The sequence below is a fragment of the Megalops cyprinoides genome, chromosome 19 (assembly GCF_013368585.1).
Source record: "Megalops cyprinoides isolate fMegCyp1 chromosome 19, fMegCyp1.pri, whole genome shotgun sequence".
Classification (NCBI taxonomy): Eukaryota; Metazoa; Chordata; class Actinopteri; order Elopiformes; family Megalopidae; genus Megalops; species Megalops cyprinoides.
This window is the reverse complement of record NC_050601.1, coordinates 26,067,389-26,137,351: the sequence shown is the minus strand read 5'-3', so window position 1 is coordinate 26,137,351 and position 69,963 is coordinate 26,067,389. Positions and strand designations below refer to the sequence as shown.

The 69,963-nt window shown below is 43.3% G+C and overlaps 5 protein-coding genes across 7 annotated transcripts; all 5 read left to right on the top strand.

Annotated features, from left to right (window-relative positions):
- The first annotated feature begins 14,909 nt into the window (after positions 1 to 14,909).
- Positions 14,910 to 22,974, top strand: LOC118794623 (matrix Gla protein-like). 2 transcript variants are annotated; one of them, XM_036552879.1, is made up of 5 exons: positions 14,910 to 14,992; positions 19,232 to 19,304; positions 19,448 to 19,477; positions 20,143 to 20,221; positions 22,658 to 22,974. In XM_036552879.1, the coding sequence occupies exons 2-5, from the start codon at positions 19,244 to 19,246 to the stop codon at positions 22,797 to 22,799; spliced, it is 312 nt and encodes a 103-aa protein (XP_036408772.1). In that variant the 5' UTR covers positions 14,910 to 14,992; positions 19,232 to 19,243; the 3' UTR covers positions 22,800 to 22,974. The 2 variants fall into 2 exon arrangements, with proteins under 2 accessions (XP_036408772.1, XP_036408771.1); XM_036552878.1 differs by having other exon boundaries at positions 19,227 to 19,304.
- Positions 22,975 to 25,927: 2,953 nt separating this feature from the next.
- On the top strand, positions 25,928 to 27,515 carry LOC118794001 (bone gamma-carboxyglutamate (gla) protein). The gene is made up of 4 exons (XM_036552135.1): positions 25,928 to 25,988; positions 26,392 to 26,451; positions 26,767 to 26,887; positions 27,413 to 27,515. The coding sequence occupies exons 1-4, from the start codon at positions 25,928 to 25,930 to the stop codon at positions 27,513 to 27,515; spliced, it is 345 nt and encodes a 114-aa protein (XP_036408028.1).
- A 1,109-nt stretch (positions 27,516 to 28,624) lies between these two features.
- LOC118794426 (WW domain-binding protein 11) lies at positions 28,625 to 38,735 on the top strand. The gene is made up of 12 exons (XM_036552676.1): positions 28,625 to 28,793; positions 29,367 to 29,453; positions 30,175 to 30,206; positions 30,328 to 30,421; positions 30,884 to 31,080; positions 31,630 to 31,763; positions 32,047 to 32,231; positions 32,987 to 33,232; positions 33,640 to 33,759; positions 35,402 to 35,695; positions 36,430 to 36,615; positions 37,590 to 38,735. The coding sequence occupies exons 2-12, from the start codon at positions 29,390 to 29,392 to the stop codon at positions 38,267 to 38,269; spliced, it is 2,232 nt and encodes a 743-aa protein (XP_036408569.1). The 5' UTR covers positions 28,625 to 28,793; positions 29,367 to 29,389; the 3' UTR covers positions 38,270 to 38,735.
- A 552-nt stretch (positions 38,736 to 39,287) lies between these two features.
- Positions 39,288 to 47,837, top strand: ddx47 (DEAD (Asp-Glu-Ala-Asp) box polypeptide 47). Its single transcript, XM_036552770.1, has 12 exons — positions 39,288 to 39,419; positions 39,954 to 40,047; positions 40,855 to 41,043; positions 41,655 to 41,726; positions 42,738 to 42,856; positions 43,217 to 43,288; positions 43,407 to 43,523; positions 44,452 to 44,598; positions 45,102 to 45,239; positions 45,659 to 45,729; positions 46,519 to 46,648; positions 47,016 to 47,837. Exons 1-12 carry the CDS (start codon positions 39,297 to 39,299, stop codon positions 47,172 to 47,174), a joined length of 1,431 nt encoding a protein of 476 aa, XP_036408663.1. The 5' UTR covers positions 39,288 to 39,296; the 3' UTR covers positions 47,175 to 47,837.
- Positions 47,838 to 49,118: 1,281 nt separating this feature from the next.
- tom1 (target of myb1 membrane trafficking protein) lies at positions 49,119 to 62,244 on the top strand. Of its 2 annotated transcripts, XM_036553306.1 has the most exons (16): positions 49,119 to 49,263; positions 51,442 to 51,526; positions 51,723 to 51,801; positions 51,936 to 52,085; positions 52,248 to 52,382; positions 52,804 to 52,935; positions 53,787 to 53,903; positions 54,466 to 54,599; positions 54,729 to 54,768; positions 55,351 to 55,495; positions 56,451 to 56,523; positions 57,206 to 57,281; positions 57,811 to 57,879; positions 58,802 to 58,861; positions 59,431 to 59,470; positions 60,484 to 62,244. In XM_036553306.1, exons 1-16 carry the CDS (start codon positions 49,212 to 49,214, stop codon positions 60,624 to 60,626), a joined length of 1,530 nt encoding a protein of 509 aa, XP_036409199.1. In that variant the 5' UTR covers positions 49,119 to 49,211; the 3' UTR covers positions 60,627 to 62,244. The 2 variants fall into 2 exon arrangements, with proteins under 2 accessions (XP_036409199.1, XP_036409200.1); XM_036553307.1 differs by lacking the exon at positions 57,811 to 57,879.
- Positions 62,245 to 69,963: the final 7,719 nt, after the last annotated feature.

Sequence of the window (69,963 nt, the reverse complement as noted above, 5' to 3'; positions counted from 1 at the left end):
CCACAGGTGGCAGTGGTGTAGTAGGGATTTTTTTGTGGGAGAACGTTATTTTAATGACGTCATCACAAAGAATGCCGCGCGCACACACAGTAAACTTAAAATAATCGCCAGATACAGAACCTACTTATGCTTACTTTAGCTACTGTATTACAAAAACTAACATTATCAACAACATTCATAATATGTGCATTGGTTCATTCATAACCACACACAAATCATACCAATTCATAACAATATCAGACACACAGGATCCGCGAACTATTCACACCAAACGAATACAGTCAAGTAGCCTATGTATAATTACAGGCTGGAGTAGCTCCAAGTTGTTTGCTCAGACGGCTGAAGAACTGATGCTGTTTTTCTTTTTCCTTACGAAAATAAAAATCTGTATTTGGGCTTGGGGAATTGGGCTTTTTTATGACAAAGATGACATTATTGTAGAGGTTTGCTTGATGTGTGCACTTCTTGTTACAATTGGCAATAACGCTGTTTTAATATTAAAATTGTAAAAAAAAAAAAATTAACATAAATAAATAAATAAATAAAATCATGGCCCACACCTTTCTCGCGTACAACCACACTAGCGTGATTAGCCGTTTAGCGCATAAAACCGGTGCGATTAGAAAACTCGATTGGAAAAATTCTTGCTAATTTTATCTTTGAGGAAACAGCGATTTAACAGTAAACTATGAGAAGCTTAATTACGCTAATGAAAACATAACGAACCATGTAACATAACTACTACACAGCATAAAATAAGTTATGTGCGAAAGGGCTAGCCAGGTAAATAGCACATAATGTGCCTAGCGCGATTTGACGTGGAATAGACCTGATGTGGTTATCGAATTGATTGTTGACTGTTCGAATTGATTGATTGACTGTTTGATAACAATAGCTGCATGTAAACACAAGCCTGCTTGTTCTGATAATAGGCATGAGCATTTCAAAAAAACTTTCAACAAGAAGCATGTTTTGATAGTACTGAATGTTCGCATTGTCCTGATAATTGTACTTATAACATTTAATCTAATATGAAAGGCTAACGTACATTCTGTTTCTTTTACTGATGAGAGGAAAAAAAATGAGAGCCTGTTAACTCCGCCTAAATGCACTTATTTTGTCTCATTTATAATGTATTTAAAATGTGTATATTGTTTTACTGATGAGAGGAAATAAAAACAATGAGATAGCCTGTTAACTCCTCCTAAATGCATTTATTTGGTGTCATTTATAAAGTATTTAACATGTGTAGGCCTATATGTTTTCAATAACATGCATAAAACAAAGTTGCGATTTATCAAACGTATATCTCTTCGAAATGGCTGGTTTACCTATTCAAAATAATATAAGGTGATATGGAAATGGCAATAAAAATGCTCAGGAACGTTCATTTATGCACAAATCTGCTCTTCTCAGGATTTATAGATAAGGCCTATTGTGAAGTGAGTCGCGATTGTTTGTCATTTTTAAAAAGTGGGTAACCAGAAAAAAAGTTTGGGAAACACTGCATTACATTACATACATTTAGCAGATGATCTCATCCAGAGCGACTTGCAGCACAATGGAACATACTGTAAGTGTAACCATTAAAGTTAGAGGAGCAACAGTGTCAGACCAGTGAGTGTGAGCATAACACCATTCAAGTTCTACCACAAGTTAACTTGTTCAATTTGACTAGTCAACGGAAGCCAAGTATACTCTATGATACAGTAACTAGAACACACAATCCAAAATATATCACAATGCTACATGTAAAATAAACATCAAATACTAGAGGTAGCAGGTGTTAGGGAGTGGGGATTGAGGTGGAAGTGAGATGCAGTCTGAAGAGGTGAGTCTTCAGTCTGTGATGGAAGATGCCCAGTGGTTCCACTGTCCTAATCTCCATGGGGAGTTCATTCCACCACTGAGTGACCAGTACAGACAAGGATCATGTCTGATAGGAGCGACCCTGTTGGGGCCGGACAGTCAGTTGCCCTGTAGTTGCAGACTATAACACTGATTATAACACTGAAATTTATTTGCTAGTCCAAATAAATGGCAAATAATGATTAGACTCATGGCCCTTGTATCAAAATATTATATATAAAAAGTGAAATGCAGAGAAATATTGACAAATTAAATCATTCAAATGGAATTCATTACAACTGATGAAATTTTTACAGTGACCACTTGTATTCTATATATTGTGTGGCTGTAATTCCATGAAGTGAGAAAGGTGAATTTCAGCTCAAATCTGAAGCAGCACTGAAGCACATCAGCCTCTCCATAGTGAGAGCTATGTAGGGGTGCTAACAGAAATGCCTTTGCGTTTTCCTGGAAGGTGCTCAGCAGGCATCACGTTCTTGTTCTTTGTCTGCATGTTTACTGCGGCTAAACCAAGACTCGTGCCCCAGCCATATGTCACAAAACCAATTAGCGTGGCGTGGTACAGCATTAGTGTTTTGTCTGATACTTCTTGCCTTGTGCCTATATCAGAGTTGCTTTGGTTGTGAAATAAAAATGTTGCTTGAACAACAGGTCCAGTGTGCTTGTTATGTCACATACCACTGCCAACCCTCCACCAGTCTCCAGTAAGCGAGAGTAAATTGAGAAATTTTTGATGACATTTACTGTGTGTCCATCCAACCAATTGTTTCATCTGTATTTAATTTTTGATTAATATTTCTTTTGTTGGAGCATAAAATTTAGACACATGATATGCTACTTTATGAGAACCACAGCTCCCCCCATCCTTCCCACCCACACACACATCTCTGGTTCAATGTCACCAGTGGGTAAGTTGGTTAAGTTAGCCAAGAGAGCTTAACTCTATTTATAGCTGCCACCTGTGGCTTCTCTGGAGCAGCATAGTCACAACGTGAAAGCAAGAGATGTTGTTCTGACAGTTAAAGGGAAGACACATACAGCTGTGTATGTGTTTGAGCTTGTGTGCACTTACATGTCTGTGTGATTCTGTAGCCTTTCAGCACTACGTAGGTCAGAAATTCTGTCAAAAGCAAAAGGTTGCACACAGCTTTTGTTTTATAAAATATCATTGTTTAAAAAGGCTCCTGAATTTTATTAATGACTGTCCTCCATGTACTGTGCGCCACACTGTCAAATTGTTGACTGATTTTCCAGTCAAAGCCATGACTGATTTTATCTCTCTGGTCTGAGTTTCATCACATTAATTGTTTGCTCAGCTTGACTTGATCACTGACCTATACTTTTTCCATCAGCAAGTCCTGTGTTTCTGTAACTAGGGTTCTACTTTTTTTAGTGTTTTAGACTCTGTTGTGATTCTTCCCATCAGTTTATCAGTCAAAGTTAGTTAATATTCTGCCCTTCTGACTAAAATTTCACGCATTGTATTTTAGTAAACATGCACTATTCTGAGGACTGAGCTGGTTTATCAGCAAATCACTACAAATACAGTAGGAATAAATATTGGATATTGCATATTGTCACCATTTAAACATATTTCTGACATAATGTGGCCCTGGAAGGGCTGCAGTCATAAATGAATAACAAATCAGCATTCAGTGAAGAGCTGTGCCCTGTAGAACACATTTCACCACAAAAACAAAGCAGATTTCCACAAAAGCAAGGCTTGTTTTAAACGCCAGTGGCTTAGATGTCATGACCGCAATCTTGACTTGTGGCCGTTGAACTTGACCTAAACCTTTACTGTCCTCTACATATGAGGGTTGCCTTGCGTGAGTTCCATGCCCCCACAGCCCCTCCTTTAATGGTCTCAGGCGGAGCCACTTACACTGTGATAGCCTGGATGTCATGGGCTGCACTGTGAACCTGCACAGTGGTCTGAACTCCTCCATCACAGAAAAACAGGCTGGCAGGACACAGAGAGCATGATTATGAAGGAATGGAGTCATTTGACAAGAGAAGGACCTAGAAGGAGAGGAAAAGACATTGGATTGATGTGGGGGGGGGGGGGGGGGGGGGGGCAGATTGATGGTAAGAGAACAGAAATCGTAATCCAGGCTTTGGCGGGTTTAGCATTAAAGAGACAAGCTAATTCGATTGGATTGAGCACTTCCACCTCTCCAGGGAGGTTAATTGGATCAGACCAAATTAGCGTGTGACAACAGAGGGATATGGGGCGGATGAGGCTGACGCAGGATCGGACCACAGGGAAGAACAGGAGTAGGCACTGCATGCTGTATGCAGGGGGGTCCCCAGCAGCCTGATCCTGCCACTGCCCCAGAGGAGTCTGGGCCCTGTAGGAGGATAAGGTTACCCCAGGGAGAAGGCACGAGAAAAACAGAGGCCGTTAAACCCTCTGCGGTTTCCCCTTGCGTGTACATGTATCCTGTTTTAAATGAAGGGTGCCTGGAACAGTAATTTACTCATTCACATTCAAAAGCTTCAAAGAGCTTTCACAATATTCACTGTATTGCTAAAACAGAAAAGGAGTTATGAAAACAACACAGTGAACAGTAGAAAAAAGGCAACAATATTAACAATAAGACATGAGAAATAACAATTGAGAAATGATGACATAAACAACAACAGCCATACAAATAATTATGAAAACAGCAATAGCAGATCATTTGTTTTTTGGTAATGTGAGGCACAGTTTTAAGTGCAGGTTGCTCACTCTGTATTTGAGCCTATAGCAGGCTGCCACATACCAAGCAACCAATGGTAATTGAATATGACAATGGTTGGGCAATATGGATGAAATGTTACTTTAAAATAAAAAGGACAAATAGTAACAGCAGGGTATCACAATTATAGGGCTGTATAATTAATAGGAGCTTGAAATTAGTTTCTGGAATCAAGATAAATATTTTAATGTGAATGTGTTTTGCTGCATGAACAAAGCATCAGTATCAAAACAATGATCTTTACAGAGAGATATAAAACCTGGAACTCTGGATTTGTGTTGCTGTCAGCTGATTGTAATACAGGAATGATGGTATGACCTGAACCTACTTCTGTCAATGGCACCGCTGATTCAAATGATCAGTTTGTTATTAAGCAGCTTCAGGAGTTCATAATGAGTTGATCATTTGAATCAGCTGTGTTGGAGCAGGGAGAGATCTAAAACATGCAGGGCAGGGGGTACTCCAGGAGAGGGTTGAGAAACACTGGCACAGATGGTGTGGCTGTACCAAGTGGCCAGAGTATCTTGTCTGTAAAAATGTGACATGTGCAGTGGCCCCTGGTGGTCACAGAAGGATATAATAGAGGATAACAGAGGATATTTCACTACTAATAGCACAGTAGCAAAGCATTTCCATAGCAGAGTATTGAGATGAGGCAATGCACAGGGAAGGCATTCAAGGACTTGTTTGCTCATATTCTATTTTCCTTTTGCCTTAAATTCTTATTAAGCACTACACTTATTAGATCAAATCCAGCCAAATCCCTTGCACATGCACGTAAGTCTTTCTCCTGATAAGCTGATTGACCAGTTGAATGAGTGAATGAATCTGTTACCAGTAAATCAGCCAGAATTTGAGTGTAAGTGGCCATGCAGGGGTAAGGAGCGATGGGAGGTGCCTATGACAGGAAGGGGAGGGGGCTGTGCCAGGAAGTGGTGAGACTAATGAGTGAAACTCGAGACCTTTAAATGGAGATGGACAAGCTTACATTCTGTATAGCATGACAAGTTTATGGTGTTACAGAAATATCTGGGCTGGCATGATAGCTAGGGTTACTATGTTTTTCATCATGTGTATTATGAGTATTTATAATAAGCTAGCAAATCACTGCACATGTAGCTGCAATGCTGTCTGAGATAGAAAAGCTACTGTTAATGCACACAGAGATGAATATCAGCAGATGGAATATGAACACACTTTGAAGCACACCCGTGGTACCTGCTAGCAGTCACAAGGAGAAAGTAGAACTGAGAGAACCACTGAAAGAAAATGGGCAGCTGGACATACAGAATAACATTCTCACCCTTTCCCTCTTCTGCCAAATGTTGCCCCCTGAATGCCACTGCTGTCATTGCAGCTAAATCTTTAGCAATAATTCTGGAACAGTCATCAGTATGAGCTTCCAAACACGAATAGACAAGAGGGGGAATGTAAAGGTAAGATGGAATGTCTGGTTTTCCCTCAGAATATCTCTCACCTGCTCCCCTGGTGATAGATGGGTTCTTACAGAAGTTATAAGGGAAATGGACAGGAAGGGAAAGATGCCATAATGTGGCTATTCTGCACAGTGTAGCATTTATAGCTGCTGTGGTAATGGTTGATGTTTCTTGATCTTTTTTTTTTTTTACATAAACCTCAGAATTGGCACCCGCTGGGTCCGTCGCCGTGGCAATGGGGCTGCAGGCGTGTGTCCTAGAATACTGAACCCTTTTGCCCAGACTTCCTGCAGGGGAGGCGAGGGTGCAGGCGGACAGGAAACGAGGGCGCAGCTGAGGAATTGTGGGATTGGAAAGGTTTTCAGTAAACCGCAGTAAACCGGGGAGGGAGGGAAAGAATCAGAAGGAATACAAGAGCAATGTTAGAGCGATGAGAGTTAGCACCAGGGAGAGGGAGAGAGAGAAATGGAGGGAGAGCAAAAAAACAGTGCATCGAGAGCTTGCAGAATTATTGTACTGTTATACATGTCCACTACAGTAGTTGTATATGCTTCAGTGACATGCGGTCAGGGTAGGCAGGGTAGACAGTGCCGCACCTTATCATAGCTAGTATTTTAATTTATTTTATATATGTATATTTTATTTTTTATTTATTTTTTCCTGAACTTTAATGTGTTTAAATGTCATAAAAATGAAAATAAAAACATATATGCTGCATGCCCTGACATCAGAAGAACTTGCTTCCGAGTTCCAAGAACTTGCTTCTAGCGTAATTCTGGCTCAAGCTGAGGCAGAGTCTCCTTGTATCTCTGTCCACCTTGAGAATAACAGCAAACGGTTATGTAGTTTTGCGCATGCGTACTGTGGTCTTATAGTGACTTCAATGATCAACCTTGAGGCACTGTCCTCTGCTGCTTCTCAGGTCTTTTTTTATATTGACAGTTTAGGTGAATCTCGCTTGCCGTACAATGACGTCCCCTGCTGTTTGATCAAAAAGTGCGCCAATTGTAAGCAAACAGTCTGTCGTTTCGCTTGTCACGCTCAATATGGATTCCATCACTTACCTTAAACGATTTACTACACTGACATTTGAAGAGAAAAAAAATGTCATTTCTAATGGAAGGCCAACACCTGAACTGAAAGCTTTAACCCAAAGAGCTTTAACAGTCGTCCAGAGGGACAGACATATGGACTTTATCTACAAATAAAGTAAGAGTGTCTTTTGTTTCCCCGGCTTTGTACATGGTTTGCGAAAATGCGATGGTTAATTATTGGCTATGTAGGCCTACATTTTAGTTCAGTGGTTAAGAATGGTCCACTGGCACGAAGTTCTACTTGCCATTAATTTTTCGAATCCTCTCGGACAGTGTTCTCTCTGTATATATAGCCTACTTCTCTCTTAAAGATGTCGGAGTAATTCTCTCTCTCTCCCTCTGTTTGGGTCAATAATGAACATTTTGGTGTGTTGCTGCTATGGCGTTGTTTTGTCTTTAAAGCAAGCTATGTTACTCTTTTGTAAACTTTTGATAAATCTGCTGCGTTAATTGACTACATGCTTATAATAACACACTGCCTCACCATCCATGGACCTCACCGCACGTTACTGATATTCTTAGTACCTGTCACTTCCAGTATTGAGGGTTCCTGCATCTTTTGTAGTAAGAAAAGATGGGGGCCACTCATAGTAATCATCTGTGATACACTGTCCAGTCATTTTTGTTGCTACTGGATTACTCCAAACTGCTGTTTTTAGCCTCTGTGTAATACAGTATCGTAATATTAACCAGGTATTTGGATTCTGCTGCATGTGTGCAGTTTGCCTATCAACTTACTTTCTATTCCTCACCAGTAGAGGGCGAGTTGACTTTACTGAGCTCAAAAACAGGCTGGAGGGTCTGGCTCAAGAATACTGCTGGATTGGATAAGACTGTGCAGAAATCGGCCAAGATGGCCATATTACACTGTGTTGCATTTTTCAGGTCCTTAAATGACATGTCCGCAGTGACCTGAACCAGATTTTATTGCCTAGGGTAGAAGATACTTACAGTACACTGTACTGGTTATACTGTACTGGAACGGATTCTTGGCTTCTTGTTGAGTTTTTGTTTCTCTGCCTGGTTGATAGTGTTAAATTTGATACGCTGAGAATTTCTAAACAAGCCTTGAGTGGTGTGGTTATTCATTTGTTGTGTGAACCAAGGACCTTACGCATTAGTGCATTGTCATTGCTTATCTCTGTTAGGATCAGATACAGATACAGATATGTCAACATGGAATAAACACTAGAATTTAGCATTTTCACTGAGTGTGTTTGATGGAGTGGAATGTGAGGACTGGAATGTGTATACCCTCCTGTGGTCTGTATATGTGTATATGCGTGTGTGTGTGTGTGTGTGTGCATGTCTGTGTGTGTGTGTGAGTCTCTGGGCTGGGCAGTAGCTGTGTTCCGTGTGTTGGCATGTTGGCGTGTTGTCTTCGGCGGCTTGGTAGGTTTGATTACACGGACCGCAGCCGACAGAGGGAGGAAGGGAGAGAGTACTGTACAGGACAGAACAGACAGAGGGAGGAGCTGAGAAAGGAGTTCACCAGGAAAAATGGAGGGAGGGAGACAGCAGAGGATAAAAGGGGGGAAAAATTAAGAAAATGTGAACAAAACAGATCCTAACATTTCTGTCTGGGTGGAGGATTCATAATAAAGTCCTTCATAAATGCTACACAAGGCTTTTCCAAACACTTACTGAATATCATAGCTTCTTTCCATTGTCACGAAATAGAGCACAAGATAACTTACCAGTACACCAGTAGCACTAAGCAACTATGACTTGACAAAATGTTACGAATACCATAGCCTATCCTTATGTAGTGCTGAAGGCATAATTAGGTGCTCATAGAGCAAAATGACACCAAACAGACAACAAAGGAAGCAGACAATACTGTACTTTAATACTGTAATACTATAGAGTAATACTGGGAGTGTGTTATGACAGAAGTCAGGAGATAAGATGCATTGAAAAACACAGAAAAAAGAGTTAGCCTGGGTGACAGCCTCTGCCAGATGAAGAAATGAATGTAAACGATCCTTTTGTGCATGTCTGTACACGGAGAGCCCCAAAGACTCAGGAATCCAGCTAGAGAAAGAGATGGAGCACATAAAGTCCCTAAAAGAGCAGGATAACTTCTGCAGCCAAGACAAGTCAGGATAATTAGCGGGATCCCTCAGCCAACAGGATACAAGCTTTGGCGGGGAGGGAGAGATGCGGCCGTTCTGAAGCAAGAGGGAGCAGGAGCGAGAGAGAAAGAGAAGGGAAGATATTTAAAGACGCTCAGACTGTCACATGTCACCGAGCTTGTCTTTGTGTCTGTGCTTGTGGGTGTGCACCACAGTCAGCGCTGGGGTAGGATTAGTGAAAAAGTCCCCACAGTAGCTGGTAAACTCTGACAGCGTGGTAATGCTGAAGTCTCCTCACTGGCTGTACAGAAAAGTGACAGCAAAGCCTTTCTCTGGACATGTGAAAAGGAAGGGCTCTTAAGGGATAGCAATAAAATGTTTTTTATTGTGTGTGTGTGTGTGTGTGTGTGTGTGTGTGTGTGTGTGTGTGTGTGTATGTATGTGTGTGTGTGTGTGGATGTTGCAAGTGTCTATGTATTTGAAATGTGCATGCATTTATCTCAGTGTTAGTGTGTGTGAGAGTGAGCATAACACTAATATCAAGTATCACACTGTTTGGCCAAAAACGTTTAACTGTATGTGAGCAAGTGTAGGTAAAATGTGCTGTAATGAGACTGATGTATGTCTGACCTTCCATACATCACTGTGTTAATGAAACAAGTTCAATAGACTGGATTGTGAGATTATTGATATTATTATTATTTTGTGTGCGCATGTGTGTGTGTGTGTGTGTGTATGTGTGTGTGTGTGTGTAAGTGTGTGTGTGTGTGTGTCTGTCTGTCTGTCTGCGTGTGGGTATCTGGTGAATTTGTGTGCATACATGTGTGTACGTGTGTGAGTATGTGTGTATATATGTTCATGTGTTTGTTAGAGTACAGATGTGTGTATGTATGTGTGTACATGTGTGAGTGTGTGTGTATATATATGTACATGCATGTGTGAGAGTGCGTCTATATGTATTTTTGTGCTTGTGTGTGCGAGAGTGTGTGTGTACATGAATGTATGTGGGAGACTACGTGTGTGTGTGTACATATGTACATGCATGTGTGAGAGTGTGTTTGTGTTTGTGTGTGTGTGTGTGTGTGTGTGTGTGTGTGTATGTGTGTATGTGTGTGCCTGTGTGAGGGGGTGTGTATGCGTATGTGTCTGTATGTGCGTGCGTATGTGAGAGTGTGTGTCAGTATGTCAAAGTGCTGACAGTATGGAGTTGTTTCTGGCTGGGTACATGACACTGCTGGCACTGGCCCCAGAGAAGTGACCAGGTTCTGAGGCTGGAGACTGTGATGAATTTAAAGAAACTTGGAGAGGGTCTGTTTACAAGAAATAGAAACATATGAATGTGGGGAATGTAGACAGAAAGATAATGAGACACACACTTCCAAACATGTCCTCAGATAACCCTGTACCACACAATGAACACACACACACACTCAAACTGCAAAACACATCCTCAGATAACCTCATTCTACAGCAGTACACACACATGCACACACACTAGCAATCACAGTTCAGTAAATATTATGGGCCACCTGATTGCTATCACAAAGTGTATCATTTGATCTGAGTAGTTGGGAATCTGCCCTCAAATACTGAAATTCAGAATGGAAACAAACATTGATTTTACACGATGAACCTACTGAAGGATGAATCAATGAAAAGGACCCATGTCCCTGCGTCATCACTTCCTGTGCGGCCTGGCGCTGCCTTCATCCACAGGTCCAACGCCCAAGCAGTTGGACAGATCAGACCAGCGATTGAAACAAGGCGCACTCACTAATGCCCCGCACGCAGATGCCAGCTGTGGAAATTATCCGGAGGGCTAAGCGAGATAGTCACGCTGCATTCAACTTCCTGTTTACAAAGTCCAAACTGGACTCCACTTAGATGTAAAGGGGACTCCAAGACAGAAGACAGGAAAGGAGGCGAGAGCAGGAGAGAGAAGGAGGGTTGTGTTCTGCAAGTGTACAGGAAACATTTTATCCCATTAATGGCGGTGTAGGAGTGTTGTTAGCAGCACAGATTAGCATCCAGGAAAAAGAAAACACCTTATGGGCCCGGGCTAAGGTAGAGGTACCATGGAAGGAGTCTCTTTCAAGATACACCTGAGGACTGACCACATGCTGTAAAGACTGCCTGTATGTACACTACATAAATAAGTTCACTATAAATAATTCATATATGTGTGCCATGTAAATAAACCCATGGCCTGACAAAATGTCTGCCACACAGTAAGACTGTGCAGTCATGCGCTTTATATATGCTGTCATGTGGGCACATCTACACAGCATGGCCTGTGTCCACTTTTACAAATTCAACACTCACAAACTCATCTAACTAACCAGGTTTGGTCGTGAGAGTGTCATTTACTCAGTGTGCATCCCATGAAATTCTTTGCCCTGGAGCTTCAGTTTTACGAACATTTATTGACTTTTTTTCCTGAAAACATACAATTATTTTGGAGGTTGAGCACGTGAGTATTAAATGACATCTGAAAGGCCTATTAGCGACGGTGCTATTAGCGACGAGAGGAGGGACACAAGGACCGTTTAAAGGCAACTTGGGCATGGTCTGCACTCTGCAGTGTTTGGATATTCAGATGTCCATGTTAGCAATGATGTCACTTTTCACAAACAGCAAAATGTATCATGTACCACATATCATTCCCCATTATTAAGTAGGCAAGAGGTCTGTAACCACACACACATGCACATGCACATACACACACACAGATGTCCAGACAAGATACAGTCAAAAAGTGGTTGCAATATATGTATTTCTAAAAGCCATAAGACATTTGAAAACATGTATTAAGGCACACACGTTTATGCTGAAGTCCGAACAGGTGCCTCGGCCTTCATGGACGTGTTGCCCCTGCCTGAGTGATGCTGGGAGGCCATTTTGCACCAGAACACTCACCACGCATCACCAGTGGTGGAGAGGGAGGGAATTAATTAGCCAATTAAACTGGGCGACAATTAGATCACCAGATTGGGAGTTTGGCAAGGACCCTGAGGAACCCCTCCCACTCTCCTCCCACTCTTTGCAACGGGCGCCATGGAATATTTAATGACCACAGTGAGCGAGAATACTGGGTTTAACATCTCACCTGAACGATTCCTTCTCTTGCGTCACAGCATCCCCATTATTGCAAGCAGGGGCACTGGGTTCATATGGGAAAAGAAGGGTGGGGGATTGCGCAAAGGGGGGAATTCAGAGAGGCAAACAAGCATTTCCTTTTCCTCCCCCGTGCGTGCCTCTGCCTATCTCTCTATCCTTGCCGCCGGTGATCCCGCTGTCCATCACATACAGCCTGCCCCTGCCCCCCAGCTCTGCCCTGCCAAGCTCACAGGTACAGCCAGTTAGGCACAGCTGCTCTCCCTCCTGTTTTTAGTTCAGGGGTTATTTGTCAATTGTTATTTCCTACTTAGAAAATGGATCCAGATACATGCTATGGGGCCAAATACAGTACGGGGGGAGGGATATCCAGAGAGGAGTGAGTAGAAACAGGTGGCTTTGTTAAAAAAGAGAGAAAGCACGAAGGAGAGAGGAGAAAGAGAGAAACAGATGAAGGACAAAGAAAAAGTGTTGACACAGATGTCAATATTTCCATGTTCTCACATTCTCCTTCTTCAAATTTCTCTCACCCCCTCCTTCTCCCTCTTGTTTTCCTTCTCTCTTTCTCTTCCTCCCCCTCTTTCATTCTTACACTCTGTATGTTCTTAAAATTAAAAATCAGATCTTGGATCAGCAGTGAAATAACTGTATGCCAAAGCACTTTTGTCAACATAAACAGCATTAGACAGGCAGCAGAAATAACACAAACTCCTGCTGGCCCTCTTTTGCTTCTTCTATTTGGTCTTCCCTCCTTCCTGTTGATGTTTGCACTGGGGAAGAGAGCTTTTAATATCTCCATTAGAGAATCAGCCTCCGTCAAACCACAAACGCTCGTTGCTTGTACCCCAAACTGACCGCCTTTCATAGTCTGGCTGTCCTAGCCAACTGTCTGACTGTTATACAGCTTGTTTTTATCTCTCTTTTTAAAACTCTCTCTCTCTCTCCATGAATCTCCCTTTCTCCCCCTCTGCTCTCTGAGCTACCTGTGTTTCCTTCTGTTTATCTGTCTGTCTGCATCCTCAGTAACTGGTCCGTTTTTATTTGTTTAACTGTTATTGGTTACTGCATAGTTATTCTGAGAATATTCCATTTTTAGGGAGCTCAAAGTTAGATTAGCTATCTGGGGGCACTAGTGCAATCTGAAGTGCAAACTAAAAAGTACAGTGTGAAATTAAAATCTCTTGGAAGTAAATAAGCTAATATTCCTTCATGACCTTTTATGTAAGCACATCTCAAGCAAAATGCAATTTATAATCAATTCATAATCAATGAAAATTAATATTTCAAGTGACTGGAAACTGGTGATATTATTGTGTAAGTTTTTAACAGGTAATCAACAACCTATAAATGTATAATTAGCACATAAATGTACATACTGCGAATACTCTGTCAGACAAAAGTCAAAAAAGATGTAAGATTCAGTTAGCAACCAAGTCAGTAGTGTTAGAATTGAATATGCAATATCACAGAGCAGTGCAATGCCCTCTGATACAGAGGCCTGCAAATTTCATTGTGGAGGACAACAGATAATACAGTAGCTAGCTATATGAAAAAGATGGGTTGCATTTCTATGGTGCAGTTCAAGGACCTCAGTGCAATTTACACTGAAGAGGGGGATTCACCTCAACCACTACCAATATGTAGTGTGGAACACAGCCCTGGGAAATGCCTGACAGCCAATGGGATGTAGCTCTGTAAATGGATTTGGTTGCAGGTTTGAATTGATGGTGGGGCATTGCTGGTGCACCCTCAGACAAACTAACCTACATGTAAATTGCTTCAGTAAAACTTCAGCCATCTCCATGGATAACACATTATGTAAACTGTTGGTAATTGGCAGTTTGACGTGGATAAAGATGTCTGCTGAGGAAAACAGTAATATTATTACATGACATTATTTATTTGCTTAGCGAACGCCCTTGTCTAGGGCAATTTTAATAGTTTCCATTTCACATATTATCCCCTTTATGTGGCTGAATATTTACTGAGGCTGTTTTATTTACCATAATCAAGGGTAAAACATCATGCCCCAAAATGGGAATCGAACCTGCGCACTGCAGGTTCAGAGCCTAGTCACTTAACCATATGCTGTGCTGTGGTTGAGTGCAGGTATTTCTGCATTACAATATACATTAATGCAAAGAAGGACTGCATCCCTCGATCTGTATTGAATGAGTATGTTGGTTCACTACAGGTGCTTGGTCTTCACAGTTAGCATCAGTGTAAGGTCGTAGAGAGGCAGGGGGCGTCCAGAGAGGGGCAGGGCAGCCAGAGGCCAGCACGGGTCCGTCTGTCCGCCTCTCCCCCCTCTGTCTGTTTACCTCTGCCTGTTTTTCGTCTCTTGCTCCACCTTTCCATCTGTTTCCTGAGCGTGTTTATGGGATGGAGAGGGAGAGAGTGAGCTAATCGTTCGGTCTGATTGAGCGGGCGGGACAGAGAGGAATGAGGAAGGGAGGAGAGAGAGGAAAAGAAAGTGGGAGAGATGAGAGTGAGGGGTGGGAGAGGAGGGGGGGGGGGGGGGGGTGGGAAGGGGGGCCAGGGAGTTGGGTATAAAAGTGTAGCTTCACGGAGCCAAAATGATTCACTGAGGAAGGGAAACAGAGAAGGAGGAAATCAGAAGCACGAACCTTGAGAAGTTAATACATATCAGCTGTATCCTCTGGGTGAGTACAGTGCAGTCATCTGTTCAAAGATATATCTCTCATACAAAACACACACAGTATGCACACAGTATATGCCTTCACAAAATACAGAGATCCATTCACTCACAAAACCTCACCAAATTCACAGCAGAGTGTGCATAACACATGGCTTATTTTTAAAAGAATGTTATTCTAAGAAAATGCTGGTCATTAGCTTTTGCATGTTTTAGCAATTTAGCAGTCTTTTTGTGTATTGATTACACCCCTATTTTAATGCAGATTCCAAGTGATTGAGTTAAAGGGGACTGGTGGATGTTCATGTTTATCTAACTACTGTAACTGGAGTTTGAGATTTTCCAGAACAAGTCAATTAGTCTTGAAAAATGAGCCCCAGGAAAATGTTTAGTCCTTTAGTGGCTGGTTTGGAAATGTTTCGCATGTCCAACCAAACACTTTCTCTGGGTTGTATTTCCACGCTGTGGCCTTGGATAACTCCACTGGGCTGAAGTCAGTTTTCACCTGTCATCTGGGCAATGGCTCACCTGGCGGATACACTGTTGATGACAGCTTGAGGGTGTGCATGTGTTTGTGTGTGTGGGTTGAGGAGGAGGGGTCCAGCCATGGTGTCAGCCAGCACAGGCAGCATAGCTGTCCAAAGGCTACAAACGGTGGTTTCCATGGTGGATGACATCAGCTTAGGTGGGGGGACGACATGCAGAGCTTGGAGTTGTGTGCTTTGGTCCCCACATCTGGCTCTAGCTGTTTGTACAGGTGTCAGGCACCTGGCACAACTCTCACTATGTATCTCTCTGTATCTACCTCTTTCTATTTCACAACTCCTTCGCTCCTGAGTCTCTTTTCTGTATTTTCAATTCAACGTGAAGTTTGAAATGACCATATTTAAGCAAATTTCACAACCTGCTTAGCAGAAATTATTTATTTATTTATTTATTATTCAGTAATTCTTTTTTTTGGGGGGGGGGGGGGGTTCTGCTGCAAATGTACTTGTTGTATCCTGTGATGTTAAAGGATTCATTTATTTGCTTGTTTGTAGGGGCTGCAGGTATAGTCTTTCTTTCTGTTTTTAGGAAGGCATTTGTTTGTTTTTTTTTGGGGGGGGGGGGCAGGGGGGGGGTGTCCTTCAGGTAGCTGTATACTTCACACTGTGTACCCATGTGTAATTCTCATCGAGCAGGTGTACCTTATTGATGTCTTTCTCAGCTTTTGGAGCTGTAATTGTCTGTGTTTGGAGCTATCCTCACAGTGCATGGTGTCAGTTGATGTTAGTGCTGTCAGCTTCAGGACCAGCTGGCTGAGGTGACTCCTCTGCGGGCTCAGCTTTTCACACTGCATGTCTTTGTAGTGAGAACATAGGAGTGACGATCACAAAGTGTTTCTTTAAATGCATTGGGTTTTCATTATTTAGGGATTATAATGTTTTTTACTTTTTGTTTTTATTTTTTTATTTTGTATTTAACTATTAATATTTGTTTACATGGTATAAAAGCCCTTATGCATTTTTGCTTTCCATTCATTCTCTTCTTGTCAAGATAATAACATTATTATTATATACCATTGTCATTTAGCAGACATGGTGTGTATTTCCAGTTCACTTCAATGTTCATTTATGTTTGTAATTAATTTGTGTCTGTTGGATATAATATGGATAATATGGATGTATTGGGCATATGGATTTTTTGGTGTTTTTCATTGTTACTGTCAGGGCTCCAGTCTGACAGTATTTCTCCAGCAGGGCCCTGGTTCTGAAGTCCCTGTTTAGTGTTAAATGATTTGTCTTTTTCTGTTGCTCTCTGTCCCTCTCTTTTCCTACCTTTTCCTCTTGCCCCCACCCCCAACTCTGCTGCTTTGCTGGGAGGAGGAGATTTTCATGTTGATGTGATTGGAGTTTAAGAAAGGCTTTATTTTTATTTTCTCTGAAACAAGCTATTGTCTTCATTGCTACTTTTCTTGTTTTGCCTGTGGTGTTGCGGTCATTTTTGCAATTTTTGCATTTGGAAGGTTTGCAAACAATTACACGCTTCTGTTTCTCTTTCTCTGTCTCTCTATTTTCCTCTCTTTCTCCCTCCCTCTTTGAAGCCCTGACTCTTTCTCTGCCACGCCATCTGTCCCCCTCTGTCCCTCTATCGCTCTCAATCTCACTCTTGATATTTCTCCCTCTCCTGGGGCTCTGGCCCTGACTGGCCTCAGTATTACGAAAACACATTCCGGTTTACAGGAATTCAGGCAGCAGGAGACAGAGCTGACCCTTTCCTCAGGCAGACAGCTGGGCTACAGAGACAGAGAGTTCTCAAAGATTGGACCTGAGCTGGAAGATTGAAGCACACATTAACAATGTGACCACAGGAACTACCTGCAGGCTGAACCTTTCAACTTCCTGCAACTCATAAGCTCAGCTCATGTACTTCTCTGTTCTCTTCTCTGCCTTCATGCCTTCATGACCCTGTCTGCCTTTTGCTCTCAATCAATCAGTAAATTAATATACCAATCAAGCATACAACCAACCAGTCATTCATTCATTCAATCAACCAACCTACCAACCAACCAATCAACCAATCAGCCAACTAGTCATTCAATCAATCAACCAATCAATCAATGAATCAATTTATGTACCTATCAACCTGTCTATTAGTAAATAAATCAATAAACCTATTTATTTATTAATAACACTCTTTCTATCTACAGTGCCTTGTTTAACTCTATCATCTTTTATTGCTGTCTTTCTTATGTCTCCTCTGCCTCAGCCTGTTTATATCAAAGTTCTCATCCTTTCCTCATTGTCCATAATTGTATAATCTGCATTAAGTGACCAGATCTGATTGCTAGTGATACATTCTTACATAGTCATTGTACTAATTCAATAATATAATACATACATTACATATCATTCCCCCTGTTTATTGTTCTGGACTTTACATTGGGTAGCACCTTTTAAAGTGTTTCTTTTTGTTATTTACAAAATATTTCATTTGAATTAAGTCTGAAATAATGAAAAAAAAAGTTGGGTGAGTACAAAGAAGCGATAGGTCTTTGAAGTTTAAAGTTGTAGTCATACTGCAAGTGTGGGACTGTTTGATTTGTTATACTGTCTCCTCTCTCACTGTTACTGCTGTTTTAACAATATCACTCTCCCCCATCTCTTTCCCCTCTTCCTAAACATCTATGACTCTCAGTGCTGTATTGATGACATTTTGGCCCAGATTTAGTCAAACCCTTCCCTTTCAAATCTGAGAAGCTCATCTGAGTGTTGGTTTTTGTTTTGAAGGAGCAAGTTGATGTGAGTTTAATAAAAGCAATGTTTTTGAATACTCTGAAAAGCTGTTTAAACAAAGGTCCTTTAAAAATCAGTCCCTCTATGTGTCTTCCTGTCAGTCACTCAGACTGTCTTTCTGTTTTTTTTCTTTTTTTTTGTTTTTTTCATCTGTTATATTTATCTGTAAGGCTGGAACAGTTAATGGAGGGGTACATAAAAAGATGTGAGCAAGAACTACTCTCTCCTCTCTGTTTCTCAGCCCAGTTTTGTCAAATCCCTAAAACACAATTAAGATGATAATTGAACCGTTCTTCATTCCTTTCCTTAATATAAACATCTTCTGCTTTTTCTACCTGGTATGTTTGATGGTGACAGTGGAACAGCTGAGAGTGATGGAAGCAGAAATGGAAAGCAAGACACTAGGCTGTCTTTCCTCTCCTATTTTTCATTCTCTCTCTCGCTCCCTCCTTAACCCTCTCTGTCTATCCCTCTTTCTCTCTCTCTTTCTCTTGCTCCCTTATTCACCTTCTTTGTCTATCCCTCTTTCTCTCTCTGGCTCCCTTATTCACCTTCTTTGTCTATTCCTCTTTCTCTGTCTTGCTCCCTTATTCACCTTCTTTGTCTATCCCTCTCTCTCTCTCTCTCTCGCTCCCTCCTTCACCCACTCTGTTTATTCCTTTCTCTCTCTCTCCTGCACTCTTTTGTTCCCTCCTTCAGTCTCTGTCTTTCTTTTTCTCTCCCTCTCTTTCTCCCTCTTTCTGTCTCTATCCCTCTTTCTCTCTCTTTCTCTCTCTCTCTTTCTCCTTCTCTCTCCCTCTCTCTATCTCTTTATTTCTACTTCCCCCCGAGAGTGTTGCTTTTAAATTCAATTTACATTGGAGCAAGCACCAAACTGGCCATGCTATGATTACACAAAGCAAAACACAAGAGAGTTAATATTGTGACAAAAACACTAACAACATTTTAATCTCTCTCTCTCTGTAGTCCAGTAGGCAGACAGAATGAAGGTCATTCTGCAGTGTGCGGTGCTGAGCATCCTCGTCGCTCTCTGTCTCTGCTATGGTATGCCTCTTCAATTCCCTAACATTGGTTCAGACTGATCACGTTATTAAGAGATGAAGTGTCTAACATGCAGTGATCTCTGTCTGTCTGTCTGTCTGTCTGTCTGTCTCTCCCTCTCTTTCTCTCCCTCTCTCTCTCAACAGATTCCCATGAGAGTAATGAATCATTTGAGGGTAAATAAGCTCCTTTATTATTTTTATTCTGTTTTTATTTTTCAATTTCATTGAAAATGACCACTTATTGATGACAAACATATAGTAGTATCACTGCAGGCATTATTATCCATGATAAATATCATGGAAAGATATTATGGATACTATTTCCATTGTGGTGTGATATATTACACTTTTATTTTCAACATTCTGTTGTCATTGCTAAAACATTTGCTAGAGTTGGTCTTTGAGGAAAAAGTAATCAATGGCAAGTGTTTGGTTGAACTTTATAGATAAAGCTTGTGAAGGCTAATGAACTAGATGTGTGCTTGGAATGTCCAACCAAGCACTTTTCTTTGGGTCCATTTTCATAAAATTGTTTACCCTCAGAAAAGCCTAACATTTGTTTCAAGCTCCTATTAGATACATATCTTACATATTACAGTTTTTAAGAGAACACATCTAGATGTAGATTCATTGCATTTCCATTCTAGAAAAGCTTCACTTTTTCAAGGTGCTATCAGATGTAATGGTAATGATAATAATAATGTAATGATACAAACATCTGTAATGAAGCAGTGTGAATGACCTGCAAATCTCCTCTACATGGTGATTAGTGTGAATAACTAAACTGCAGTGTCATCTACAGTGATCATTTTTCTATATTGATATGTAAATCCCCTCAGACTTTTTCATCAAGCGACACCGAGCCAACTCCTTCATTAACCATCCACGAGGGAATACGAACATCTACATTCCCAGGAGGTAATATCTGTACACACATGTGCACGCCAACACAGACACAGACACACACACACACACTCACACTGACACAGAGGCACACAGAGACACACTCACATACACTCACACAGAGTCACACACACGCACACACTCAATTTCTCTGTTGCTGGAGACACAATCAGGTGCTCCGTTCTCATTGTATGATACATCAAGCTTGTTTCCCAAGGGATCTTGGTCAGGGCAATGAAGAATGACAACAAACCTGTACAAATATCAAAGCCATAAACAACGCAGATCAACTAGCTTCACACATATTGGCTTGCATTTGGTGTCCACAGTAATTCAGTATTCTTTGAGGATTCTGTCCAGATTGTATTACAAAGGATTAAGCATTATGCATCCAGAGACCTTACGTCAGTGTGTCTGCTAGACAGATGCAAACAGATAATGAATAGATAATACATAATGGTATGCATCTACTAACAATGATTGTGTTCTTACTATATCCCGTGACAAAGTGCAAATCTATACACACAAAAACCCAGACTGCAATGTAAATTTTTCACCTTCTGACACGTTTTTACCTCTCCACACAAACAGCAAAAGCCTTGCTCCACAACGGCCTGTTTCAGATGCTAATTGCTGTTTAGGCAAAGTTCAGGCTCAACTATGAAATCAAACTTAATTATTAGATTGCACAGTAATTATTGATTCGTGCTCTCATAAATTCCCCATGTGAGATAATTGATAATTACATTTTTTTCCCGTAGGGCTGCACTGTGGCATAGTAGTATGGAGCAGTCCTGGTAACCAAAGGTGTCTGATTCAATTCCCTGCTGGGGCACTGGTATTGTACCCTAGGGCAAGGTACACAACCTCAGTAATTATCCAGCTGTATGAATGGGTCACATGTAGGATTGTAAGGCTGTACAGATGTGGTGGGAGTCTGTAACAAGTTGGAGCAGGCTACAGTGGTTGGTGGATGTGGTTGTGGTCAGGATTGGGGTCATCATGATCATGGTCTTGGTTGCGGTCAAAAACCAAGATGTACTGTGACCTCAAATGAAATCAAAGTGATGACGACTGGCCGCATCATAACCTGAGGCTGGCCATTAGTCGGTGGGGTGGTTACCTTGTTGAACCCAGTTCACACCTAAAGAGGTCAGCTGCTGTCTCAATCACCCGAATACTCTATACTGAAAAGCAGTAGGTGAAATATACACAGTGCTGCAAGACGTGCTTATGTATGCTATTACAGTCGCTGCTGGAAAACAGCTTACAGTAATGCTACTATGAAATCTGCAGGCCTGTATTTTATGTTCAGGGTGGAAAGAAAAGACCGCAGTGACGGGTGTGGCCTTAAGCCCACTGCTGTGCAGGAGGTGGCTCTGGAAGAAACAGTCTGTGCCAGAAACAACATTCAGCCCCAGCAAGACTGAGAGAAACACCATGAGCATTGCCGCAGCTGTCTGAATGTTTAAAACTCACAGCATTACCAAGAAAGAAACCTACAGACTCTCATATCAGGGAAATGAGGACAGGGTAGAGGCCTCTCAACAGTATTGTGTTTAAGTACTGCAGGTGTAGAGTAGATAGAGTAAGCAGTCTAAAAGTATTGTTACACTGGCTTGACTGGCAACAAGCAGGGCTGGTATTTGCACTTGCAAAGGATTGCTTTAGTATACTTTGTGTAATTACTAACATGTTTATAATGGTTTTGTTTGCATGCACTGCAGAAGCCCAAGCCATTTTCAACTGGGAAAAGTGTTGTTATTTTAAGAATAATGCCTTATGTTTATTGTCTAATGGTCATATTTATCAAAACTGTGTTTGCTTTATTTGGCTTGCATTATTAGCCTGGCTATTATTGGTGATTTGGTGTCCAGTAAAGTATTTGCTTTTGCAAGACATACTTCCAAATTCTGAGTCCAAAACTGGCATTTGACCATTTCAGTGACTTTTTTCTGCTAGAGTGGAGTGTGTAGGTTATTGTGTTTTATCGTTTTGTACTTAGTCACTATCTTCTGAAAGTAATGTCAGCACTACTGAGAAAATAAATACAATTTGATATTGAGGAACACAGGGACTGTATTAAAATGACATTATTTTTACCATGTGTATGTTGTACACATATTCTATCTTGAACTGTCTGTAACAGCTCAGTTTTCCACTGTAATTATAGCATTACATTATTGTCGTTTAACAGATGCTCCTATCCAGAGCAACTTACAGATGTTTCATCCAATTTCATCCATTTATACTGGTGGATATTTAGTACAATAACTGTGGGTTAAATACCTTGCCCTAGGGTACAACAACAGTGTCCCAGTGGAGAATTGAACCAGCAACCTTTTGGTTACAAGCCCTGCTCCTTACCACTACCCCAAGCTGCCCATTATTATACTCCAGGGTGTATACTGCATGATCCTATAATCTGATCACCCTCTATTTCTCTCATAGGAAGGTGAAGTCAGCTGTTGAACAACGCTCCGAGATCTGCGAGGATTTCACTCCCTGTCGCCTCTTTGCCCATCGCTACGGTTACCAGCAGGCGTACAATAGATATTTCCCCACTCGGAATACAGCCAATGGCAAATACTGAGTTAACCAGGAAACAATTCAAACAACTGTCAATCAGTAGATATATGAGCACATCATTCTGTACTGATGTTGTTTCAGATATACTGTTATAGCTCACATTCATTCCCATGTGTATGGCAAATTATACATTAGCATACTAACATAAAACAGTACTTATCAGCCTAACAGCCAAGTTTGTAAACACAGACAAAACACACTGCAGACTTTGTCGATACTATTCATTGTGTAATTGCACACCCATGGCACACGCCTATGAATGTATTATTCATAATTGGATTTTCTCTCTTCCTCTCCATGTTTGAATGTTGCTCTGTTTCTCCTGCCTACCTTCAACTGTGAGAGCGCTTAAGGTATAAGAAGAAACATATTATCAGTCAGCAAAGCTATAATTATATATATTGTTGTATCAAACCACATCATGATTTCAGCCTTCTATTTCTGCCATCTTGAGTGTCCTTTCTTTCTGTCCATGACTTTTGATGAATTAAAGATTTTTTTTGTTGAGACAAAAAAAAGGACCCAGTTTCATTATGGGAATGCTTGAAAGGGCACCTGGGGGTCACTCTGTGAAAAAATAGCCATTCACATTCAATGATAGTTCGACATTTCAGTTTGACAAGCTCATTTCAGATGAAGGTTAATCAATTTTGTAATGAAATGCTAATGAAATGTTCTCTGTAATGACATGTAATGATGAGAATGAAAAGTTCTCTGGAGGAAAGTCTGAAAATGTGTAGCCGAGCGGGCTGGCTGGGCTTATGCTGCCCGGCGGGGGGGTACAATTCCCACGCAGGGCACCGTCACGCTTGTCTGGGGTGGCTTCAGTAAACAGCCAGCTGTGTAATATGAGGGTGATACAGAACCTAAAAACACCACTGCAGTGAACTGGGAAGAGGTCGCCTACTGACAAGGTCTGTAATGTAATGTCTGATTGGTGATACGTCCAGCCAGATACTCCGCCTGGGCTGTTTGTTTATACCATAGAGCCACACCGAGATGCCTGTCCTGTAATTGCGCTGGTGTCAGAAGAGGTCAGAAAAACGTTATGACATGGTACTCTTCACTGCAACATGGAGTGATGCAATCGGGGCACAGGCCCCAACACTGAGAGGGTTCCCTCTGGAGGGGTGTAGTCAAGGATTCTCCACACAACCTTGGGAGCCAGAGAGCTCCAGTGTTCTGTATGATAGCCTTGCAAGAAAAATAATGTATTTAGAATATATGGAGCTAGAAAAATACTTGAAATATTAAACATCATATCTGTTATTGCCACTTTCATATTTGTAATATCATGCAGGTATTATAAAATACTCTGTAAAATTGCACTGTGAAACTCTCTTCCAAGTATACAAAAAATTACATACTGCTAAATGAGTAATTGATAAATGTTTGGTAAATTATATGACAAACGTTTTTCCATATCACAATGCAGTGTACCCAACAGCTTATATGTACATACCTGTATGTGTTACAGCGCTGCAACCTAAACAGTGATCCCAACATGTGCCCTGTACCCATACGTTTCCTAAGGGCAAGCCTGTAGACCAGGCAGTCTGTGTTGGTGCACACACATGTGCGCAAGCACGAAGGGTCATAGGCAACGCCTCCATGCAGTGTTTTTTCCTGGACAGCTCTTGCCGGGACGTATTCTTCAGCTTAGTCCACAAGCAGACGGCATAATTACAGCCCACCCAGCCAAGATGACTCGCAACAAAAATAAACCAGGGAGAAAGGGGTCAGAACAATATCTGCAACGGTCAAATATAACATACTGAAAAAAACAAAAAGTGTGTGTGAGAGAGAGACAGACAGACAGAGAGAGAGAGAGAGAGAAGAAGAAGCAAAAGAGTTATGACAATGTATGACTAATAATATGCTTTATTTTGTCTGAGTGTATGTGTGTATATACATATATTTTATCCACACGCTATATGAATGCATACCATATGTATTATTTTTCGTGGTGGTAAACTAAAAATACCTGTATGCGTATATATAAATACTACGTACAATAATATGTGTAATAAAGTTGAAAAGCACAGTCATAAACGAAGCTGGCGCTTTTCCGAATATCGCTCGGTTTCTGTTTTTTTAAGATAGGAAATGTTTGCGGTTTACTGTAAAAACGGAAAATCTTTCATTAAAACTGCGACACATAATAAGCCCTGGCGGTCTCGCTTGTTTTATCAGTAACATGTGGCCTTCTGGTCTTTGCTTGTGGTTTGGCATGGTCTCTGAGAAATCCTGACATCTAGAGGCCGTCTTGTGCAGCTACACACAAGGGCAACCAGTAATGCGGCATTCGTGATGTTCGAGTATCATGAAACACATGTATCTAAATAAAAATATGTAGTTATAATTTACCCCTCAACATACGCATATCAAAACTGGTATATAATTTGTATATATGGTATATATTAAATATAAATATGTATCCACCATGCATTAGCAATCCCAGATTTTGGTTTATTTAGCATTTAGATGGAACGTTAACAGGATTAAAAGATCAAAGGTATTACCAAAGGACAACAAGTAATAAACACGTGATAGTAGGACAACAGGTTATAATCTGTTGTTTGGTGCAGCATGCACTGGGACCCTTAATTGCTGATGGAGGATCCCTTATTTCTTTTTATTGCAATGTCTGCAGACAGAATAAAATATAAAAATAGAAGAAACGGCATGCACGATTGTGGCAGCGTTTGTGTGCATAAAAATAAATTATAGCTCCAAATAAATTATAGACACAAATGCCAATATTCCGATTTTTTAAACATTCTTGCATATTTTATTGCTCACACTATATATATTTTAGATTGCCTGTGTGAGTTTGTGTGTCTATCTGTGTGCGTGTGTTTGTTTGTAGGTGTGTGTGTGTGTGTGTGTGTGTGTGTGTGCGTGTGTGCGTGCGTGCGTGTGTGTATGTGTGCGTGTGTGGGTGGGTGTGTGTACATGTGTGTGTGTCGATCTGTGGGAGTGTGTCAGACGATTCCCTAACCAATCACACACTGAGGGCCTCATGGGGGGTACAACTATAAACTGTGCCTGTGTGTGTGTCTGAGTGAGTGTGCACAGCAAGATCAGTGGTCAAACATCGGAGAGATAGAGGGAGAAACAGCAGAGAGAAAGATGAAGACTTTTGCTCTCCTCATCCTTTGTGCTGCAGTGTCTGTCTGTCTGTCCACTGGAGGTAAGGGGCAAGATGGTGTGTGAGTGTGTGTGTGTTAATTGTGTTTCATTCCATGCATTTAGCAGATACTCTTATCCAGAGTGACTTCCAGGACAAGGGAACAGAAGTGCATCCATCCAAGCTACATGAGCAACAGATCATAACAACAACATTCCTAGAGCAGCAAGTGCATGCACAACACCATTCAAGCATTTACATGTGCAAGCGTGCATGCATGCATGTGTGAGTGTGATCATGTGCGCATATGTGTGTGTGTATGTGTGTATGTCTGTTGTTAGATAAAGGTTGTTAAGAACTGTTCAGGTAAAGATGATAGTGATAATGGGTAATGTGTGGTAATGGCAGTGTGTAGAGCTGAGTGTTGGAGATCACCAATGCATCTTGTGTTCTCCTCTCTGTGCAGGGACTACAGGCACTTCCTCTGCCTCCTCTGTCAGTGCTGCTGACTCCCCCAGCAATGAGGGTAGGACACCTCTGTGCTCTGTCATTGTCTCTCCACAAAACTGCCTCCATGCAGTATGTGTGTGTGTGTGTGTTTGTGTGTATGTATGCATGTGCAAGTCAGTGCATATATATATATGTGTGTGTGTACATATGTGTGTTTGCATTCATATATGCGTGTGTGCTATGGGTCAGTGTGTGAACTGTACGGTTAAGCCATCTGTAAGGAGAGAAATCTGAGGTGTAATTGAGGGCAGGTGTGTAATATCAAAGTGACCGGTGTGCATGTGTGTGTGTGTGTTTGTGTGTGTGTGTATTCTATATGTGTGTGCTGCAGAGGTGTTTGTGAAGAGGGATCTGGCCTCCACGCTCATGAAACAGAGGCAGAAGAGGGCTGGCAATACCGCGGCTGCCGCCGCCCCTGCCAGTGGTGGCCTGTCACTCACCCAGCTGGAGAGGTAGAAACCACACCCATCCTGTTCGCATGTGACACACATGACTCTTCTCCCTGTGGGGATCAGTTAATGAACTGAACTGCAGGTTTAAGTCTCACAAAAGCATTGTCCTTGAACATTTTTCTCACACTTGCTTCGGCAAGTATAGGAAATTACTTTAGCGTGGTACTTGCCGTCTGGATTATTTTGTGCATGCACACAGAAAAATGTGTCATGCTTTGTACCTTGTTTTGGCTACCTCATTCTTTTGCAGTTGACAGCTTTTAATCTATGTTTACCTATGACAACTAATTTCAACAATAATAATACAATTATAAATGACTATAAGAAACAAACCTGTATGTATATCATTTCATGTACCATTGAACCCTATAAATGAGTGTAGAATATTTTCACCCCAAATCTGCGTTTCCCGCTCCCTCTCTCTGTTCCTTGTACACCTCCCACCTCCTCCCTTTCCCCCTCTCCCTCTTTCCTTCTGTCTCCCCCTTTTCTCTCTCCCTCCCTTTCTCCCTCCCTCTGCCACAGCCTGAGAGAGGTCTGTGAGGTCAATATGGCTTGCGAGCACATGGCTGAGACTGCTGGCATCATTGCCGCCTACACTGCATACTATGGACCAGTCCCCTTCTAGACCTCAGGCTCTTCAACCAATCACCTTCGAGATGCAGGCTCCTCTCCTTGCTCAGGGCTCTTGCGGGAATTCTCTCCATTTGCCGTTTTCTCTTGACTCTGCCCCAAACCCTATGTGCTATAAAGGATGAATTTCTGTGTGCTAAACCACTAACCCACTGAAGCTCTTCAGCTCCTGATGTGGTCTAATGAATTTAATTGGAACCACAACTGAAACCACTTTCTGTTTCATCTTAAACATTGAGTCAGGAACATAGATTTTAAGTATTTTAATAGAGAGAGAGAGAGAGACAGGGAAAGAGATGGGAGTAGAGGCAGGAGGAATACCACTTGATATGCTAAAATGAAAATTGTTTGAAGATTTTGAAATAAAGATGCATTTTCTTTGCTTTTTTCTGTTTTGATGTAGTCTTTTTTCCTCTGTGTACGTTTAGTTTGGGGTAGATTGTAATATTGCATCAGCTGTATCATTAATCTTTAGTATAGCAACAATAAAGTACACATTATTCAAAAAGTTCTGTGTCATATTCCTGCTTGGTGCCATTGTTATACTCACTGATATGACCACTGTGGTTCCATTCCCAAATAAGAGAGAGCTCACACAATATCACTAATCAACTGCATTACCACCACGGAGATGGATGGAGCAGAGAATAGATTTATACCTATGGCAAACACAAAAAAAACACTATTTTTGCACAGAATTGTGCAAGAGGGAGCAAGGGTTTGCTTTTGGCTGATGTGTCCTGGTCACTGTTGCTGAGAGGCTGTTAGAGTTAAAAGAGTTAAAAGAATTCTGGAGATGTATTGTGTGATTGGAGTGCCAGCAATGTAAACGTAGCATATGTAATTAAGTGTATATATACACTTAATTATATTGTTATGCTTGACATCTACGATGGATTGTCTGGTGGCAGGAACTCAATTCTCGAATTGTAAACATAGTGTATGTAGTATGTAGTGTGAGTAAGGTGTTATATGTCTCTCAACTATCGACGATCTTAGGATGTACAGCCGATACGTACTTGTCATGTGACATATCATGTGATCTGAACGCAGCCATTCACCGATCCCCGCTTCAGGAAGTTTAATCCCTTTCCGGCTGAAGTGGTGAAGATGGCGGACTGTGTGCACAGTTGCAGTATCGTCGAGGTCCCGTAAAGAAATTCATTGAACTGGTGAAGAAGAGCGCAATAAACTTATTTCAGTCCCTGTGTGGGGAACATTGGGAGAAAGACAGAGGCAGCTATATTGCCTCAGGATTTTCATCTGGAGAAAGGTAGCTAATCGCTAGCTATCTAGCCTGCTTGCTTTATTCCGTTTTCGGCAGATACAGTTTGCTAGCGTTAGCTGTGTTGTGATTATGGAAACGTTTGGTGTGAAAAGTTCTGCCTAGCAACTTAGTTAGCTCCGTGCTTTCGAAATCAAAATTAAGATTTTACGTAGTTAATAACGCACATTTTATAGCTAGCTACCTACATTCCTGCGAGGGCGATACAGGTGCGTGCGTGCGTGCGACCGCACGCGTACAACCACATGCGATGTTTATACCAAACGATGGTGTCACTTCTGAGTGACAGTTCACGCCTGCTGGCTGAATTTATACAATGTTTGGTATTTTTACATGTTCTATATATTTTTTAAACAACCTGCTGATTACAGGGAGTCTTTTTCGCGTTTATATTCAAGCTAGCTGCATGGAATCGAGACGGAGGCAGACGGGACTATTGCGATGTTTGGCCAAAGATATAAGGAACTCGAAACTTATTTTCATAGCGTATTTCTTATTGTTATTCACTTGTGTATGGGCCCCGATTAGCCTGTCAGTTCTAACCGCCCTTTTCCCCATCAGGGTGAAATAAACTTGCCGTCACCATGGGGAGACGCTCGACATCTTCCACCAAGAGTGGAAAGTTCATGAACCCCACCGACCAGGCCAGTAAGTAAAGTGACTGATGAAACCGGCAATGAGCCATGTCAGTGCTTTAGAATGGCTCAGTTCATGTGTAGTTGTCAAACCAGACGGAAAGTAAGGAGTCTATATAATCTATATACACGCACAAGGAATCCATACACTCACACTGCTGTTATAAGAGACAGTGTGCTGTCTTTATGATTTTACTGCTGAGATGTGGTGCAGTCTGCATTGAGCAGGCCAAAGAACATATTGTTGTGCTGTATTGAACTCTAAATTGTAAAGCATATTGCAGAGGTTGTTCTTGTAGGTTGCTTTGCATAAGAGTGGCTGCTAAACCCCACTAGTGTAATTTACTGCATTATAATGCCCCCTATGAACAAATGTCATTTTTCATAACTATGAATTAGTTTCACAAGCCCTGGATGGATGTAGCATGCCTGTTGTGTAGCAGTTTGTTATTTCTGGTGTTCCTGGAAGCAGGTTTGTGTAATAAGTGGAATCTGCCTGTTTGCTTTTACTCAGTACACTGTCCTGCTTCTGGAAAGACCTGAAGTGGCTCAAAGTCATATTCAGTGAGGGGCTTACAACCGTCCTTCTACAGCCATCCCATGCACACACACACCCACAAAACACTACCGCACAGTATAAACACTGCAACACAGTCATTGGCAAGGCCTGTTGTTTAATATTTTTCACCAAACTGCAGAATGTTGTTAACGGAACTGTTGTTTTTTTTTATCAGGGAAGGAAGCTCGAAAGAGAGAGCTTAAGAAGGTATGTGTGCTGTTAACTCCGTCTTCGGGCACGGCGGCGTGGCGAGGAATGCACCACGTAGCTTGGTCAGCATCAGCCTCATGCAGACGTGCCCCTAACCTCCTGTTCCTTGTGACCCCAGAACAAGAAGCAGCGGATGATGGTCAGGGCGGCTGTGCTGAAGATGAAGGACCCTCGGCAGATCATCCGTGACATGGAGAAGCTGGATGAGATGGGTGAGGCTCCACACTGGGTCTGCTCTCGCTAGGCTGCAGAGCTCGCTTCAGTCCATCAGCTCCTGGCTCAGCCCAGGCTCAGTTAGTGTTTAACGTGACATCACTGATTACATCTTGGGCCATTTTAGTGGCAAGGAAGTCACTGCCTGAAACATGCTAATCATGTGTGCTGCATACATTCATCTTGTGGTCATTTGGACACAGTAAAAAGGTTTTTTTTCCTATGTATAATTTATATTTTTATTGATAATCAATAAGGGTTTAATAATGATGATAATGCAAAATAATTGCCCTGTTTGGGCATTGATGTTGTGTCTTCTAAATACAGCAACATGGTGACTAATAAATTAAATCTGGGGTCATAAAAAATCCTGCAACATCGCAGGACAGTGAGAGTGCCGGTGTTGGGAATGCGATCATGAGCGTGCTGACCCCTGGCTCCTCTCCCTTGCCGGGGGTCAGAGTTCAACCCGGTGCAGGTGCCTCTGCTGAACGAGAAGGTCCTGCGGGACAAGAGGAAGAAGCTGCGCGAGACGTTCGAGCGGATCGTGCGGCTCTACGAGCGCGAGAACCCCGAAACTTACAAAGAGCTTCGCAAGCTGGAGCTGGACTACGAGACCAAGCGCGGCCAGCTGTCGCTCTACTTCGACTCCGTCAAGGTGGGAGCATTCATCTGTCCGTCCACCTGTCCGTCCGCTGGGGCTTGGGCAGGACTGGCGGCAGTGTTAACCTAGCTGTTTTTGTAATTGGTATGATCGTCATAATTAGCCACAGAATAATGTTATTGGTGTGTTTTGTGTTCCTGGTGATTTATTTGTGTATTTGCATTTACATTTTACTTTGTCTCATTTAGGAGGCGCTCTAATCCAGAGCAACTCACAAAAGTGCATGCAGAAAGGTTAGGCTAAGAGTGGAGGCGATACTAAGTCTCAGTTTGATAGTAGGAGTCATCACACATGCCGTGTTCTGTGAAGTGCTTTAGTAGGTACAAGGGGAAGTCTGAGAATTTAACAAATATTTCTGAGGATACACTGAAGGTTTATACTTTGTGGTTAGAAGTATTAATGCATTAATTACCACTGTGTCCTTTGAGGGTTTTTTTGGGCATTGAAGTTAACTGGAGTTAATGAGCATGAACAGGTATTTTTTTTTAATTTCTGTTTCAGTAATATCTTCTTTTCCTCCATCTCTCTCTCTTCCTCCCTTAGAATGCTGAACTGGTAGAGGTGGACAGCATCCCCCTCCCAGAGATGCCGCACGCCCCCTCCAGCATCCTTATCCAGGACATCCCCCTGCCGGGAGCGCAGCCTCCCTCCATCCTGAAAAAAAGCAGCGCGTACGGGTCAGTATCCCCCCAGTGTCTGAAGAACACACAAGGCAAATATGTTTACTGTTTGGTAGTAGTTGACTGTACAAAAACCATTTGACAGGTTGGTCTTATTCTAAGAGATGATCTGAGAGAGCTCAGTATGTCTTATCACACCCTCCGTCCTGCTATGTTTGACCACCTTTTAGAGTCTCTCTGGTTGCCTTTTAAAGCGCTAATCTGCATTTTACCCATAGCAGGTGTGGCACTTCTCCACCTCATCACAGTGACCTTTGCCCTCCCCCACTGTCTTTTACAGGAAGGGCCCGTTTGTGTCGCCTTCGGCGCCCACGGCAGCAGCAGTGGCTGGGGTGCCGCGACTGCCCCCAGGCCGGAAGCCACCGGGCCCTCCCCCGGGCCCGCCGCCCCTCCAGGTCCTGCAGCTGCACGCGTCCCGCAGGGCCCCGCACTACAGGAGGGAGGGGGAGCACAGCACCGACACAGGTACCGTTCCCACTCTCCCTCACCCTTCTCGCCCTGTCCCCCAGGTCAGCGCACTGCTGCTTGTTCTCTGTGAGCTCTGATTAAAGCAGTGACTCTGAGGCCTGAAATGTAACTGCTGCAGGGCTGTGGAGTTGCAGGTTTGACTCACAGATTGGGCACTGTTGTTGCTCCCTTCAGCAAGGCGCTCAACCTGAATCCCTTCAGTAAATAGAGATATGTATAAAGGCTGTTAATGTGAAATGCGAGCTTTGTAACGTGCGCTGGGTAAAGGCCTCTGCTGAGCGATTAAGTTATAATACAGGCTTTGCCCAAACCAGTTTGTTCTGTATTGTTTAGTGCAGATAGTCTGCGTGCTCTCTAGGAGTGTAACAATACATGGATTTGTGCTGATGCATTGATGGAAAAGTAATATTGATATGTCAGTGTTGAATGTGAGAATTGATCCATGCTGTTGATTTATTTATCAGGATGAAACTGAGTGCTTGTGACAGTCCTAGTTATCTTTGAACATGGAGTGTTATTTCAGTGGCTTATAATAAATTAATGCTTTGATACTCTGAGTTTTAAAAGCATGAAATAATTTTAATGTTATGCTGAATCATATTGTATCAAAATGTATTGCATCAAAGTGAATTTGTTGATATATTCTGATGTATTTTATCATTGCTTATGTGTTGGCATTGTATCGTATAGCCCTAGGCTAGCGAACATATTGTTCAGTGCCCTTGGCGTTAACCTAAGCCCCTCTTCCTCAGGAATGACAGATATCTGCGACCCGCCCTCGGATAGCGAGATGCCCATGGAGGGCAGGGAGAGTGGGAGTGAGAGCGAGGGTGACGGCGAGGAGGGCGAGGACGACGACAGCGACTCTGAGGACGACAGTGACATGGAGCGGGATGAAGGCGGGGAGGAGGAAAGGAGGAGGGAGCGAGCGGAGGAGGAGCGGGAGAGGGAGAGAGAGAGAGAGGAGGAGAGGGACATGGCCATGGAGAAGCCCGCAGGTGAGGGAGAGAATGGGCGGGTTTATTACCTGATTGGTCTGCTGAGTGTAGTCATTACAGACTGACTATGCATGCATAATTCCTCATATATGTACTAGGTGAAGCATAAGTCAGTCTGCTTTAGCTCACATATGTGAACATGAAGGAGTTTGGAATGTAAGAAGTTAAATTAAGCATCCATTAGTTCAGAGTTTGTTGGTAGTGTTGGTAGTGTTTCTGTTGAATGCACAGTGTATAGTGCCGTGTATGTGTTCTGTGTACTGTGCTGAGACAGTGTATTTTTATAGGTGTGCGCATGTGAATGCATGTGTGTAGCATCCACATAGCCCATTGCTGGCACATGACACAATATGTGTGTTTGGAGTGCTCTGTGTGTGTGTGTGTTTAACATAATAATTGGGATGCAGGTCGCAGCGTGCGGTTTGCGGACATGGGGCCCCCTCCCACCAGAGAGAGGAGGAAGAAGAGGGTGGTGAAGAAGACCAAAGCCATCACACCCCTGCAGGCCATGATGCTGAGGATGGCAGGTATGCACTGCGGTCACTCTGCTGCACTACATGCACACCAGTGAATACACTCTGCTCCCTCCTGCTCCTGGAGGTCCGCAGCCCTGAGTTTTCTTGCCCTGAGTTTTCTGTTTAAACAGGCCTTAAGGCAGTGGTGGCTCCTGCCAAATCTCTCGGGGGAGGCAAATGTTGCGGCGATGGCTAAGGTCACCCATTCAAGGGGTAAATTAACAGCTAGCTAACTAGACATTGTCACATTGCATTGTGCAAATTAGTCAGCTAGCTATCTTGACATCTTGCTAGCCACGTTTTCTGCTCATACCAGCTCGGCGAAAATCCCTGGTTATACGATTCCCCCCCCTTTGTAGATACTTGCTTGATGTTTAAATTTGGTCTGCGTGGTCCTGATTCTTTAGTTGCCAGTTTATCCAGATTACTATGATGACTGAATGGTATTTCTCTTAATGAAATGATTGAGTTGAGGTAACATTAGCTACGTTGACCTTGAATGTGATAAGATCGCTGGATACCCCGGCGATCTCTACACCAGGTTATGTATGACAAAAGCACGTTAGTGCAAGCCCACCCGGAACCCATACAGATTACATTGCAGTGCCTGCAGTTCGAAAAAAATTGCCTTAACATGAGTCTATCAGAGCGATCTGGGCGATTTTTAGCCAGACTGAAATCACCCGAAAGGGGCGGTGCTCCATGGAACATGACTTGACTCTGATTGCAATGATATTCAGAGGAAGGCCAAACTGTCTAGAACAGCCACAGCTAGCATAACACTGTGGTAGAATGTGATAGAAAAATTCCCTCCCTTTCCCCCTTTGGTGGTGCGTCGCCTGACCGCCCTGAGGAACAAACCGCCCCTGGCTTAATGTAGAAGGGACCCTCACTTCACCGATCACTCACTCAGTCAGTTTGTTCTCCAAAATTACAACAGTACTTTCTCACCACCAGACGAAATAAAGACACTAATAACAGTAAATAGCAACAGTTCTTGAACCCCTTCAGGAGACAGTTTTAAACCAATGAACATCTGATATGACAGATGACAGAAGTGTCCAGGCAGTAAGGGACTGTAATTAAACAACACCTGGGTTGGGCCCAAGAGAGAGACTAGTAGGCCTCATTGTACCTGTGTAACAACTTCAGCATGTAGTGTACATACATAAATGTCCAGATAGTATGTTGGGTGTAACTTATGTAAGCTGCCCTTGATAGAGGTGTCCTGTAGCGAAGGGCTTCACCCCACCCTCAAACCCGGATCTACGAGGTGTCAAACTTGTAATTTGACCGCAAACCACAGAGTGCATACTCAACTGTAGTGACAGCACTCTGTCACACTGACCTCCCCTTTGGGAAGCGCGCCCATGCGCTTCACGCACCAAACCTTGCACATTCTCCTACCGTACTTCTCCCATTTCGGGGGTCCCTCACACCAGGATCAACCTAACCTGGGGGTCCCTCATACGGCTCACACACTGGGCACGCCTCCGATGGCCTCGCGGCAAGCCATCCCGAAGGGTGAGAGCAGTCGCCACACCCGGCCTCCACTAAACAATGCTTTCCTCTTTGTTCATGCATTCAGACATGGAGAGGGGAAATGCTTAACTTAGTCTGTCTTTTTCTCATCCTGTTTTCTCCTTTTCCTCAGGTCAGTCCATCCCTGAAGAGGAAGAAGAGGAGGAGGAAGAGGAGGAAGAATACACTGACCCGTCAGACCAGTCAGACACTGATGACAAGCCACCCGCTGACAGCCAGTCCACGCTCCCACTGGCTGGCCAGCGTCTGCCTCCTCCATCTGCACCAATGGGAGCGCCGCAGCAGCAGCCCGCACCTCACATGCAGGCTCCACCAATCACCGGGCCTCCTCCCTTAGGACCACCTCCAGCCCCTCCAATGAGGCCTCCTGGTCCCCCTTCAGGCCCGCCCCCAGGGCCCCCTCCTGGTAAGTGAAATGTGAACATCAATACAAGAAAAGGGACTGAAAGGCATTTTATAATTGGTAAAAATGATAGCTGGCCCAGTTACAGTGCTTGAAACAGGTGAAGTGTGGGGAATTTCTTTGTAGACTGGTTCTGTTGGGAATTCACAGTGTATCAAGACTTGCAGGTTAGTCACAAAACAGTTTTAGTGCATTGGCATATGCTAGAGAGCACTGTACAGAGGAGAGTAAATGAACAGCTCAGAGCTTTGGTTACAAAGCCCTGGAATCAAAATCAGTTTAATGCAACACTGTATGTAGTGTCATGTAATATAGTTGTCTGCTGTGAATTCAGTTTGTACGAAGAAGAGTTCACTATGCTTTGCATTTGCTATAGTGTATCACCGGCTGCTGTGGTATACAGTAGCTGGTTTTATACTATGTAATGTAGTGCAAGTATGTAATTTAGATTACTGATACAGTACTGAAAATCCTAACCGTGTGTATTAATGCTGGGGTCAGACTACAGGAACTCCATAAAAGGTGAGGCTACCATGTGTTGTCAATCACTGTCCCACATGAACCAATGAAGACTTTGCTCTCTGGCAAAAGACTGATTGAAGATAAATGAAATAAAGATAATATGATAACTCCACCCATTCAGGCATTCCTAAAGCCTTGTTCTTCCAGCACTGATGGTGTTACTGCCTTGAGTGTAATGTTGTAACGCAGTGGTTGTGCATGTCCGTTCTCCCCAGGTGCGCCCCCTTTCCTGAGACCCCCGGGAATGCCAGCAGGCCTTCGGGGGCCCATGCCACGGCTGCTGCCCCCGGGACCGCCCCCTGGGCGCCCCCCTGGCCCTCCTCCCGGTCCACCCCCAGGCTTACCACCAGGCCCTCCGCCCAGGGGACCGCCACCCCGCCTGCCCCCGCCAGCACCCCCAGGTCAGGCCACGCCTCTGAGTGCCTGTCTTTCATCCGTCCTCCTTCTGTGTATCTGTCTTATCCCCCCCCCCCCCCCCCCCCCCGACCAGTAACTTCCCAACTCCTGTCTGCTGTCATCTTTCAGCTCCCCATCTGGATCAGTGTTGTCAAAAATTGCTGTGTGTTTTTTGTTTTGTTCGTTGGCACTCATTGCGGCGTTTGAATTCGGATTTTGTTAGTTGTCCTATACCCTGTATCTGTATAAATTAGCTAGCATTGCGTCCTCAAACAGACTTTGCTCTCAGCTGAGATCTACTGTCTCATTGTGGAACTGTACGCATCCTGTCCCCGTACTGTCGTTATACTTACTGCATGCACTTTTGTACGTCGCTTCAGATAAAAGCATCTGCTAAATAAATAAATGTAAATGTTTCTAGTCGGTTTGTCGGTCTTATCATTGCAGTGCCTTGTCCTGCTTCGGGGGGTTGATGCCCCCTTTCTAGGAAGAATATTGATTTGTGACAGGGTTGATGTAGAGGTAAAGCTCATTCTGTTTGACAGCGTTATCTTTATTTATTCAAACCAAGGTCCTGGTTCACTTCATTGTTCACTGTCACGTTCTGTGAGCACTGCTGTGATTTGGGCATTTCCCTTCCTGTGCTGCTGCTGTTGTGTCTCTCATGCCGGTGCCTCCGTTTCTTTGATTAGACATGTGATTGCGAGTTGGTTGACAAGCACTGTAACTGTAATGGTGGGTAATGTGGAGCAGCGGTGTAACAGTGGCAAGGAGCAGGGCTTGTAACCAAAAGGTTGCTGGTTTGATTCCCTACTGGGGCACAGCTGCTGTACCCTTGGGCAATGTACTTCACTTAGAATTGCCTCTGTAAATATCCAGCTTTATAAATGGATAAATTGTAAAAATTATATAAGTCGCTCTGACTTTCTGTTATATGACTATAATGTAATGTAATGTGTCGTTCTCTCTCCCTCCGCAGGTATTCCTCCACCTCCACCCCGTGCTGGACCCCCACGGCCCCTGGCCCCACCCCTTTCCCTCTTCCCACCGCCGCTTAACCCCAATGTGCTGAGCGCGCCCCCTGCCATTGTACACCGGCAGAAGCCTGTCAGCGCTGCCGAGGGTGCCCAAAGCAACCCCAGCGCCTCGTCCATGCTGGCCCCGCCCTCCCTGCCCCTCTCACTTCGCCCAGGGGTGATGCAGGTACCGCCCCCACCAGGAACCGGCGCCACCCAGCCCAGCGCCAACCCCAGCAACCCTCCTGCCCTCCACCATGCCCCCACCATCGAGAAGCGCGCCAACATCACCTCCGTCGCCAGTGGCAACCCGGCCTCCAACCCAGCAACAGGCGGGGCCACCATCTCGGCCAAGCCCCAGATTATCAACCCCAAAACCGAGGTGACCCGCTTCGTCCCCACAGCCCTGAGGGTGCGGAGGGAGAAGGGCGGGGCCACAGGAGGGGGTGTGGTGGATAAAGGCGGCAGGAGGCCAGGGGAGGAAGGTGCGGCTGGGCCTGGGCAGAAGCAGCAGCCCCTCGGAGTGCCCGCCTCCTCCACCAACCCTGCCCAGATGGGAACGTCCTCAGCGCCTCAGCCCAGCATGAAGACCAAGGACCAGGTGTACGAGGCTTTCATGAGGGAGATGGAGGGACTGCTCTGAGGGCAGGGGGAGGCAGAACTATGCAGGAGCAACAGGAAGTAGGAGGGAGGGGCTTTGAGGAGTCATTTCTTTACTAGGAATGGCACAGGACTTAGATGCTTGCTAGTTTGTTTTACAAGAAAAACCCTTTCAGTTAACAGCTCTTTAACTGACACCTCAAGTAGCAGTTTTCCCATTTTAAACCTAAACAGTGACAATTAAGGAAGTACAGGGGCCCGAGCTGAGAGAGATGCCAGCAAGGACTGTAATTGCTCCCCCGCTTGGGGGGAACTGTAACCACAGATGTGTTCATATGACCGTTTGTTGAAGAATGTTAAAATGCAATTTGCTTTGTTTTTTATTTCAAGTGTGTTGAAATGTCAGAGGTGGGGAAAACAAATCAAATGTTTTTGTATGACCGTGTACAATGGATAAAGAGTGAGTACAATGTTTGTGTTTAAAAACATCAGACCTGGAAATAAATGATCACCTGAAACTTTGTGTTTTTTTTTTCTCTATAGTGAGGGAAATGACATAGGGTACATTTATATATAAGTGATAAAAGGGCATAGTGGTTAAGGAGCAGGACTCGTGACCAAAAAGTTGCTGGTTCAATTCCCTGCTGGGGCACTGCTGTTGTGGGTTAAGAACCTTGCCCAAGTGTACAGTTGCCTCAGTAAATATCCAGCTGTTTAAATGGATAACATTATAAAAAGCTGTAACCAATGTAAGTTGCTCTGGGTAAGAGCATGTAATGTAATGTAAAAAGAGAATGGATTAGTATAAATTAGAAGAAATAAAATGCCATTTTCATTGGGTGGCATAAGTACCTAAAAAGGGGCATCGGTGGTTCTGTCAGAAATTCAGGTGGATATATGTTTAGTTTCAGTTTGACGCATGAACCATGCCGATGATACAGACCATGAAAACAGCTTTGAAGGAATATACTTAAGGGTACGGGAAACTTCAACTCCCAGAGGTCTAGACGGCGATTGCAACCACTTCCGTACATGCGCTGTGCAGACGCAGCCAACACGTTGAGCCAAGCATGGCGGACGAGGAGAGGGACAGTGATGGAAAAACAGAACCCGAAGGAGCAACTGAGAGTGACAGCGAAGGGGCGAACGTAGGAGAGAATGAGAAGGAAACCCCAAAGACCTTCAAGGATCTGGTGAGACTGACAAAAGATCTCAGAACGAAGGAGTGAGGGAACTGTGCTTATTGTAGTGTAGTATCAACAAACCACCCTCAATTGTAACGTGAGAGATAGGTAGCTGATCAGTTTAGCGAAGTATCCAACAGCTTTTTAGCTAGCTAGCAATCCATTCGTTTACGTGATAGGCAACTCGATATTATTAGCTAGCGGTCTTTATTCTTAAAGGAGTACTTATAATAGCATATTTCCATCGCCGGCTATATGGTATGGGTTCATGAGTATTTGAGAATGCCGTCATAAATGGTCAGATTGCTGTATGAAAACCAGCGAGATGGCTAGCGAGCCAAGTTGTTAAAATAAATCGTTGATTTAACTATTGCTGATTTAACTATTGCTGCTTTTCTCCAGAAAAGAAAAATGTTTCATTAAGTGCCACAATGACGAGCAAGTTAACTATCTAGGTAGGCAGCCATCGTAGTCGCCTCATGATCTGACCAGCTAGCAGATGTCCACAGCAGAGCTTTGCATATCTTTTTGTCGTGGTCGCAGGGGGTCACAGACGTGCTATGCGAGGCCTGTGAGCAGCTGGGGTGGAAGAGTCCCACAAAAATCCAGGTGGAGGCCATACCTGTAGCGTTGGAAGGTAAGGATGGAGGGAGGGAAAGAGGATGGAGGGGTGGCGTTTGTGTCCGTTTCTATAAATGTCCAGTCAGTGTTTTTTTGCGTTCACCCGTACTATTCTAATGCTACATTGTGGAGACATGGTTAGGCAACTGGACTGAAGAGGGGACCAGGTGGTTGCCTTGAAATAACAGGGCACGGCACCTTCCTATACAAACCTCTGTGTTTAAGTGTGTTTGTCTTTGGATGCAATGTCTGTATGTTGATGTTCCTGCCTATTGTTAGGCCTGCCTCGTTCAGCCTTTACATGTATTTTGACATAAGTATGCAGGGACCACTTGTAATTGTTAGGTGAATTGATATTATCTACTGCATTTGATGTTGTTGTGTGCATTATTTTAGTGTAGAACATGCTGAGGCTGATCTTTTCAAAGCCAGGGTGTGCAGACCCAGATTTGTCAGAAGAGGATCACATTTAATGTCTGAATCTGTCAACCTGTGGAAGACACACAGGAGCTGAAATTTGTAGGAGTTAACACCACACATTCCTCTTGAAATCACTCCAGATCTGTCCTGAGAATTAGCTAGGGCATCTGAGATCCTCAAAAGTAAAGCTGAAGAAATTTCAGCCGACAACTGGGTTGTGAATAGAAGTACTATGCACAATTACTAGTACTATGACTTGATGGGTTTCCATGGAGAAAGAAAGGTTGAATGCACAGGTCTCTATGAAACAGAACACTTTCGTGTCAGGCAAGTAAGCCCCAGCTTTAACGTGTGCTCTACCGGTGCATGCGGTATTGACCCTGCCCCCGTGTCTCCTCCTCAGGGCGTGATGTCATCGGCCTGGCGGAGACAGGCTCGGGGAAGACGGGGGCCTTCGCCCTCCCCATCCTGCAGTCGCTCCTCTCTTCTGCACAGCGCCTTCACTCCCTCGTTCTCACCCCGACCCGTGAGCTTGCCTTCCAGATCGCTGAGCAGTTTGAGGCCCTGGGATCCAGCATCGGGGTCAAGACTGGTACGGGGGGGGGGGATTACAACTGAACAATTATATTCCATTACATTCCAAATGACGGAGTGTGGGTAGGGATGAGCTGAGAGAGGGGGACAGAATCAGGGATGAGCATGTGCTGGTCAGCTTCTCTGTCCCTCTCACTCTGTCTTTAGTTCAATTCCAAACGCTGTATTGGCATCATATTTTTATACTGTAAGTATTGATGAAGCTCAAAATCACTAACAACAATTAATATCCATATAATGGGAACAGTAATAATGGTAACAGCAGCATTAACGTAGCAGGGCTTGGAAGGTGTGAGATATTTTGGGGGAGGTTTTGCAGATGAAAAACCTGATGTTTTTACTTCTCATGCCCGGTTAGAAAGTGCAGCTCTGTCTCTTTCCTGTTGCAATGTGAGTTCTCTTTCTCTGTCTCTCACTAAGACAAGCTTCATGGCTAGTGTACAGGATTGTCAAAGACAAACATGTTACATTACTTTATAATATAAATATTCATACTCTAATATTAAACTTCTAAAAATATAAATAATGCTTCCTATCCGCTGTCCCTCAGCTGTGGCACTGTCTCTTTCCCGCTGTCACTCACTCTCTCTCTCTCTCTCTCTGCTCCAGCTGTCATAGTCGGAGGGATTGACATGATGTCACAGTCCCTTGCCCTTGCCAAGAAGCCCCACGTCGTCATTGGTGAGTTGCTAACAAGCTCGTCTTCATTAAAGGAAGAGTGTTCCATCACCCTGCAGAGCTCTCCTTTAGCTGCATAGTAGTTATTACCTCATAAAGGCAAGTTCCTTGGCTGGCCGGTTCCGCTTTGTCTCGGCTTCCACGACGCCCATATGTGTTTTTATGATGTGTCATGTGCATTGCCCAGACTACACAGAATGGTGACCAATTTGCCTAATAATGGAGTTTCTACTGAGAAAGTAACTGAGGGTGTAGCATGGCAAAGTTGAGCCAATGATGGAGAGTGGGAGGAGCAGTTAAAATTTGCTGTATTCTTGTTTCTCTCTCTCTCTCTCTCTCTCTCTCTCTCTCTCTCTCTCTCTCTCTCTCTCTCTCTCTCTCTCTGTGTGTGTGTGTGTGTGTGTGTGTGTGTGTGTGTGTGTGTGTGTGTGTGTGTGTGTGTGTGTGTGTGCGCAGGCGCGTACATGTGTGTATGCATGCACCCATGCATTTGTGTACTGGTGCATGTTCATGTGTATAACGCTGTTGACACTCCTCTGCTGCTGATTGACACATTATTGCTGTCCTTAAAAGCACGTGGATTTTTTGGGACTTTATGTCTAATCTTTTATAAATAAAGATTAGCACATTTTTTGTTTGTGTTTTTTCTTCAGTCTGCAGTGTTTTTGTACTTTAAATCCTCCCTTCCTTTGTAAACACAGGGAAGTTTGCATCATTGCATGGTGTTCAGTCCACATTTAATCCATTTAAACAATGCCCATGACGATTTACTTAGTAATATTCTTAGTTCATCTTACACTTCTTGCATTTCTAAACAAATAATTTCTGTTTTCTGGGTAAAAAGTTGTACTTGAAAAAAGTGTCTTCCAGGGAAAGAGTTTAGCCGTACATACTAAAAACTCACCAAGCCAGTGGCCCACCCCAGGCTGAGTTGTAAGATACTTTCCCTGGATTTTTAACATCTTGTATAACCACTCCTGGTGCCTGTCTAATTTGGTCTCTGCTGTTTCCCAGCCACCCCCGGCCGACTGATTGACCACCTGGAGAACACCAAGGGCTTTACCCTGCGGGCGCTCAAGTTTCTGGTGATGGACGAGGCCGACCGGATCCTCAACATGGACTTCGAGACGGAGGTCCATCCCGCCAAACGCCGTCGCGTAGAGAAATGACAGGCACACTTTGGACCATCTACGCATGTCCTGAGACTGATTTACATTTTTGTGCTTGCTTAGCAGGTGCCTAAGTCTAGCGTGGTTTACATAGATTATGTTTGATATAATTATTTTATCTATTTGCATAGCAAACATCCTTATCTAGGGAGACTTGGATAGGTTACATTTCACATAATATCCGTATATACAGCTGGCCATGTGTTGATGCCATTGAGCTGCCGTGGAGCTCCAGGTTTCCTCAGCGATACACACTGAAGATTTGATCCTGCAGCCTCTGGGTTCTAAGCATAGTTCCTTAAGTGCTGTACACTTCTCTCCCAGGTGGACAAAATTCTGAAGGTGATCCCCAGAGAGCGACGGACATTCCTCTTCTCTGCCACCATGACCAAAAAGGTACCATTGACAAGCCCACCCCTCTGTCCCCCCTCCCCGGTCAGTTCTTGGGCACTGGTTGGTTGTTGCGGTTAAACGGTCGCCTCACATTTGTGTGTGTTTGCTGTCATTGCTCCAGGTTCAGAAGCTGCAGAGGGCGGCGCTAAAAGACCCAGTCAAGTGCGCCGTGTCGACCAAATACTCAACCGTGGACAAGCTGCAGCAGTACTACATCTTCATCCCGTCTAAGTACAAGGTGAGGCCTTAGAGACACAGTAGCCCTGTATGACTCTATGGGTCTGGCAGGAAGCATTAAATATGCATTCACAGGAGCAACAGGAGTAAGATGAAGCTGAAAAACAGCACTACAACAAAAGGACGAGATCATTGTGCTAACATGCTAATAGCTTATCAGTGAACTATCAAACCAGGTGCAAATTCTTGGAAACATGATGAAGACTGAAACAGGTGTGTCTAGTCTCTGATTGCTGTCTGTTTCTGAATTTAAGTATAGTGCACTGTAATATTCTGTTCTTTTTACCTTGTGTGAACTATGCTGGGGTCAGTAATGGTTAGGCAACTAAGTTCATAATTGCAAGGTTGATGGGTCAAATCTTAGATGGGTAACTGCTGTTTGCACTCTAAAGCAAGGTGCTTCAGTGAATAATTAGCTGTATAAATGGAAAATGCCAAATGTGACCTGTGCCAGTTAGCTGCCCTGGAAAAGGGCAGTCAATCAGTAAATAAATGACAAATAGTTCATAAAAGTATTAAAATTAACTTTCCATATATTATCTGACATTCTACCATAAATACTAGTTGGGGTTAGTTACTCCTCTTTAGCATATCTAGTTAGTGGCATGATGGCATGCCCGGCATACTGCTCAGATGCATCAGATAAAAGTGGGTGTGGTTTAGTCCAAGAGGGAACATTTAGACCTCTGATGTGAAAATGAAGATGGTGACATCATTTAATTTCAGTCTGACTGCTCGTTAGTTTTATTTTAATCTATATGCCTAATGGGAAGTTAAAATTTTATATCTGTCAGTGAACATTGTAAGAACAAAATAAAATAATTAAATATCCCCATTCACCCAGGCAGCTGAAATTTGTGACCTTGTGTATGTCAGCACTATTATTTGGTATCCATACTAAATGAGTTGTCTGTCTGTCTGTCTGTCAGGACTGCTACCTGGTGTCCATACTAAATGAGCTTGCAGGGAACTCCTTTATGATCTTCTGCAGCACCTGCAATACTGCCCAGAGAGTGGCACTAATGCTAAGGAACCTGGGCATCACAGCCATCCCCCTGCATGGGCAAATGAGTCAGGTAATAAACCCACACACCTGAGTGTGACACAGGTACAGCTCCCATATACCTGGGTATGAGACAGATACAGCTCCCATACACCTGGTTGTGAGACAGATACAGTGCCCAAACACTTTAGTACCACAAGACAGGTACCATATCTATACACCTGCATGTAAGACAGGTACAAAACCAATACACCTGAGTGCAGCACCCATACATCTGAGTGTGAGCCAGGTACTAACTATGCACTTGAGTGTAAGGCAGGTACCAAACCCACACACCTGTGTGTAAGACAGGCACTAAACCCATATATCTGAGTATACGCCAGATATTTAACCCACACACACAGTGTACTGGAGTGGCAGCGTGACAGTGTGGTACCTGGTGGTACCTGGACTTGGCCAAGTTACAGGATGGGAGAGTTACTGTCATGCTCCTCTTTTACCCAAAAAAAAAGAGAAGTGAATGAAATTGCTGATAAACCCTGGTTTCTGAATGTGCACACATCCCCCATCTCTTAGAACAAACGCCTGGGCGCACTTAACAAGTTCAAGTCCAAGTCCTGCTCCGTGCTCCTGGCAACGGATGTTGCGTCTCGAGGGCTAGACATCCCGCATGTTGACTGCGTTATCAACTACGACATCCCCACTCACTCCAAGGTACGTGCCCTCCGCCTGTCTCCCCGCCTCCTTTCGCCGACACCCCACTGTCGGGTGCATGGCAAAGGAAAGAGTCCTGGACCCCAAGTGTTTAGGTCACAGCAAAATTTGTCAGTTGCCGAAATGTTTAACCGGTGTGCGCTTTTTCATCACGTGTGCAGTAGACACTTTGCCTGAAGGTGAACAGTCTGAATAGATTTGTGAGTGTAGTTGTGGGAGGCTGTGAATTTTTGCTTGTGTCAGTATGTTGGTCTAGCTCCTTACTGTAATCGTGGCAGCACCTACGTCACTGCTCTCTGTGTTGACTGTTAGGAAGGCAGAAAATTTCTCTCTCTTTGTGTGATACCACGCTTTGTAATGAATGCCACTTTCCTGTCTGCATGTCTTTCCGTTAACCCTGAGCGCCTCCTCTCTCTCAGGACTACATCCACCGGGTGGGGCGAACGGCGCGAGCGGGGAGGTCTGGGAAATCCATCACCTTCGTCACACAGTGAGTTTCCTGTCTGTGTGTCGTCTCTGCTTCCTCGAATTAGCGTCCACTCCACCTGTGTCCTGCTCTCTCTCTTGTGACGTACCCATTCCTCATCTCTGTTCGGTTCATCTTTGTCAGCCTCACCTCTCCCTGTCTTTAACAGGTAAATGAAATCAGTATCTTAATCTGCTACAAAAACTATGGGGTCAAAAACTACAGACTCCTTCCATATGGTGGAACTGTCATTTGTGTTGTGTATCTCGTTATTTTCGAGGACCAAAGAGTTTCAGAGTGAAGAAGGGGGGTTTAACTTCTGAACATCAACTGCCACCAATGTTTAGTCCCCAAGTGGGTCCTGCATTGGCAGACATTTTGTACCACAGCACCCACCACACATCAGCTCTGTCAGTGGTGAGGAGGATTATTAAAATAATTAACCTTGACAGAAGATGGTTAGATTTACAAACTGGAAAGTGTGTTCAGGAAACAAGGGAACCCCCTGTCCAAGTACCATGGAACCTTTAATAACCACATTGAGTCAGAACCCAGTATTAGCTTGTCATCTTTAAAAAAAAAAAAAAAAAAAAAAAAGCAGCAGCTCCTCCTTAAGCACAGTGTCCCTATCACTGTACTGATAGTGGTTTTCTGTTTGGTCCTGGACAAAGACTGCCCCATGATGGCCACCTGCAAGCACCACTTCCATCAAATTATGTATCTGTATCTGTGGTCAAGTGGTATGGGTAGAGGCTGTCTGTCAGTTTGATTGACAGCGGTCATATCCCCTTTCTCTGCATAACTATCTCCCAGGTATGATGTGGAGCTCTTCCAGCGAATTGAAAGCCTGATTGGGAAGAAGCTGCCCGCCTTTCCCACCCAAGAGGAGGAGGTGATGATGCTGGTGGAGAGAGTCAGTGAGGCCCAGAGATTTGCCAGGATTGTGAGTTCAAATTTAGACAATTTTTTGTCTTCTTCCATTCAGATATTTAAATGTAGCTGTCTGACTTCACAGTACTTGTTACCAAATACTTTTTGCACCATTTTACCAGAATCACAAGTCGTTCAAGAATGAAACTGCTCAAAAAGATTCAGTTTTAAAATGGTTATATTACTGTTGAATTTGATCACTGTTTGTCCTGTGCCCACTGTTTTTATTGGCATGCTGTTTTTTTTTTCTCAGGAATATGGTCATATTGCTGCTCTGCTAACTGAATGCTTGACTTTCTGTTGTTCACCACTGTTTTTTTCCTGTCTTGCTATTCATCAGATTTAACTCCTCCCCCTTTCTCTTGCTCCATCTCTTTCAGGAAATGAAAGAACAAGGGGAGCAGAAGAAAAGGCCCAGAGGAGGAGAGGGAGAGGGGGATGATACAGAACAGTCCAGCGGGGTGCGGAAGAAAGTGAAGGGGGGGAAGGGTGGGTTTGGGGGTGGAGGGAGTGGACGTGGTGGAGGGAGAGGGCGGTAGAAAAGCAACACCCACATGAACTTAAATATTCAGGCCCCCTCTCTCATTCACACACATGTGTGCACATACACACACACACAATCATGCATTCACATCTGGATTCCCTGTTGCCCCCCCCTGTATTGAGATGTAACCATTCTATGAATTTTCAGGTGCTGATCCATCCTGCACTTATTTATCAAGAACCCCTGTCTTTGTCCTGACATTTTCCTCATTCTGCTTTTCCTAAATAAAAATAAGTACATACATTTTGTAACAAACTGAATATGCTCAAATAACTTGAATTGTATTCCCAGCTATGTTTTGTACAGCAGTAACAGAAGAGACTGTTACTGAAGCAATCAATGTGTGTCGGTAATTTGTAATAAAATGCACTGACTTCTGACGGGAGGGGGGTACATTCTTCTTGAAACTGGCCTCGGGGAGAGTGCCAAGAGCTGTGCACGGTGTTGCCGTGCTGACCGCCGCTTCTGTATTTGGATTTTGGACTCATTTCACAGCGTCAGACTTTGAAACTAGACCCAGTGGAGGGGAGAGCGCGGTTGGTGATGGGAAGGCCTTCCCACAATGGCCTCTGATTCTCATTCTCTGTGTCTCTCCTTTAACTCTCGCACACAATCTCTCTGTCTCTCTGCTAGGAGTGGTGAGGTTCTCAGTCCATAAGGTCTGCCTGTACACGCTATCAGTTTGGTCCTGTTGGTGAACGGGGCAAAGGTGCCTCTCCAGATGTGATAGGGTGCGTGTGTCTCTTCACCTCCCCTTCTTCTTTTCCTGTTGAAGAGAAAAAAAGAACTTTTTATGTTAAACAGAAGCTGTGTGAGGAATACATGCACCATTCATGCTGTAATAAAGCACCAATGGTGTGTAAGAAGTGCATAAGTGGTAATGAAGCAATGTGAAGGTGTGTTTTACAAAGGAGCTGTGGAGGGCTCAGTAAATGCAAAGTGGCCAAAAATGTAAAATAAATAGACCCGGAGCCAAATTTGGCTGGTGTTTTACATGGAGTACTGTTCACACAAGCCTGAGTCACCTGAAATTGAACTTTGTTTAATCCTTTAAAATGCGTGACTGATTGGAAAGCATTTCACAAAACCAGCTGACCAACTTGCTGATGTAATGCAGTGTGCTCAGTTTTCTTAGTCCTAAAGCGTTCTTAAAACATTAAAGTGTTTTTTTTACTGAATTGCAACTGATCTCATTTGCTTCTGCAAAACCTTTGGTTGGAATCAGATTTTTTAATTCTTAAAGGATGTAAGATTCCTTGGCGGTCAGGCGGGATTTGTGGGTAAGAAGGTTTTGTAGCATTAACATGCACTTTGTAATAAAAAACTGTTTTCTCATTGTGGTGAAGGTCCTTTGAGTCTTTGACCTTGGACACCACGTTTCTTTCGCAAAGTCTGAGACTCAAAATTCACAGTACAGGTTTATTGCAGCTGCCCCTGTTGAACTGCAACACCTCGATAGCAAAACCGCGCACATTCCTGTCAACAGGTGTTATTTTCCAGAACCGCTCTCAGTTCAGCTTCATTTACTGAGTCATATTTCAGATGCAGATCTTAAAGTATGACATTCTTGTCCCGCTTCCGGAATTTAATCACCTACGAAAATGGAAAAAAACGCTACCAATACACACAAAACATCTGAAACCAGCATTAAGCGAGATACATGCAATATATAAGTACGAACTCAAAGTATTTTTACGCACGCCGGATGTCCTCCTAAAATGCCATCATTCTGAATAATTCTAAGCGAAGTAAACTGCTCTCAGATTTGTATAACCGTGTAATTAACGGGAAACAAAACATTGTCTATATTATTTGGAGCTAAGAGTTTCTGCATAATCTTAATTTCTCCTGTTCCATTACATTCCCTGTCTTTCACGTGGACGCGCATCTCATAGGCCTCGAGTGCGCGCTCCAGATCCCAGTCCTTATTGTACGAGCGCGGAGAGGGCGTTGAGGAGAGGAGTGTAACGCCAAGTTGAAGAAAGAAGGAAAGAAAGAAAGTAGGGGCGGACAGACTGGCAAAGACGGAGTGATGGATTTTCTAATAGGGAGTCCGTTCTCCACCCCGGTTGGACAGCGAATAGGTAAATGTTCCAATCTATCTGCACACACTAACCGGCAACTTAGCTTGCTAGCTAAGTAGCCGTAGTAATTTGTTTAGTGAGCTAGCCAGCTTGCTAAATTCGCTCATCAATATGGTTGAAATTGTTAGATATATTTTGCCACCTGCTTTTTATAAAAAGAAGTAAAATTTAGACAAAAAAAACTATTTAGTGACAATGCAGATCATACCCAGGTTGGGTGATAAAGGGACATAGACTAAAGTGATGGGTTGAATTAAGTTAACTTGCCAGCTATCTTGGCAGCTAGGTAATTATTGACTGTGTACGGAAGACATTCTGGGATTGACACCTCCTTCGTACAATAAGAGGATGGGGGCGTACTCATGTTGTCTTAATCCCCCATATGATTGGTTAACGTGTGTAACGTGCCTACCGCTTATCCAATTATTTATAAGGATGGATCGGGGATGGACGGGATTGGGAAAAGTTTGCGGCTCGCTTCCTCCTCTGGCTAAACGATATGTGACCTAATTTTTAAGGAGCGTCTTCATAATGAAAACATTGAAAGTCGTACGCATTTTGAATAGACCGCATTCTATCTGTCCCAATTCCCTGTGTGGTCAGCAGTACAGGACGGAGTTCTGTAAGAAGCTTCTTAACTTGGATAACAAGTCCTCCTAGCTAAAAGTAATTAACTAGCAGCCAATGTACGACTCAGTCGATCATATGAAAGGGTTTGTTCTTGTGCCCTGACCGCAAAAGGAGGTCAGCTGGTCTACACTGATGAGTTCTCATCGGGGCCAAAATACGTGACGAAACTCTAAAACACACTTCTTTTCACTTTGCGTGTTTAGTGGAAAAACATGGTATGATAACCACTAACTGTAAGGAAAGAGAAAGAGCTGTATAGCGTTTGTTGCCATTGCCTCCACGTATTTTTAAATTGCCATCGTAGGCTGACATCTTTATCATTTTTAATTTAAAAGTAGCCTATAGCGGACAAGAAAACCTGCGTTTTTTTGTGATGGGACTAAAGGGTGTCGTTTGCTCCACACATCTCCCGTTTAAATAATGCTCCATCCTTTCATTTTCATATAAGCGTATGGCAGAAAGATTTCAGATGACAGAATAAAACACGAGCCGAGGCGGCTTACTGTCGCGCGGACAACAGCTCAGGAGAATATTAATAAGCAGGGAGGATTTATACGCAGGGAGATGCGCGCGCTCTAACGAGACGTAAGCATGTGAACGATACTTAAATGAGGTGACTCAAGAAAGACCAGATGGGGGAATATCAGAAATTGACAATATGGAATAGCAGATGGCCTGTATAAAATAAGCAATTTATGTTAACCAAGGACAAGCACTGAGCACGTCGTTATGCTGTTCTTTTAGTTTAAGACGTTCTTTTGTGTAAACCTTAACGAAAGTGAAGTTGTTTAACTGTAGAGTTATGACTTACGCAAAGAGCTCACCATTTCCAGAAGACCAAACTCTAGTTTTAACATGCACGTCTCCAGAAATTTCTTTCACGCTCTTTTAGTGTTTCACAACACTTGCGCTAATCTGTGCGAGTCTGGTGACCATGTCATTTTACGACTTGCAAACACAAGAGAATTGCTTTGCGAAACAAATACTGTTTCAGTAACTGCTGTCCTTTGTCTGTTTGGTAATATTCCAGTAACTCAGGTGACAGCCTATATAATCCAATTTCATTGGAATCTTGTTCCACAAGCATAGATGATAATTTTTATTATAAGAGGCTATCGCACTCGAGTCCTCCTTGTTCGTGGGAGATTGAAATTATTGTTAAGGCAGAATTTCACCCCATATCTACTATATCGCTCACAGGTTTATAACATTCAGTAAGTAATTTTAAATGTCATTTATGTCCAGTCGTATGCCTAGAGTTCAGCTGCGTTCATATTCTACGTTTAGTTATATTCATAAAATGGAGATCATAAATGTCTGTCAAAGAGGGAGGATGTCATCTAGTTTTGGGTGACCAGTTATCATCAAAGATAAAGCGGTATGACAAATCAGGTAAACATGACAAAATGAAGTAAAATTGCAACACTTGCGCTGGACTGAAGTGGAGAGTTATGAAGCGTTACCTAGCCTTATGGTGTTACGCAGATGGGTCCGAGGATAGCAGTCGGGCTGTACCTACGCTTCACACATTTTCTCTCTTGTCGCCAGAGCACGCTACGAGCTCCGCACTTCAGTCGGAGGATTGGGGCCTCAACATGGAGATATGTGACATCATAAACGAGACAGAAGAAGGGTATGAAATCTTACGTCATCGGAGACGGGCTCTCTTGTTTATGCAGTCCTGTGATTGTGTTCGTTCCAGAAAGTTATCGATTCTGTTTTATCGTCAGTGACAGTGAGTTTAATTGATATTGAGCTGGAAAAACTGCACTAAGGACACAGTAATTCCAGTCTGTCATTTCCATTGAATTTTGGTCTTGTGGTTTCAGACCTAAAGATGCAGTGAAAGCGATCAAGAAGAGGATTGTGGGTAATAAGAACTTCAGAGAAGTCATGCTGGCACTGACTGTGAGTGTCATCTCTTTGTATCCCTCTATCTCCTCTCTCTCCCTCTCTCTCTCTCTCTTGCTCTCTCTCTGTCTCTGATCCTGTCTGACTGAGTATGTATATTGGTATATGACCTGCCTCATCCTGGATCCTAGGTACTAGAGGCATGTGTGAAGAATTGCGGTCACAGGTTCCATGTTCTGGTGTCAACCCGGGAGTTTGTAGAGGGGGTTCTGGTCCGAGCCATTATGCCCAAAAACAATCCTCCCATGATTCTTCAGGACAGGGTGCTGAGCCTAATACAGGTGTGTCTTGCTGTTACACTGTCTGCTTGTCTGTCTGTCTGTCCTAAAAGACACTTTCCTTGGCTTGTTAGTTCTCATAGAACCACCTTAGGTTTGGGTATATTGTGTGTATGTGTGTGTATGTGTGTGTGTGTGGGGTGACCTCTCTTCCTCTGTTTTAAGGCATGGGCAGATGCGTTTCGCAGCTCCCCCTCTCTCACAGGCGTGGTCTCTGTGTATGAGGACCTGAGGAGAAGAGGGCTGGAGTTCCCCATGGCCAACCTGGAAACCATGTCCCCTATTCACACTCCACACAAGGTACCACATCTCTCTCTTTCTCTCCTATTCACACTCCACACAAGGTACCTGTGTCTCTCTATCCTATTCACATTATGCATAAGGTACCCCCCCCCCCCCTTATTCACACTCCTAAAAAGGTGCCTGTCTATGTTTCCTATTCACATGCCACATGCCTGTCTTTCTCTCTCCAATTCAAACTAAACATGAGGTATCTGTCTCTTTCTCTCCTGTCCAGACTACACATGAGGTATTTATCTCTTTCAGTCTACATTATTGGCATGGCATGTTTTAATATATTGCCAAAGCATAAACAGTAAACCATAAACATCAACTTGCTCTCCCATGCTGTAACAGTATATACAGAAATGTAATCAATTTGAACATGTATTTGGATTTGAATTTCTCCGGTGCGTGATTGAAATTTCTCTTGATTTCACAGAGTGTGCAGAATGACCAGTTGCCTGTCACTGCGCCAACCACCCAAACGGCTGCTCCCCCTGCCCCCACACCATCCCAGCCACCTGCACCCCTGCCAAACAGCGAGGGCCCCCTTGCCATCACTCCTGATCAGGTGACTGTGAGATGAGTCCTGTCACCACACGGAAATGATACCAGATGGAGAAAGATCACTGGATAGCACTGCAGCACAAGTTTGCCGCGCTTCTAAAACCTTATTACTGCTCTCATTTGCTCTTACAGCCTAGTTATGTCTTGTTAATTTGGCTTACCACACATTTGGCTATGCAGTGCATGACTCTTTACTTTGCATTGTAAATGCAAAATATATTATCGATATTACTATTATTATTTAAGCGTCTTATGGAAGACACCCTTTTGCGGGGCAGCATAGATGGCATTTTTAAGCATTATCCTCTTCCACAGCTGGATATGTATCAAAGCAGGTCTGCTTAAACACCTTGCTCATGGGGACAAGAGCAGTGCCCCACCTGGAATTTGAACCTACAGCCACCTGGTTACAGGCCCAAAACATACATATTTTATGCATACACCTGCTTTTCCAGTTTATTATCTTTTTTTCTATGCTAAAGTGTGTTTACCACTCATTTTGGTGTTCATTGCATGTCGTCTTTTTATTCTGATGAAAACTGCATTATCGTGCTCATTGTTTATATGCCTGGCAGATATCCTTATCCAGGGTGAATTGCAGAGCTTATATTTTCTACTTTATGCTGTTATGTAGTTGAATTTTTTCTGGAATTCAGAAAGAGCACATAGCTTTAAAGGCTATCAGTGAATCAAACCTGCAGATTTTATATGGCGCGCACCTCTGCAGAGCTATGTTGCACAGGCCCCTGATTTGTCTTTGCAATTCTGATTGTGTGCGCTGTCATTTCTGTCATGAATGCCTGGACGTCTGGACGCACCTTACGGCGCCTCGCATGACGTTGACCCTCGTCCTAGTTGGAGAAGCTCCGAGCTGACCTGGAAGTGGTTCGGGGGAACCTGACCGTGATGACGGAGATGATGAACCAGCTGGATCCGGTTCACGCCAAGGAGTCGGACACCGAGCTCCTTCAGGTCTGCCAGTCACTGAGAACTTTTGTGAAAAGCATGAAAAGGCATGAATGTCAGTGTATTTTAAAATATAAAATCCAAGATCTAAGATACAGCCTACATATTTTAAATGTACATAGTATTTAGGTTGTATGCATTTTTTAACTTTAGCTGCATAATTGAAAGTGACAGTTGTTGATATATTTTTAGCCATGATTTCACAGTAATTGCTAATGAGATAATGACAGTGTCAACTGACAGACTAATTGATTGAGTGGCTTCCTCAAAGCAAGGACAGTGCCTTTGTTTTACCACTAGATAGCATAACATTTTTAATAAGGGTATCCACCTAAGAAATCATAGCCCCTGAAAAGTCTCTGCTTATATAGCTCATTTAAATACATGCATTATATTTTGACATTATTCCCTCCTCTCTCTCTTCCCCCCCTCTCTCCCTCTCTCTCATGCGCTCTCTCTCCTCTCTCCCTTTCCCATTCCTTATCTTGCTACCTCTCTCTCTCTGTCCTTCTCTTTCTCTCTTTTTTTTCCTCTCTCCTTCTCTCCCTTTTCCTTTCTCTGTGAGCAGCAGTTGTACACCGTGTGTAAGTGCATGCAGGACCGCATTGTGGAGCTCATTCCCAGACTCACCGAGGAAGCCCTGATAGAAGAGTTGCTGGTCATGAACGACGACTTCAATACCACCTTCACCCGCTACCACAGGTACACAACCATAGCTCAACTGCAACCATGGGTACATAACCGCAATTTACCCACTACCACAGGTACACAACCACAGCTCAACCACAGTGGATCTGTTTCTGAGACTCTGCCCCCCTTTGTCTTCTCCAGGTTCGAGAAACACTGCAGTGGACAGAAGCCTCCAGAACAGGTGGGGCTTTATGTCAACTCAGCTGTGATCAGGACCAGAGAATTTCAGCCTTTCTTTCCAAGACACCGCCTTATGCTTGAATATGCAGACCAAATATAAACTGATGTGTTTAGTTGAATTCTGCTTGCTCTGTCCCTGCAAAGTGAGATGCTGTCACTTCAGTGATTTAATGACGGTGTTGTGACAGATTGTTCAGGTGATTGTTTGCATTTGAAAAGAATTAAATGAAAACCCAGTTTGTTGTTTACACAGAATGTCCTTCTAAGGATGTAGAATTGCATTTTACCTGCAATTTTATGAAATCAAAGGCATTGTCTGTATTCAAAACATCACACAATCTAGGAAGGGAAACATGAAGAATTACTTGTCTTAATTAGAAACTAGTGCAAGAGGCAGGTACATTGGTAGGAATATTCATTTAATCCCTCCAACCTATACCCATTTAATCCTTCAGACCTCTGGTTCAGTAATTTATTATTCCCTATATCTTTCAACCTCTATGTAGTTTTTGCATGGTATATATTTACCTAAATCTGTCTTTGTGATCTTTGTGTCTTTGTGTGATCTTTCCCTAACTCTCAGGCTGTTGAAGCCACCTATGAGAACCTTATTGACCTCAGTCCCACCCCTACATCTGTCAATCAACCAGTAGTCACCGCTTTACCCTCCTACAAGCCCATCAGCCAATCAGCAGTTGGTGCTCTATCCAATCAGATGGCTGGCCTCAGTAAGTTGTTCACTACCACTTCCAAATGTTGCATTTAAATTAAGACACACGCCTTTGTCCAGAGGGACTTACAAAACAAAGTTACAAAAGTGCAAATGACAAAAGCGCAATATTTTATGTAGTTTTGCTTTACTTTACTCACTACTCTCTACTCTTCTTTACTGTGTGTTTTTTTTTTGCTTATTTTCTTGTCTATGTTTATGTGAAGTGCTTTGGAATGCTTTTTGTTTGATAAGGTTCTTTAAAAATAAGATGATTATTCGTATTAGCATTAGTATTATTATAGACACATGAACAAGTGTAGATGTAGAATACCTCTGAATACTTCCACCTGAATGCCTCCTTATATACAGAAGTGGTACAATAATATACTTCAGCAACAACTGCAAAAACCCTACAGCAATACACAAGAAAATAAAAGCTTTGAAGTTACAGAATCCAGTGAAATTCTATCCATGTTTTTTCTGTAAAAATATTGTCACGTAGGTTATTTGGAAGCAATATATGGGTCCTTGCGAATTAGTACTGTGTCTAACAAAATAACTTCTCTTCTGGGTGTATCCATTAGCCTGTGAGACAGTGCTCTCAGAATAATAGGTCACTGTAAATATTCATTAGTTAAGGTGGGTATAAGGATCTGTTTTGATGCCGGAGGTCCTGTTACCTAGGACACCATGGCAGAGACAGGCTCGAAATTGAGGGAGGGAGTGAGTGACAGACAGGCACTGACAGGATACTAATGAAATTGGAGCTTCGAGATCTGTATGCATGCACCTTCTGTACATTTGTAAGCCTTCATGAACCCTGTAATTGGTTCGTGTGCTGTCAGAATTGCAGATCTGAAGCGAGCAAAATGTCTTGGTATGGAGAATGGGTTGTTTTTATTGGTTCATGTCAGTGGTTGATAGCACCTTCACCACTGTTAACCCCCTCCTGGTTCCTTTGGCTTTTTCAGCCACGGGGACAGACGACGAGTTCGACATGTTTGCTCAGTCAAGGAGCAGGTCCGTGGCAGAGCAGAAAAAGAGGTAGTGTACCAGAGGGGGAGTACTAACACACTCACAGCAGTGTAGACATTACCAAGGTTCCTGCTAGGGGATCGCCAATCATATCCACCCACCAGGCCAGAGTGGAGCCAGACTGGACAATCACCTCCCTGATATACTTGTACATTGAGAGGAGATGACTATCTGATAACTTGCCTGATACCTGAGTTGCTTTCAGTTATTGGTGGTGGCTCTACAATGACCTGCATGATATTTTTGTCAGTTTTACAGTTTTACAGGACAAGATCTTGCCAAATGGCATGAGCTGTGTGTCCAGGCCTGTGAATAGCATAAATCATATCTCCATTATTGTGTGCATCGCATTAGGGATAATTAGCAGGGTATATTTGTATGTCAAGTCACAGATATCGTGGCTATGAACAGGTAACTCTGTATCATATAAATCACAGGTCTTATTCACAGACATTCTGTTATAACCCATATTTAGCTACTGTGGTCCTTCCTTCCTCTTTCTAGAAGGTTCTGAATGGTAACACAAGGTGCTGGCTCTGTTCCTATGCTCACTATGAATGATCTGTTTTATATCATGCCCCTTTGTTTTGCCAGTTAGAACACTTTTAGATTCAACAGTGTTGAATGGCAGAGACTGAATTTTCGGTGTAGAATGCATGGAGCTGACTATATGGTTCACTGTGTGTTTCAGTGTGGACTATGAAAACCTTGGAGCAGTGGAGACACAGGCTGGAAACGTGGATACCAGGCGTAGGACTGCAGGAGTGGTTAGTATCTCACTGCAGTGGTCAGCATTTCACTGGAGTGGCCGATAACGCAGGGCAACAGTCATAATCTCACTGCAGTGGTCAGAATCTCACTGCAGCAGTTATAATCTGCCTGGATATAGGGATATATGGGGATAAATATAGGGCTATATCCTTGGCCCCAGCTATGAGCTCGGAGACCCACAGAGGGATGAGTGTAACTGTGTTGGACTGTAATGGATGTATGTGAACAACAGTGCATGCAGCACTTCTATTGTATGTTACTGTGTTTTTGTTTGTGTGTGTGAGTGCGAGTGCATTCACTCTGTTTAGTGTACTGCCACATTTTGTGCATCACTATGTGTCCTTGTCTATGCATTTGTCCTTGTTTTATCTTTGTACAGTCCCTGTATTTCTTTTAAGGGTCACCATACAGTTTTCTCTCCCTGCCCATTTGTCTTTCTTTGTCCTAGTTTATATTTCTGTTACCATGTGTCCATATCTGTGTGTCCATCCTGTGAGTAAAGTCTGTCTGTCTGTCTGTGTGAAGGACGACAGCCCAGACTCCACCCCTCTCGGCTCATCGCCTCACTCAGAATGGATGATTGCCAGGGAAATGGTGGGTCCCCATGGCTGGCGCCAGCATCGAATCTGTGCTGCGCCAAGCCACCGGGGTGGTGTGGTGTGGTGTGGTGTGGTGTGGTGGACACACGTGTCACTTCCCATGTTGCTTTGCTGTTGTCACACCCTCATGCAGTTTAGTACTCAGCATGTATCAGATGCTACTGCATTGTACTCACTGTCAGTTAAAGCCGTATTAAGGGCATTGAATACTTACTCTGAGTAGGAGTGAGATAACGTGGCTCTGATATGGCAGTGAGTGTGGAAAATGCAGTCTTGAGGAGCAAAAAGCTGTGTAAATAGTGCCAGGTGTGAATTAGGCATGTTTCAATAGTGTGTGAAGCTTTGGGCTGGTCCTTCTGTGCTTTTCCATCATAGTCCTGGGGGTTATGAGTGCTACTGCCTTTAGAGCTACCTTTCAGTTAGCACCTGATATACAGACCAGGTGGGGTGACCCCTTATTGGTGAAGATTTCGATATCACTAATCTTGGAACAGTATCCACCCTTTATTCTAAATGGTTGGGGAGAGGATTTAGGGTGGATGAGCTGATTCTGGATCAGTAACCTGGTTGGTCAGTGCTGACGGATGGTGGTGTGTGACGGGAAGAAGGGTAGTAAATTGTGATACTACAGTGTGTTTGAATTGTGAGGGCTGATTTCTCTTCCTCTCTCCCTCCCTCTCTCTCTTCTGGGTTTTGTGGTGGGGCTGTATGTGATACTGCCCTCCACTGCGTCTCTCCCTCTCACTATCTATCTCCCTCCATCTCTTTCCTTCTCTCTCCCCCCCTCTCTTTTTGGGGTTCTTTTGTGGGACCATCTGTGATACTTCCTTCCCCCTCATTTCTTTCTACTCCTTTTCCTCTTTCTGTCTCTCTTTCTACCCTCTCTCTTTCTCTATCTCTCTCTCCCCCTCCTTCAGATCCCCATCACTCAGACCAACGTGATGGACGACATTGAGAAATGGCTCTCTGTTGACGAGGTAAGGCCCTATATATTGCGTTACATTACATTACGTCTTCCTTGCCCTAAACAAGAGCAACTTGTTTTTGTATGTTAATGTTTATTTTTACACACTCACACCTGCATCTGACCTCTGACCCCATAATCTCAGTCCGTTTCTACTACTCTTCCTCAGTCTCCTCTAGCTATGATAGATTCTAGATATTCTCTACAGATACCAGTTTTATATTCACTCTGATGAAACAGTATTATTAACTGTTTAAAATCTAAAGTCATTAACATCACCAACCCCTTACAAATGAGACTAGGGCATCAGGACACACACTGTAAAGCAAATGGATGAGAATTTCAAATCACTCATAAGTCATTTGTTAGTGGTGGGTTGTGTTTACTTCAGACAGGCACTGGAAACAGTCATCTGATGTTAGTAATCTGCTCTGCAAAGCAGTGAGTTAATGTTGATGTTGTGGTTAATTAATGGGACCTGCTTGTGTGAGGGGTAAGTTTGAGCCTCTAATGTTTAAGCTAACTAACTCCCACTAACCCCCACTGTGAACATGGCCTTATGGGAGTTGGTGTGTGTTGCAGGAGGAAGACCTGGATGACAGTGAGGGTGTAACCAGTGAGGGTGAGTTTTCTCTTCTCAAACCTTTTGTGTGTGTGTGTGTCTCTCTCTACCATGATCACATCTCAGCATCTGATGTTGTGAAAATCATTTTACACAATACAAGTGCTATAATTCCAAATTCTCATTTGCCTTGTTTTATATATATTTTATATAAGAGTTTTTTCATCAACCATCTGGCGAGTATATACTGTATGCCATGATACAAGGCACCATGGGTGGTTTTGAAATAGAATGAAACCCAAGGAAAGGCCCTGGTTGGACATACTGACCATTTTACTAAAACAAAAGGGCCATTTACTGAGTGTTTTCTTTCTTGCTGGTGCAGCCACCTAAACACTTTCCACTGAGTCATTTTCAAGTGTTTTTTTCCCTGGAAAACAATAACTTCAGTCCGTTATTGGATGTACTGTGTTAGATTAGATTAGGCCACGTTGTTCTCATATGAGGATATTTTATCCTCAGATTGCACAGAAGTGATAATGCAGGTTTTATTGGAATATATAAATGGAAATGTTTGTAGAATTCACCCAGTTTGCATGAAATATCACCAAACGTCTCTCAGAAGACGGCATATGAAAAATAATAGATTTTGTGCATGTAAGGAGAGACTCTATAAGCCTTTGATTCCAGCGGTGTATCACATAAGGCTGCCTTTGTTGGACAGAACTGAGATATGCCTGGTGAGTTAGGTTAGCGGCACCATGATGCTACAGTTTACCAGGAAGAGAGGATTACATCTCACAGAAAATGTATTTTTAGTGGTGATGGGAGATCTGAGACTTCATGAGCCTTGAAAAAATTTACTGTTTTGACCCGATTCGCTATACTTTCTGTATGCACTTTTGTAAGTCGCTTTGGAAAAAAGCGTCTGCTAAATAAATAAATGTAAATGTAAATTTTGTTACGGAATACAAAGTCTTTTGATTGGTTAAAATGGGTAGTTCCACCTATTATGGGGTTCATGAAGCCACAATCTCCTCTCGGTAAGGCCTTCCCTCCTCTCTTTCTTTTAGAGTTTGACAAATTTCTGGAGGAAAGGGCAAAGGCAGCGGACCGCCTCCCCACCCTCAGAGCCACACCCTCTGCTCCGGCCAGCCCTCAGACACAGCCCACCCAGCAACTGGACCGATCACATGACCAGCTGTTCACTCTCTGATTGGATGGTGAAGTTGGCTGATTGACACATTTGACAGAGGTGTACTGTAACAAACACACTGGTGCACATTCTCACACACACAGACACACACATTCATTCACTCATCTATACTCTTGAGTCATGCTCTCACCTCAGTCAGGTATGCTGCTGTCAGTGCAGCTCAGCATCTGCGGTGAGGATTTTGGTATTAGCTGCTTTTTAACTCAGCTGTCACGGCCATATAATTTCATGAAATAATTATCTCAGTGCTTAATGACAAGCACTTAAATGTGTTACCTATGATGGAATGCCTCTGTTTGAGTACATACACATACAGTCATTTACATTTCCTACCATATTATGCAGTCTTGCATACATAAACATTTCTTTAAAGGCGTACAAACTCGGAAAAAAGTCCTGATTCCATATGCTGATTGTTACCTTATGAAACAATGAATTCCGAATGTTTTTCTCTTAAATCAATACCGGTAACTGCAGGACACAGAACTGTCCAGGTCCAACCAAACACAATTTGACAGAGCTGTTTGAGCTGTTATTGAGTGGCTGACTTGGATTTGGCAACTGTAGCCATTTACAGTGTCTGCTACAAGTCATTTGTGGAAGTAATATGTAGCTGGGGTACATTTATGCAGCTAAAAATATCAAATTAAAGGTATCTCTCAGCTTATTGAATTGTGAGGAGTACGGGATTAGCGTGTGTAGTTAGTGATACAGATACATCCTAAAGCGTTGGTTATTGATTTATTGAATCAATTATTTATTCAGTTCATGAGCTACGGGGCCTAGGACAGTTTAGCTGTTTTTGTCTTGGCCTATGGATGCCAGCAAGTAGTATGACGAGGGTCCCCTACCCAACTTGCCCGCCCTTATCCCCAGTGGAACAAACCCAGTTTGTTCTGCTACTGTAGGCCCCCTGGTCATTGTCAGCTGATGACATGGCCAGTTTCCTACCCAGGCCATAGGGCTCAGTCTACACTCAAGAATTACAGTGAAGCCGTTTTCAGTGTAAATTTGAGCAGCAGATAAAAAAATGATTACCTACCTACATATGTTGTAGCATGAACACAGTGCTCTGTACACATTTAATTCACAGTGAACTTATAGCAGATAGACTGTGGAATTTTGTCACATCCAGGTCAGTGTTTAAATCAAAAGCTGGATCAGAGCTGACTAACTGAGCATAGCTGGGGCTAAAATTAGACTATGCAGTGTTCCATCAGGAACAATGCTGAGAAACACTGACTTGCGCTGTTTTTTCCATGCTGTTATTCTAAGATGAACCACAAGAGGGCACAGAAAGACTGAAGTAATTTCATCAATGCTGGTAGTTACAAATGAGACTTCATAGTCCATTTTAGAGCGACAACTGTTAGGTTGAACTTTAAAACAAAGCTACAATGTTCTGTTTTAGAGGAAAATGTGTAGTGTATGAATTATTCAATATACATAAATGTATCAAGTGTATTATACGAATAGATGAAAATGGCAAACGTTAAGGAGAAAGAGGAATCAAGAATTTGTCTTCTTTCAATTTTCATATGAAGGAAAATTTTATTAGATGATACAAAATGTCATTGCTGCTGTAATGAAATGTTATTCTTATTAATAAAGAGATGGTCCCCTGACATTTTGATAACAAATGGTTCTTTTCTTTTGCTGTTTGATAAAGGAATAAAGAGATATATGCACATCTAAGGCCCTGTTCACACCTGGTATTAACATGCGTCTTGGGTGATCCGATCACAAGTAGACAGCGCTAAGTACAGGTGTGAATGAACCCAAGACGTAGTGAGGACGCACTGAGATCCGATCCACATTCTTTTAGCAGTGTGAACGCGAATGTGTCCTGTGCCACATTGAAGGACGGCCTGCTCAACTGACGTCCTCTGCGTAAGCGGATGTACATACTCATTCGCGCGCCAACGGCGTTCACACGCTGTGTGTGATTAGCTGTTTAGTATACTAAAACTGGTGCGATTAGTACACAAGATTGGAAAAATTGTAGCTAATTTTAGTTTTGAGGAAACAGCGATTTAACGTAAAAAAATATAGCAAATGCTTTCTGAAAACTATGAGAAGCTTAATAACGCTAATGAAAACATACCAAACCATGTAAGGTAGCCTAACAGGCCCGCTACATAGCCTGAAAAATAAGCAAAAGGATTTTAAAGTGCGGCAACAGCAACTAGAATTCGCAAGCTACCTCAAATGCTTCCAAGCCCCAGATGTGTAATGCAATATATTACATGGAAAATGGTATTGTGAATAATACGTGAAGTGTTGTAGTTCTACAAATAAATGTTAGTAGACTATTGTGGGAGTCAAGATCTACAATATCATGGGGATATTCTAAAACGCTTAACTTGGCTTAATATTACAAAACTGCTATCAATGATCACTAAATTTCTCTCGGACATCTCTTGTTAGAAACACTTCCTTCTGTCAAAAAAAAAACCCACAGCCGAAATCCTAGGAATATGGTCGTTATCTCACTTCCTCTCCATTGACGCCCATTATAAGGAAAAGGCTCAACGTGGCTTAATGTCCCAAAACAGCGATCAATGATCACCAAATTTGTCTTACATCTCTCATGTCATAAACACTATCTCCTCTCAAAAAAGCGTCCATACTCATGGGATTTCAAAACAGCAAAACTAAAATCCAAGGAATATGGTAGTTAGGCCGACCGTTAAGCGAAGTCTTCTCAGTTTTGCTTTTTTGTTAGTTGATCGCTGTTAAGCTCCAAAGCGTTTTCCTTATAATGGGCGTCAATGGAGAGTTTAGCTTCTTTTGATAGGAGGAAGTGTTTATGACATGTGAGGTGTCAGACAAATTTGGTGATCATTGATCGCTGTTTTGGGACATTAAGCCACGTTGAGCCTTTTCCTTATAATGGGCGTCAATGGAGAGGAAAGCGCTTAACGTGAGATAGCCTAACGACCATACTCCTAGGATTTCGGTTTTGATTTTTTGACAGAAGGAAGTGTTTCTGACAATAGCCTAGATGTCCGAGAGAAATTTGGTGATCATTGATCGTAGTTTTGGGACATTATGCCGCGTTAAGCGTTTTAGAATGTCCCGTCTTTTGTATGCCTTTCAGGCTTTGCTCTGAGTATTTCCCCGGCGTGTCAGGAAACCCGTCAGTGCATAACCTCTATTATAGGCTGTATGGAGATACAAGACAGATCCAAGGGGAAAATTACGGAGACTATTAAGGGCGGAACGGAGAGAAATGCGGATTACAATGAGTTGTGCTATTTCTCGTGGACCATTTTTAAATACCGCGGCTCCGACAGCAGTGACGGCGATGGGAAATAAGACAACCGACGACCGCCTAGTTCCTACTTTGAGAATCGAACAGAGGGCGTAATTTTTCTGTTTGAACACTTACACAATGATACTGGACAGCGAATAAAGTTTTCTGTAACTATTGTGTCTCTGCTCATTCAAAATAGGCCTAGCTAAATACCGCGGCTCCATCAGCAGTGACAGCGATGGAAAATAAGACAGCCGACGACCGCCTACTTCCTACTTTGGGACGCGAACAGAGGGCGTAATTTTTCCTGCTTTGGGACGCGAACAGAGGGCGTAATTTTCCTGTTTGTACACTTACACGAGGATACTGGACTGCGAATAAAGTTTTCTGTAACTTTACTGTGTCTCTGCTAATTCAAAATAAATAGCCTATCGCAGTGAGAAACTTAGCTAGAGGTCGGTCGAAACCATTACAACCTCAGTCTGACTTTTTATCTTTTTGCGGCAATCAAGAACACGCAAACAGACTTTATTCAAAATATTAAACTAAACAACAAAAATGCATGTTAAGTCAGGCAGATTGGGCCCAAGGTGGGCCCCTTTGTTGCTGGGCAGAACCGTGGGCCCGGGGCAGTCCCTCTCCCCCCTTCGTTCCGCTACTGAAAATGTATAAAAAAGTAAAACGTTTTTTAAAAAAAAAAATCATGCCATCTTAAGGTAAACGCTGCTATTGAATGCATCTACATGACTGTATGCAACGAGGACTTTGGGATTTCACACTACACGTTTGAAAGAGAAGGCAGATAACTTTGTCTACCACGCCATGTTAGATACTTGTTCAACTCACGTTTATTTAGCCTACGTGTCCCCTCTGGTTTAAGCCTTTCGCACATAGGCTAACTTATTTGTATGCTATGTAGCGCAGGTATTAGGGTACATGGCTAGTTATGTTTTCATTAGCGTTATTAAGCTTCTCATAGTTTATAATTAACATTTGCTATATTTTTTTAGCTAAAATGAGCTAATTTCTCAAATCTAGTGTTCTAATCACACCAGTTTTAGCATACACGCTAAACGGCTAATCACACCAGTGTGCCCGTACGCGCGAAGGGGCTAATAATTTCCAATACACCAACTAACTACAGACATGTGAGTCGCAGATATATTTACCACTGCTACATTTAGGCAGAATAAGTTAAACGCCATAGTTTAACCGCTCATTAACGTTAGCGGTCTTCCACTGAAAAACACGGCATTAGCTAGCTTTGTGGGTAAGCTAATTTAGCAATGAACAGCGTAAGCTGCTGTAAGCGATGTTGCCAGAGAATTTTTAGAAGTGCAACCAACTGTGCAATTGAATGGAACTAACATTGCATCAACGTTGCACATCCTACACTGCACTGATGTCATTTTTTGCACATTTAATGTATATATCCTTTATTTATTTATTTATTTATTTATTTTTCTTACACTCTCCGACCTTTTTCATATATTTTCTTTCTTAAATTCTTGTGTTTTCTTGTGTTCTACTCCTAACGGCACTCATAAGTGGAAGGCAAAGGAAGAATTTCATTGTACAGGGAACTTGTTTCTTTACTGTGCATATGACAATAAAACTTTGAAACAGTTTCAGTTGAAACTGAAACTGAAAATGACAAGACCGTTGTTTGTTTACTCGCTAGAATTGCCACACTGTTTCATAAATAAACCAACAATCAAGTGTGTCAACAGCTTAGCCTACACCACTCAACTAACATAGCGTTAAACCAAATTTTGATGTTTGACTGACGGTACCGGCTTTCACGTTACTGTAGCAAAACCAGGCATGGCTGACATGAACGTTGTCAGGCTTATTTAGGCTACGAGGAGAAGTGATAGGGGATGTTTATTATTATTTAAGTAATGTATTTCACGTGACAATTATCAATTCACTATGAACACGGATGACCTCCGTCGTTACTCCGGGATACTTTGCTCGACTCTGCTTGGGTCAGCTGATGTATTTTGTGGCGTTCCAAACACGTGTGTTACCAACAGTGGAGTTGCAGTGTGCCCTCCGGTGGACAAACTACGCGATGACAACACTCATAACATGGCTGAAGGATCCATCTTCCGTCTCTCTTGTTAAATTGTCATTTATTGGCCGTTATAAACACCAATACCGATTTATCTGCAATTAGCTCATATCTGCCGATAATATCAGCACGCCAATTTATCGGTCGGGCTCTAGTTTGTATGTTGTTTGGGGTGTGTGTTTGTGTACATTGTGAGCATTGCTGAATAAGGGTTCCAGCTCTTGTTTCTGTTTGTGTTTCTCTCCACTTTACACTTCACACACACTCATCATGGGAGACCTGAGTTTTTCATCCTTTTTTACACGGAACAGTTTTGGAGAATTCTTCACTTTCACTACCGTGGAAAGACAGAGCACTGTGACAGTGTGACCAGGGTTCGAATTATGGGTGGGATTGGGGGGGTCTGACCCCCCCCCTAATTAAGACTTGGACCCCCCCCCCCCCCCTACAGCAGTGGCAGCGGATGAGCTGGAAACAAGGGAAAGCCCGAACACTACCTTTAAATCTATCATTACTTTCAACCTGTTCTCCTTTATCCTCCTTGATTAACAATAAAACAAATAATTCACAGAAAAATCGACACCAATCGCGTAATTAGAATAAATGCTTATGCTCATGAAACACCACAGATTGTCTGAAATTTGAAGGGTATTGACTGTCTCCATGAATAATTCCCCTGCTTAATTATACCGATATGCATGTGTGAGCCCGTGTGTCTGTTTTATGACATCTTCGTAAACCTTCTTTATGGCTGTGGGTTGCCATGAGTATTCCACTCTCCTTGTGTAAGGTTGACAGCAGGAAGGGGGAGAAGTGGAGGCCAATATGGCAGCAAACAAAGACCTATTACAGCGTTGGCTTCACATAGCAGTTTGGTAAGAACAGCATATTTGGCTCCCAGGAGCATTTGAAAGAAAAATACTTCCTGGGTCTAAATGACGGGCTGATGAAATGGAACTCAGCATCAAGATTCAAGAACTTTATTTGTCATATGCACAGTTATAACAGTATACAACTTCACACTGTAACAGTGAAATGTACAACTGGTCCAACTCAGTAGACTGTGCAAAGTAGCAGAGATAAAAAAATTAGATAAAAATAGATAAAAGGAGAGAAGTATGTACAGTAATAATAAAAAAAACTTGAGAGTAAAAATGTGTACAATAGGAATAAGAATAATAACAATAAAAACTAGGAAGTATCACATCTTTCAATCAGAGTATGTGTGGCATATGGCAGGCATGTCCGTGTTGAGGAGTCTGATGGCCTGGGGGAAGAAGCTCCTCCTGAGCCTCTCAGTTTTGGCCATCAGACTGCAGGAGCACTTGCCAGATTTCAGCAAGCTAAACAGGCAGTTACTGGGATGGGTGAGTCCATAATAATTCTGACGGCTCTGGTACTGCATCACCTGGTGTAGATGTCCTGCAGAGAGGGGAGGGCAGCCCTGGAAATGCGCTCAGCTAAGCGCACCACTCTCTGCAGGGCTTTGCGATCCTGAACAGAACAGTTTGTGTACCACACTGAGATGCACTGGGTCTGTATGCTTTCTTTAGCCCCGGTATAGAAAGTTTTTAGAATTGCTGAGGGGACCCTGAATTTCCTCAGCAGTCTCAGGTGGTACATCCTTTGTCTGGCCTTTTTTACCTGAGCTTGGATGTGGTTAGTCCAGGTCAGGTCTTTGGTGGTATGAACCCCAAGATACTTGAAGCTATTCACTCTCTCCACTCGTGTCCCGCCAATCATGAGTGGGGTGTAAGATTGCTGCTGCCCCCTTCTGAAGTCCACAACCAGCGCCTTGGTTTTGCTGACGTTCAGATAGAGACAGTTCACCTGACACCAGGTTACCAGCTTCTCCACCTCGTCCAGGTAGGCGGCCTCATTGTTGTTGGAAATGAGGCCCAGAACCACTGTATTGTCAGCAAACCTGACAATAGAAGTGGAACTGTGAGAGGACACACAGTCGTGTGTATAGAGAGAGTAGAGTAGGGGGCTCAGGACACAACCCTGTGGGGTTCCTGTACTCATGGTGATGGTGTTAGAGGTGGACTGGCCCATTCTCACTACCTGAGGTCTGCCTGTAAGAAAGTTCAGAACCCAGCCACAGAGGGGGGCATACAGTCCCAGTTCCTTGAGCTTGGAGGCTAGCATGTGTGGGACTATGGTGTTGAAGGCTGAGCTATAATCAATAAATAGCAGCCTCACATAGTTCCCTTTTCCTATGTCTGTGTGTGTAAGTGCAGGATGTGAGAGATGGCATCCTCAGTAGACTAATTGGGACGGTAAGCAAATTGGAGTGGGTCAATGGTGTTGGGGATGGAGGAACAGATGATTTTTTTAATAAGCCCCTCAAAAACCTTCATTTCTAGAGATGTGAGGGCTACTGGACAATAGTCATTCAGGCATGAGGGCTTATTGTTCTTCGGCACAGAGACAATACATGACCTTTTAAAGCAAGTGGGGACCACAGAGCTAACGACTCATTGAAGATAGAAGTAAACACCCCAGAGAGCTGATCAGCGCAGGATCTCAACACATGGCCAGAAATACCGTCCGGGCCGGCCACTTTCCTGATGTTGATGTGCTTCAAAGCCCTCCACCTCCGAGACGGTGATCATGCACTCATCGCTGACAGGATCAGACTCTTGCTATGTGTTGTGGGGGCTGTTTGTTGATGTGCGCACTGATCTGTTGAGGTAAGAAGAGGGCGGGCATTGAGAGGACCATGTGTGTTGTCACTGGAACTTGTTCGTGATGCGTACTGCAAGTGCTTCAGGGTCAGACTGACTCAGGGAAGGGTAGTTTTCTGTCACTTGTTCTCTCTCCCCCTCTAATGTGTGGGTGTGGGTATGTGTGTGAGAGAGAGAGGGAGGGGGCTGACTGACAGCAGATGTGCTGCTCCAGCTCTGGGGACCCCCTCATACCCTCCTTGTCCCCGTTCCGTCACAGCTCCTCTACGTGCACCTGGAGATCAGAGCTGCTGATGGCAGATTCATTGTCTGCAGTGATCTAACTGCAATGGGGATGTCCCAGACTTTAACGTTACCTGTCCCACCGCCCACCACAGGCCATTGATGCCCCTCCCTCCGCTTCTTGGGACTTTATCTGGCTTTTCGACGAGTTCATTTCAGGAGACCTGCCCCGGGGGGAAGGGGGGGTCTGAGATTTAATCGGTTTCAATGTCACTGAATCCCAGTTGCAACTGTCAGTCCTGTCTGTCACTCATACCTCCTCCAGCTTTACACAGGCAGGAAAAAGAACAAAAGCTCCCTGGATAGTTCACTGTGACCCCAAAGGAACACTTGTTTGTTATGATCATGCATCACACTGCATTATGAGAGGCCTCCCTTCAGGTTTCCAGTGTGTGGAAGATAGTAGGGGGATGGTCTCCTCAGATTTCTGCTTTCAGACAGCCTCCAAGGTGGGGTTTCTTTTTGACAGGTATGCAGAAGATGACGGAGTTGCTGAGGGGGTCAGAGAAGGTGTTCCTTAAACTGAGCAACTGATGTAAAAAGACAAGTCCGAAATGAACACACTGAGATTAGATACAGGCTGTCACTGATCAGGAATGGTGGGGCGCTGTGGGTGGTAACAAAAGAACACAGGGGGGGCAGTTAATGCCCTTCTCTCCTTCAGTAAATATTCTTGGCTCCACTCCCTGTCTGTTTAGTGGGCTGAGCTGTACTTTGAATTGTCCTAAGAGATCAATGGGCTCAGATCATCAGCATCTGAATTGGGTCGATCCTGGAGACACAAATGAATCCCTGATGGACAGCGTTCCAGCACTTACCATGGAGGGTGGGCTTTTGGCCTGAGTGACAGCTTGTCAGGCCCCGCCCGTCCATGCCTAAGAGTTATCTTTGACCTCCCTTTGGTCAGACTGTCTCTGTCACTCCAACAAGGCAGCAGGGTGCCAAGAAGGCAGTGCTAACTTGGCATGAATGTGTGGCATGAACCCCAAGGGTTTCAGATGCTATCCTGTCCATCTGTAAAATAACATGAGCTTGTGT

Bases quoted from the DNA above. Each gene is read 5' to 3' on its own strand.
- LOC118794623 (XM_036552879.1), top strand. From the start codon at position 19,244: ATGAAGGTCATTCTGCAGTGTGCGGTGCTGAGCATCCTCGTCGCTCTC. The intron at 19,305-19,447 runs GTATGCCTCTTC...CTCTCTCAACAG, and splicing joins CGCTCTCTGTCTCTGCTATG to ATTCCCATGAGAGTAATGAA. The intron at 19,478-20,142 runs GTAAATAAGCTC...AAATCCCCTCAG, and splicing joins GAGTAATGAATCATTTGAGG to ACTTTTTCATCAAGCGACAC.
- LOC118794001 (XM_036552135.1), top strand. From the start codon at position 25,928: ATGAAGACTTTTGCTCTCCTCATCCTTTGTGCTGCAGTGTCTGTCTGT. The intron at 26,452-26,766 runs GTAGGACACCTC...TGTGTGCTGCAG, and splicing joins TGACTCCCCCAGCAATGAGG to AGGTGTTTGTGAAGAGGGAT. The intron at 26,888-27,412 runs GTAGAAACCACA...CCTCTGCCACAG, and splicing joins TCACTCACCCAGCTGGAGAG to CCTGAGAGAGGTCTGTGAGG.
- LOC118794426 (XM_036552676.1), top strand. From the start codon at position 29,390: ATGGGGAGACGCTCGACATCTTCCACCAAGAGTGGAAAGTTCATGAAC. The intron at 31,764-32,046 runs GTCAGTATCCCC...TGTCTTTTACAG, and splicing joins AAAAAAAGCAGCGCGTACGG to GAAGGGCCCGTTTGTGTCGC. The intron at 32,232-32,986 runs GTACCGTTCCCA...CCTCTTCCTCAG, and splicing joins GGAGCACAGCACCGACACAG to GAATGACAGATATCTGCGAC.
- ddx47 (XM_036552770.1), top strand. From the start codon at position 39,297: ATGGCGGACGAGGAGAGGGACAGTGATGGAAAAACAGAACCCGAAGGA. The intron at 43,524-44,451 runs GTGAGGCCTTAG...TCTGTCTGTCAG, and splicing joins TCATCCCGTCTAAGTACAAG to GACTGCTACCTGGTGTCCAT. The intron at 45,240-45,658 runs GTACGTGCCCTC...CCTCTCTCTCAG, and splicing joins ACATCCCCACTCACTCCAAG to GACTACATCCACCGGGTGGG.
- tom1 (XM_036553306.1), top strand. From the start codon at position 49,212: ATGGATTTTCTAATAGGGAGTCCGTTCTCCACCCCGGTTGGACAGCGA. The intron at 49,264-51,441 runs GTAAATGTTCCA...TCTTGTCGCCAG, and splicing joins CCCGGTTGGACAGCGAATAG to AGCACGCTACGAGCTCCGCA. The intron at 56,524-57,205 runs GTAGTGTACCAG...TGTGTGTTTCAG, and splicing joins GTGGCAGAGCAGAAAAAGAG to TGTGGACTATGAAAACCTTG.